The 72,089-nt window shown below is 27.8% G+C and overlaps 2 protein-coding genes across 2 annotated transcripts; one reads left to right on the top strand and one right to left on the bottom strand.

Annotated features, from left to right (window-relative positions):
* The first annotated feature begins 43,138 nt into the window (after positions 1 to 43,138).
* LOC122851853 (dual specificity protein kinase splB-like) lies at positions 43,139 to 47,141 on the top strand. The gene is made up of 3 exons (XM_044151334.1): positions 43,139 to 46,186; positions 46,266 to 46,330; positions 46,416 to 47,141. The coding sequence occupies exons 1-3, from the start codon at positions 43,624 to 43,626 to the stop codon at positions 46,581 to 46,583; spliced, it is 2,796 nt and encodes a 931-aa protein (XP_044007269.1). The 5' UTR covers positions 43,139 to 43,623; the 3' UTR covers positions 46,584 to 47,141.
* Positions 47,142 to 47,725: 584 nt separating this feature from the next.
* Positions 47,726 to 50,948, bottom strand: LOC122851878 (protein king tubby-like). Its single transcript, XM_044151374.1, has 6 exons — positions 50,464 to 50,948; positions 50,055 to 50,271; positions 49,796 to 49,971; positions 49,215 to 49,728; positions 48,970 to 49,122; positions 47,726 to 48,897 (listed from the first exon to the last, which is right to left on the bottom strand). The coding sequence occupies exons 1-6, from the start codon at positions 50,503 to 50,505 to the stop codon at positions 48,764 to 48,766; spliced, it is 1,236 nt and encodes a 411-aa protein (XP_044007309.1). The 5' UTR covers positions 50,506 to 50,948; the 3' UTR covers positions 47,726 to 48,763.
* Positions 50,949 to 72,089: the final 21,141 nt, after the last annotated feature.

The following is a 72,089-nucleotide window of genomic DNA, read 5'->3' as shown; positions in this document are numbered from 1 at the left end:
TTATCTTGATCAAGTCCTGATCCGGACTGATCGGCTATCAATAAGAAAAAGATGTAGGTGCCTGATCCAGGCTTGATCAGGATGTGATAGAGTTACTTGAATAGGGATAGCCTTACGATATCCTGATCAGGCCTGGATCAGTGTTCAGGCTATTCTGAAAAAGTTTCTACTCGGGTTGTTAACTTTTTATTTGATTCACAATTTCACGTAATTGTCAGTTTGTATTAAAATTTTCATATACAAATGACTGTTACGCATTGACCTTCAATTGGTTGAAAAATGAATGAATTAATAAATCAAATAAATATATATGACGAAAAAAATTTTGAAAAAAAAATGATCGGATAGACAAGAAGAGAATGGGAGAAGGAAATATCTACAATATATAGAATGACTCGATGTGACACTATCAGTATACGTTTATCAGTTGTGGCCCGACGCCCTCATACACTCCATTATATGCGAAATCGTATCAAACATTACCCACCCTCAAAATACCATCCTCGAACAGTTACAGAACCTATAGACACTCATGTCCTGCATATAATCTATGCTCGGCTGCTCGCCCCCGTTATCCTGATAACATTCACGCAGCGATTATAATTCTGTAATATTACTCAATGCATGTGCAGGACTCACGGATGGACGAATCTGTATATGTATATGTATAATGTATATATTTCATACATATACATATTTTTTTTACTTGCTTGGTCTGGTGACTATCCGATAAACTGAACTTCTATTATGTATATATAAAGAGTTCTTTAAAATGCTATATATTTGAAGGGTTGAACATGTTATTTTCCTTGCCACGCGTATTGTGTGATACTATCATTAAATGTGCTAAAGACCTCAACTGACACGTGTTTTCTTTTTTTTTGTTATTCCCAATATGATTAGTTTTTTTTCATGAATGCTTTAAATAAATTTCGAATGTTTGTCACATGATATATCTTAATAATATCGTCGCCATGGCATGCATACACTGAATATATACTGTTTAAAGTATTGGTAATTTTCCCCTAATTTTCTTATACTGAGTGATACCAAGTTGTTTTGAGGGTTACACGATTATTTTACAAGACAGAAAAATTACAAAAAACTATTTGTTAATAATACAGTTGTTTTACGTAAGCAAAGTCTATGTTATAGTAGTTATTATTAGTTTTTTATTCAAAAATATATTATGATGAGTTTGTTAAATTATTTAAGTATTTTAAACACATACATGGAAGGATAAGAAACAACGATATGGGTCTCGTCGTAACACACTTTTTAATCTGAAATTATGGGATTGTTTCTATATGCTGTAACTAATAAAAAAACGAACTGGACAACAAATTATTGAAAACAAAAGTCTATAGGGTATGTAATAACACTTATATCGTTGGGTCAACATATTATTTTACTATCAGTTAATATAATTAAACTTTGTAATTTCAGATAATTTTTATATACAATTGTTACAAAACTGGTACATACAGTTGAAAAAATGAGGAAGCTTTTAAAATCTTCCATAAGTTGTAATGATGATAAAAAAATAATCTCTATGACTGAGGAGAAGTTCAGTAAAAAATATCGTTTGCATTTTTCAATTAGTAATTTGGATGATTTCAAGAAAATGGATGATCTTATAATAGCAAATGATTCCTTCAAAACAGATATAGTAAGTTATACAAATGCATTTTTTATTTATAAACTATAATAATATTATTTTTTTAGTATCAAGTATTGCTGCAATACACTGAGAAAAAAAACTATTTAATTTTATTATTTCTGGTTACGATGCTCAAAGCATTTTTATCAGAAGAGTTGACAATAAAATATGTTGCAAAAAGACATTCAGATTGCAAATTTGCCATAAATAACACTGCATTTTATATTTATTTGAAAAGTAAGACTTGGTCATTCAATATACTAAAAATATAAATGCACACATATATATACATTGCCAATCTTCCGCATGATTTTAATTTATTAATTCATTACAAAAGTTATTATTAGTGAGCGTTCATCTGTTCAGAAGACAACTTCTGAAAATGAAATATTGTGTGCATTGGGATCTGTTCTTACTAACGCTAAAAATTGGCCTTCATCACTTAAAAAAAAAAATAGCAATGAAATAATTTATATTCTTTTGGCTTTTTTTGAAACTTTATGTAAGTATTTATTCATCAATTTATTTTATTATTTGCCGAATTCCTACACTGAGAGAAATATTAACTAAGAATTACAAACGTAAAAGAAAAAATTACAAAATAAATAGTAAAAACTGCGTTCCCCCGTCATTTATAAGAATTATTCGTATATTGATAGATAATTTTTACAATAAAATTATGTAAAAAATCTGGCCATTGACTATATACACTACTAAGCCATAAAATTTACACAATTTTATTGTAATTTCTGTTTAAAAAAATGACTAAATTCACGACACTCACAAGTAAATTCTAGCAGACTGAGAATTTACCCACTACCGGTTTTAGAATTTACTAAATTTTATTACAAATTTTATTTAAAAGTTGGACATTTTTTGTGTTAAGTTGGGCAGTTTGTGCTAGATTCACGGAGAATAGCAATCAATTCCCGGCAACATTTTTTCTTTTCTGTTTACACGCTCAAAACTCGAAAACTAATTGTTAAATAGAAAAAAGTTATTCTTGATAAATTGTTTAGAAATAAATAACCAACAATAAACCTCGCTTAACCCCATACCTAGCTTCAACAGATAAGGCTGTAGAAATGCTTGAAATTACATGACAGTTCAATCATTTGTTCAATCGGTCGGCCATCTTTGTGTTATTTCGTCCCACAAACAGAATTTTTACAAAGCTATATAGTAAAAAATATTTAAGTCTATGCTAACTTTTATATGTCTACATGATAATTTTTATTATATATATAAGAATATTTATTAAATTGTGCAGTATTTTTTATTCAACCATATAATAATTTTTATTGTTTTCACAAAACATGTATGTCTTTATTTTAATTAACTCATAACTCATTATCTAAGAGATTAATCAAAAAAAGTAATTCTTTATAAATTGTTTAGAATTGAGTTTTCAATAATAAACTTCACTCAACCCCATGTCCATCTGCAATAGATAACGATGTATAGAGGCTTGAAGTAACCCAACAATTTTTTGACATTTTACACATTTTACATAATTTTATTGTAGAATTCCGACTCTCGCGGCCAGTCCCAGAATTAAAACAAAAATTACAAAGTACTATAGTAATTTCTATTCAACCATGATTTTAATTTTTAGTTAAAATTTCTCTCAGTGTATATGTGTAAAAAATTACAAATATGAAAACCATGAGTATTTAGAACAGAAAAATTATTTCAAAGTCAGTTTTCATCCAGAAAATGAACTTATTCTGTGATTATATAATGAATTTATGATTCTATTCTCCTTGAGTGCTCAATTCTTTTGATTTTAAAACGCATATTTGATCTAAAGAACACATATAGTTATACATGGAAAAAGAAGATGGCAAAGTGAGTTTTACTACTTTTTATTATCTCAAGATTATAAAATTATGACTTTCATGAAAATTAAAAATATATTTATTACTTGCAAACCAACATTTCTGTACATCGTTGCTTGATAATATTTTTAGTCAGTTTTTATAAAGAGCTGGAAAGAAAACGATCAGCGTGTAAAATAAAACTTTAGTATAAAATATTGAATTTACAAAAAATAAAAAAACAATTTATCAATTTTATTTGTTGAAATAATATTATTCCAACAAATGAAATTGATAAATTATTCTTCATTTTTTTTAAATTCAATATTTTATATGCTGAAGTTTTATTTATCAATCAATTATTGTTAATATAAGTTGAGTGGCATATACCTTTTAAAGCATTGACGTATATACGTATATAAATATATATAAGCATTATAAAATGCTATCACAATCAGGATAATTAAGTTATGAGCGCTTTGGCCATCAGACAAATTGAATCCTGCAGGTTTACTATTAGAATATTTTACATTGTACGATGGTTAATTTTCTTATGAATTAAAATTTTAATATTCACATTTATTTTACTTTTAAAATTAACAAATAACAATCAAACAATATTCAAAACAATAATTAAATAAGATTAATACTCTGTCATTTTGTCATTTATCACCACGTTCCTCATTAATTCCCACATCATCATCATGGCCAATGTGGCGGTAATATTTGAATTTTTTATATTATATAATATTATTACGATCGTTACATATGTTAAAACTTCAAACAAAAATTTAAAATAATTCATGTTGGTAATTTAAAAACTGTAACGTATACACCCCTCAGAAATATGAGATAATTTGAAAGAGAGATAAATAAAATTTTGTCAAAAAAAGTAAATCAACTGAAATAATTTTGGAAAAAATTGAAAACAAAATAACATATATATGAATATAACAAAATAAATATTTTGATTCAACTGACATAGCATGACTTTGTGAAATAATTTAAATAAATTGAATTTGTGTCGAGTAAATCTCAGGAGATTGCTATTTCGCAATATACGGACAGGCAATATACTGGCATGTGGCCGTTACCCGTTAGTTGGATCGTCAAACAAGCGACACACTGACATCTCTATTATCACAAATAGCACCAAATTTTCTTTCTCTCTCTTTCTCTTTCTAACTATATATCTATATATGTATATACATTTATATAATATATACGAACAGGGTATAAATTCAAACAGTACATCGCAGTCCAAAATGAGAAAGAGATAGAAAATTCAACACATCAGTATACGTCATGTTGAAACGCGTGCCACCAAGATAACAGATCTTCGATAATAATCCTCCCCATCATCATCAACATCATCATCATCTTCTTAACCCCCTATAAGCAAACCTATGTCATATATTCTCAAGAGTATTGTACCATAATATTATTGTATTTATCTTTTTCAACAAATCGCAGTATTCAAAAAAAATAAATTACACAGCATTATTAAGTTATTATGTTGCACAATGTCCATCCAAATTTACTTCAAAAAATCTCAAGGACTTTTTGGCTGGAAAAATCCAAGTTGCACTTGTTAAAAGCCCATAAGAAAAAAAATAGAGAAAAAAATTTCAATAGACTTCCGGTCAACGCAATTTTACAGTACTTTCCATCATTCACTGAAAAAAAAATAAAAATTGGATTATTTTTATTCTACACAATTCTTTCTTTTCCTCGTCAATATACGAAGGCATTTATGTTCATTGTGAAAAATCGTTTATATTCCCACAGGCCCCCACCGACAATTGATGATTGAGAAAAAAAAATAAATAAAATAAAATAAAAATTATGATGAAATAAAAATAATAATAAAAATTTTGGAAGGGAGAGAAACGCGCACTTCGTTACATATATTTTTGAGGAGCAAAATTTTTTAAATAGTGTTTTTTGGGGGATGCTGATGATGAAGTGGAGAGAGACGAAGGTCAACGGGGTGCCTTAAGATGCTAAGATACGAAAACACCAGGGGTTTACTCTTAATTATAAAGCTTATGAATAATAATTGTCGTGTAGTTGGACCAACATTGTGACTGCATGTTTTCCCTCCACGCCCATGTCTATGTTGAACACCACAGGGTCCACCCTTTCTTACAACATTATACACAACCTCCGTGGGACCCGTATATACCTACCTCTTACTCTACATTATATTCAAAACTATTTTTATTTATATATTTAGTCTAGTTTTTTTTTTTCTCTTATTGCCATTGCGATTTGTTTAAGCGCTGTTTTTTTTATTCTTTTTTTATTTTATCGTCTTCTTTTTCTTCTTCGTTATTAACTACGATCGTCGGCAATATATATATATATATTTTTTTTTAAATATAACGATCATTGAATTTTCGCAACATGACTTCTTTTGTATAATATGGTAACTATGTTTCTTATTTTTTTTTCAAACATTGTGATGGTTATCGGAATTTTTTAATGAACATATTTATTTCAGGGTGCAGTCAGTTTTTTCGTGAGAAGAAGGGGTGAAATTATTTTATGCCCGTAAGGTATATATCGAAGCTGAAGAAATATAATAAAATAAAATAAATTAAATAAATGAAAGAACAAAAAATTAAATAGAAATGTAAAATTGAACGAAAAAAAATGTTAACTTGATGCACTGTCAGTATGATTTCTGATGAAGAAAAAATGATGAAAAAAATTTTAAAGAAAGAGAGAGGGGAAATGAAATGCTTTTGTCGTCCAGCGGGAGACTCTTGGTCCCCGGAAATTCAATATTTTGACTATCGAGTTACGATCAATTTTATTTTATTTTCTTTTTACCTTTCTTTTTGTGAATATACCAATTTCATCACATTTTTTATTTCTTTATTTTTACCCCAAGAATTTACGGGAAAGAATTGATTGACTCGGCGGGCGTGCTATTAACGCGATAAATTGATTCTCATATTTTTTTTTTTTTTTTTGACAATGGACATTCAAATTTTTATTTTATATAGATGAGTGACTTGAAAAATCAAAGATTGATTATTTTTTTTTTTTTAATGATTTTTAATTATAATATTTTTCAATTAAAAAATTATTTTTCCGAGTAAAAATTGTGTTTTCTTCGGTCATGTTTAATAATAATGAATAAATTATTTAATGTATATGTATAGGCCAAAGTTGTAGGGTAGAATCGACAATAACTTTTCGACTTGCTTGTCATTTGCAATTTAATTTTATGCAACGCTTGGCACGCCTCTTAGCGTCAAGATATCTTTATAACGTTTAACTCGATTATTATCATTGTTATTCTTCCTTTTTCTCATGTTCTATATAATTTCAAATCATACAAACTAATTTCAAAATTTAATTTGTTTATTTAAAAGAACTAAAAGTCTTAATTTTAAATTTTATTATTTTAATATATTTTTTTATTTTTAATCTTGAAAATATCTACTTTTTTTCTCATTTTTTCACTTTTATTTTCACGTATATATACAATTTAGCTGTAAACTCGAAAGACTACGTGTTCTGAAAAAACAATATATTTTCATTTGTTTTTTTTTGCACATATATAAGTACATAATATTTTTTTTTACCTCATACATTCTATACATTGTATAATACTATGGTACAAGACATAAGAAAAAAGAAACTATAAGCTGAATGTTTGTTTATCTTCTTCATCGTCATCCACACTAGAATACTAGCATGGTTCAGTGATCTGCACCAGTTCCCTTAACGGCATTGCATTTTCGACTCATCTTCACTCAAAATTCTGCTAAGAATATGAATTTTTTATGAAACCGTGCCTATGGATACATATATATATTTGAATTTTTATATTTTTTAGTTTTTTTAGTATTCAAAATTTTTTTTAATTATTATTTATTATTATGATTATCAAATTTTTTTAATAGCAACCTTATAGATATTCAAAATTTTTGCTTGCAGTGACATATATTTTTGCTATTATGAGGCTTATATACACTGAGAAAAAAAAACCACAAAAATTGTTGTGAGAGCACAACAAACTAGAGGCGAAATCCTATCCTGTCGCTTTTTGTTGTGCTGCAACAAAAATTGTTCTATCGTTAAACAAAATTTGTTGTGCTACAACAAATTTTATTGTATCGTTGAACAAATTTTATTTAGCTGCACAACAATTTTTACCATCCAATAATATTTGTTGTGTTGCTTAATAATATTTGTTCGGCTGCTCAATAAATATTGTCCAGTTTCAAGGCAAATATTACAGTGCTGCACAACAATTTGATTTTCGGGTGTTATCGGTAAGACTCGGTCTTGTTCGTGTGCCTCGGTATATCTACATGGCATTGTGTGGAATTTTCTAAGTCAGTCTAAGTTGAGATCAGCTTTGGTGTGACTGACGTTTTGAAAATAAATTAATTAATCCCAAGATGTCAAGTTTTAATAACATTTTAATCATTGATTTATAAACTAAAATATTTGTGAGCAACTAGATAAATAACCAAACTTGATATTTAACAAATCACATCAACAATAAAGTATGAAATTATATGAAAACTAGCTGATTAACCCGGCTTCGCTCGAGATTATTTTTACAATTTTAGAGATGTTATCATTTGTTCAAAAAAATTAAAGACTTGCTAGCTCCAAATAATATTTCTATTGCAAACTTGAGGTTGAAAGTTAAATAAATTTCCCGTTATTCAATTTTCGATTTTTTGGTAGCAAATAAAAGTCAGAATTTTTTTTAAATTTTCATGCTAGTTTTTTTTTTTAGATAATAGATGTCGAAGCTGACAACTTCAACACATAAGAATACACATTTATGCTTGTCGTTAAAAAAATTTTTACTACTACTATTTTTTAATTATCAGTCTGTTTTTCTTTACAATACGGATTACATACTATTGGGCCCAAACTTTGTTTGACGATGGGATTTACTTTTAACTTCAATTGTTTAAATGAAATTTTCTTTTTTAATTTTTTGAATGGATTGATAAGGTATGATGATGATTATTAAATAATTTCGTGCTGCCATTTTCATTATCATTAAAAACAGAATTAATAGAAAATCTAAACCAAGGTTATCCAACAAAAAAATTTTGAACGTAACATTTTCATTTTATTAAACATTTTCTATTGATAACACATTTCATTTAAACCGAATGTTTACCAAAATTTTTAAGCTTGTAACTATATTTTTACCTACACTTCTATTTATCTATTGGTCTGATGATTCCTAAGCTAGTTGATTCAAAAATATTATTGTTAATTTTTTTTCAATTTTTTGATTATGTTTAAATGCAAATAGATAAATCATTTGGGACTATGGCGCGTTCTCTCTCTTTGTCCAACTCTGTGATTGTATGAGTGTAAAGCAGCCACTACTGAAGCGCCGCCTGTTGACTCTGCCGCGTAGCAGGCTATTATTTATAATAATTAATAACTCGGTTGTTTATTAAGTTATGAAATCGAATAAACGCTAAGAACGATCTCCGTGATAAGCTCTTTAATTTAAAAAAAAAATCATAATGATCGGTTGGGTAGTTGCTGAGAACATTTGCCTCAAAGGTTTTCATTTTCACATATATATATATAGATGACAAACATAACCTGCATTTGTCATTTTAATGCAGAGATTTTTTATTTTAATCTTTAATAATTATGAATATGAAAAATAAATCAAAGCATTAATTTGAATTAATTTGTTCCTTAATTGTTTTCCTTCTTCTTTTTAATTATCATAATGAAAATTTATTTCGTAATTTTGAAAAATAAAAAATTTAATATGGTTTTAGAATTTTTGTTATGTGGAATAATAAAAATTATTAAACTAAATACAAAAATTGTTGTATGTTCAACAGTTTTTGTTTGGAGCATAACAAATTTCGTTGTATGTCTATTAATTTTTGTTTGGAGCATGACAAATTTTGTTAAACAGCACTGTAATTATTACTCTGCCAGATGAACAAAAACTGTACTACCGGCAGAACTAATATTATAGAGTTTCAACTTCGCCTCTACTTTGTTGTGCGGCACGACAATTTTTGTCCTGTTTTCTCAACAATAGGTGCGTTCTTTCACTTGCGGGAGCCTGCGGGTATCCCCACCTCTAACGATCCCTCTCTACTTTTTTTCCCTTTCTTCTTCTGATTTGCGTGGAATTGGAAGCGCAATAACGAAATTTCACGCCAGTCAGAAGAAGAAAGGGAAAAAAAGTAGAGAGGGATCGTTAGAGGTGGGGATACCCGCAGGCTCCCGCAAGTGAAAGAACGCACTCAATATTTGTCGTTTTTTTTTCTCCGTGATATGAACAGCTAATTTGTTATAGTGACATAAGCAATTTTTATATATGCTTATATACTTTCTTATTACCATCGATCTATTAAAACTACTCGAGATTATTAGATTTTTTTTTTTATAAATATGTTCGTCTTTTCGACGGATGGAGGGGAAAACTAGCACCGGTCGAGGTTTAACGTATCAAGTCTACTACGGGACCTCGAATATATACGAAACATGTGCCACACTGACACCACTCGTTAGTAGACTTAACCCTCCACAGTGCCTATGCAGTGACCCTTAGAATTATTAACAATTAACTCCTATTAATTATTAACAATTCAGTTGACAGCAAATAAATAATTAGAGCATACAAGCTTTTTCTATTAATTATTTATTTCGAGAACCAGCGAAATAATAAATTTCGTTATACAATATATATATTAGACCTGTCCAAAAAAAAAGAATTTTTTTTTTTTGTACCCTCCTGAGGTTTAAATTTGTTCTTTATGATGACACAAAAAAAAAAATAAAAAAATTTTTTTTTTAGGATTTTTTTTGAGCCTGCTCATCGGGTTTTTGTATTTCCCATTTGATTAACACGCGCGCGTATGGCTGTATATCTTTGACTTTGCATAACTCAGTCAGTTTTGATCCTAGAGAGTTGATATTAGTCTCATTTTTTAGCTCATGAAAATAACTTTTCGTTACACTATTAAGAAAAATACCCCCAATCTGCATCGTTTTCAGTTCATAAAGATGGCGGTTCTGGTATAGTAGGAATTAGTGTGTCGATCAAGAAGTACACACATTATTTGGGACTGAAACAATGTGTGAGTTTCCAAAATAATGTGTGAATTTCCAAAATAATGTGTGAAGCTCAAAATATCGATAATACAGGGCCCCAAAAGTAGCGACATCGGGCGGACAAAATTAATAATATTATGAATAGTATATGTGTTTGTAAGCTATTCACGTGTCTGTGTGTTTACAAGTTATTTTTTATTTTGTTTTGCTTTGTTGTGTTGCTAAATGTCTTATATATAAATTATTTAATACTTAATTAATAAAAATAAAAAAAGTGTTGATATTTATCGTGAATGGCCAATACCCAAAAATTATACTTGAATCCAGTGAATCAAAGAGTGAAAGTGATCAAGATGACAATCAAACATTCAATAAAAATGACATACCAGATGACATTTGTCAACAAGCTGATGCCCTTTTTTACCAGAGAAATCAAATGAATTATTGTATTTATTTTTAAAAAACCAGCATAAGGTTGAAATCAGTTAGCCGACAATTGACGGGCCGACATAAAACTAATGATTGTAATCGATTGTAATCGATTTGTACTTCAATGTAATGTATTTGTAATTATTTGTAACCCCCCTCATTAATTGTAATTAATTAATCAAAATTCGACGTTGCACTTAGCCGACAATTCATAAGGAACAACTGTAAAAATTAATTTATGATTGTATTTTATAGGAAATCATTTGTACATTCCAAATATATATTTGTAATGTTTGTCCGAGGTCAACTTTTTTTTTAATTAATTAAATAAACATTTAAAATTAATTATGAATGTTTTTAGGGAATTTTAATTTCCTAATGTTTTCGCTTTTCATCTGGCCCCCCCCCCCCCCCGAAAATTTTCTAAGCCCCTTAATCTAAATACGATAAATATGGGGAACATCATTAACTATGAAGGAAAATATAGAAAAATCACTGAATATAAAGAAAAAAAACGATAAATATAGGAAAATATCAGGGAAATATCAGTAAATATGAAGGAAAAATGACTGAATATGAAGAAAAATACGATACATATGGGAAAATATCAGTAAATGTAAAGAAAAATGTAGAAAAAAATAGAAAAATATCAAAGGAAAATCAGGGAGTAGAAAGACAAAACGTTGAATATGGGGAAATATCAGTAAATATAAAGGAAAAATTACTAAATATAAAGAAAAAATCGCTGAATATAAAGAAAAGTCCGATAATTATCAGAAAATATCAGGGAAATATCAGTAAATATCAAGGAAAACTCACTGAATATAAAGAAAAATACGATAAATATGGAAATTATTAGTAAATATGAAAGAAAAATCACTGAATATAACGAAAAATATGATAAATATGGAAAAATATGGAAGAAAAAAACCACTAAATATATATAAAAAAAATATGATTTCAATTATGTTACCCCCTCTTAATATGCGAATGGGAATCTAAGAGAAATTATCAAATAAATCACAAAAAAAAAAATAAAAATGAAATGACAAGTTTAAAAAAAAACAGAAGAAAATAATACAATATATGTGACCTAAAATATAATAATGTGGAGAATAATCAGAATCCATTCCAGTCAAATTAAAAACAACATATAATAACCAAAAATTAATGACATAAAAATAAAAACAAAATTAATGCAGCAACATCACATAATCAGTAGAATGTAGTAAAAAATCAGTAGTAAAAAAAAAAACATCTGTCATCTTTAACCAATTTGAGAACAGATACAACGAAATTTTTGAAATCATAAGCCAATAAAATCGAAATGGGTAAAAGAAAACAAGAAGGAAACAATCCAAAAATGAAGAAAAAAAATAAAACTGAGTGATAAAAACACAACAAAAAATACATTGATAAATAAGAAAATTAAAAAAATAACAGATTTAAAATTGAACACAATATGGTAAGTCAAAAATTAGAAATGAATATAATTTACGTAAAAAATTAAATTAAAAATTCAATACAGTGATACAATTCGAGCACGAATTATAAATAAAAGTGAAATAAAGGAATGGAAAAACGAACGAGGAACTGGTAAAAAATTTACGATGGATATATGTGATGAGAGTGACAAAAAAAGATGTATTTTTTTTTTTTTGCGGAGAAGCTGCAAATGAAGATCATAGATTGATTGAGGTACCGTTATCAATAAAATGTATAAAACGAAAAGGAAAATTATTAACATATGATAAATTATTAAATATTCAAGTTGAACAAAATATATATGATCACTGAAGGATTAGTGAGAAAAGTTAATAAACAAAAGATAATAAACAGAGGCTAATATAAAATTCGAAGACGATGAGAAAAATGAAAATATAATAAAGATTAATTTCGAATTGAAAAATTACAAGAAATCATCTACCAAATAATTCATGTGCAGGTAAAATTATTTTAGCAAAAAAAAAAAATTTCAATGCTGATAATGTCATTATATAGATATCACCGCAGTCATAATAGCAAAAATGAAGTAGAATTTATATATGCAATGACAGGACGGTTATTAAAAAAAAGAACAATAACATTAGCAGACGACAGTGATTATGAAGTAAAATAAAATTTGAATAAAAAAAATTTAATAAACCAAGTAAAGATACTAAATTTACTAAAGAAAATATGGAAGGAACAAACAAAATGATGGATAATTTTTAGTTGTAACAGTAATCATTGTAACAATAGAAAATAAAAAAAATTTGTAATCACGAATTTCAATAAAGAAATTAAAATTCCCCCCGCAGGGCAGGCACAGTTGCTTCAGCAACTGTTTCGTCATTTTTGAAAAATAATTGCTGGAATAAGACCAAAAAAATTTTGACTATGATATAATATACTAAATTGTATAATCAATATTATTTTTTTATTTACATTCAATATATATTTAGTTATAATAATTATTATTTAACAAATACAACAATCAGGAATATTTAAAAATTGTATTGTAAAAAAACACTCGAGATTGTTGTTTACTATATAATAATAAAAATTATATATTAAAAATTATATTATACATTGTATAATTATTAAAAAAATAGCCTTTTCTGAACGTATCCTGAATGAGGTTTCCTGAACAGATTCTGACCAGAATATTATCAGGAAAAATATTTATTATTATAATAAATATTTATTTATTATTATAATTTTAATTCTAAAACAAAATGACAAGGGACAATTTAACAAATTGTTATATTTTATTTTTACGTTAAATTAACGTCGCAAATTTATTTTTTTAGCTGATGTAATTTATGAAAGCAAAAAATCACATCAGATCATCGATAGACAGCAATAGTTGTAATCTGAAAGTTCCGAGTTCGCGTCCCGCTAGTGGTTAGGTAATTTAAGTTATGTTAGGTATATACAATCTTATCGTTCAATCTGTTTCATCGATAGCATTGCTATAGTAAATTAGTTACAAAACATCAATTAATAAAAAACAATTTTTTTTTAAAAATTACTTGATCCGTTTCAGATCAGGAATCCTGTTCCATTCCTGATCAGGTATTCTGGTCAGGTTTCCTGATCCGATTCTGATCAGAATCCTAAAAAAAAGCGTTACATTCTGATCCGTTCCTGAACCGGATTCCTGGTTATATTCTAGTCAGGAATCCTGATCCATTCCTGTTCAGGTATCCTGGCTCTAACCCTACAATCTGGCCAGGTTTCCTGATCCGGTTCTGATCAGAATCCTAAAAAAGAGCGTTACATTCTGATCCGTTCCTGAACAGAATTCCTGATCCGGTTCTGATCAGAACCTTAACTAAATTTCCACTCGGGATAGAATATAATTAACATATGTTAATTTTTTTTTCATTAAATAATAATTAAAAACACATAAATTAATTTTTTTTAAATAATTCATTTATGTCCCTGTTGTGGAACGCCAAATTTTAATTTGTCCCAGATGTTGACATCTCAAAGACCCATGTTATGGACAGGCAAAAGTAAAATAGTATTACACAGTAAAAAAAAGTTGGTAATTCGTTTGTAATTTGTAGACTTCAGTCGTTTGTCAAATTTTTGTTTGTTAATTTAACAAAAAAAAATTTGTAAAATCTTTTGACAAATTTTATTTGTTAATTTTACAAACAAAAAATTTGTAAATATTTTACAAACTCCGTTTGTTAATTTTACAAAACTGTTTGTTAATTTTACAAACAAAAAATTTGTAAATGTTTTACAAACTCCGTTTGTTAATTTTTATTTCAACAAAAATTTGTAAATGTTTTACAAACTCCGTTTGTTAATTTTTACAAATTTCGTTTGTTAATTTTACAAATTTTTTGTAAAATTAACTCGTAACATAAGCAAATGAAGATTTAATGTAAAAATAAGAAGAATATCTGAAAAAAATGTTGCATACGGTCGGATTGAGTCTACGATGTGTGTTTATATAAGCAGCTGATAATAGACAACACGTGAAGTATTTTTTCTTCAATAACAAATAAATAATTATTAAATTATAATTATAATAAATCAATAATTCGTGTTTTCAATGACTTTATCATAAGTTAATTTAAAGTGATTTATAACCTTTAAGATTATTTATAAATGTTGATTTATATTTTAATTAATTTTAATCAATAATATAATAACAATATGCTTGTTGACAATATTTTCGAAGCTACTTACTTGATAATTAATTAATTGTTAAATATCAGGTAATATTGTAAGAATATGAAATGGATTAGAAGAATTTCCACCTATGTCAATTCTCGAAATGAGCAAAATTGTTTTATATTGTTCAGTATAAAAATGAAAATGGGTACAGCTATCAGAGCATTTTACATATGCTGATATCATCCACAAAGGTTTATTACTTATTTATTTTGTTTAATTCACTAAGAATTTGTTTGATCCTATAAATACTTTTCAATTTCTAAAAGTATATAGAAATATTTACAATACCTGAGAAGCAAGATATTAAAAGAAATGACTATCTAAAATGATGTTTTAATTGATAAAGATATATCGTGTAATTTTATACGTTCAAGTGGTCTTATTGACATCTGAACTTAGACAGAAAATAGTCAATTTGTTAGATATATGTAAGATTTTTTTGCTTTTTTATTTTATTGAAATGATTAACTAAAAAATTTATTATTTGTTTACATTATCATATTATGTGATGTTTTTTCTGCTAAAAATATAATTGCTAATGTTACACAAACTTTCATAGATTAAAGCATGCTGATAGTAGTACAAGGCATGTTATGTTTTCAGTACCATCAGATAAACCAATTGATCTCAATGATGACAAAGAGCCTTTACCAAAAAAAACCAAAATTAAAAAAAAAAATAACTGGTGACGTGGTTTCAGCTGAAGTTAGTTTATAAGAAAGATTTTGAATTGTATTTTTTTTTCTTCACTTTACTGAATATTTAGATATTTTTTTATTTTATCAAGCAATTGAAAGAACTTCTTATAATCACACTAATATGGAGATGAAATATTTGAATCATACAATGATTTAGGATATTTAACTAAAAATGTAGAAAGTTATTGTCAATATTGTGGCAAGTGAACTTTAAAACATAAAAAATAACCCAGAGATGTGGTTTTATTTCAAGATAAATTTCATCAACAATGTTTGACTAAAAAATTTTCTGATAATAATTATTAAGTACAAAACGTATACAAAAGTTACAAAGATGGTAGTGTATTTAAAAATAATACATTTTTTCAAATAAATAAAATTTCAATTCATCTACAAATTTATTATGACGAGTTTGAGGTTTGCAACCCTTCGAGTCCGAAAGCAGGTATACACAAAATTGGTGCTTTTTATTTTTCCATTTTAAATTTACCTTAACATATGCTTTCAAAATTAGACAATATTCGTTTACTTGCCCTCGGTTATGATTTTGATATTTGAAGTTTTGGTATAAATCCAGTTTTAAAATAATAGTTAATGATTTAAAAATTTTCGAAACAGATGGTTGTCACCGAGATATAAAATATGTACTTAAATATTTGATCAAGATAGGTATTGTCGATCTGTCTAATTTAAATAATAAAATATCAACTTTTGATTATGGCTTACATAAAAGATCTAACCATCCATGTCCAATAGATTTAAATAAAAACGCAAATTTAGTAGGTCAGCGTGGTGCTCAAATGTTTTATTTGATAACTTAGTTACCACTTCTTTTAACTAATGAAATAATGAAATTGAATCATGAGGGTACAAAAAAATGGAGAGTTATTTTATTGTTAATAGAAATTATGAAAATTGTATTTGCTTCAACAATAAGCTATGATATGTTAGATAGACTAACAGTTTTAATTAAAGACCATCATGTCTGTATTATTAATGAATTTAATTCATCATTGATAATGAAAGATCATTTGATAAACACATCTTCCTAAATGATTACAAATAAAATCTATTGACCATGTCGGATTCCTAAAAAATTTAAAGACATAGCACATACACTGGCTAATCGTCATCAAAAATGTATGCTACAATCATGGAATAATAGAAAACTATATTCTGAAGACGAACCACAAATTAACAAATCTGTGGAATAAGTTTAAAGTCAAGGAATTTTTGTGATATTATTAACAAAACGTTAAATATAAATTCAAATAATTATATTTCTATAGGTATATAATAGTGTTGATATTCGAGGTGAACATTTGATAATACAAAAATTTATTTTGTACATCAAATATTATAATAGTTTTCCAACTTTCGGAAAAAATCCTTATGATTTTTCACATAATTTTTAAAGTTTTATATCATTTGTCAAAGTTGGAAGACAGAAGGTATTTCACCATCAGGCTTAGGATATATTGTAGAAAAATACTTTTGAATTATGTATACATGAAGTTATCAATCTATACCTCATACAAAAGTTAGAATATGAACGAGTCTACAGATAAAAAAGATTAGTTATTGTAACAGATTTATTTTGTAAATTTTGTAATTGATAAAATAATATTGTATAAATATCATATGTACAGAGTGAATCATTTCATTGTTTAGTTATATGAAAAATAATAAAATTTACGTATCAAAAAATATTATATAAATGAATATACATTTTTTGCTTAAATAAAAAAAAATTTAATAAAGTATTTGTTAAATTAATGAACAGCTGTTTGTAAATTTCATTTTACAACAAAATAATTTATATTAACAAACGGCTGTTTGTAAATTTCATTTTACAAACAAAAAATTTGTAAATTAACAAACAGCTGTTTGTAAATTTTATTTTACAAACAAATATTTGTAAAATTAACAAACAATTATTTGTAGACCTAATTTAACAAATAAAATGTTTGTTAAATTAACAAACGTTTTGTTGGTGGACCTAAATTAACAAACTGAATTTGTTAATTTTACCAACTATTTTTTACTGTGTAGTATCAAATATTTTTTATGCATACTAATACATACAAAGAAAATTGAAAACAACTAAATATTTTAGGTTAAACACATAATTATTGACACCTGGACAAGGCTGAATTTGTGTCCCAGTTATTGGACTATACATTAATAAATATTAATATATATTTTAAAAAAAAAATAATTATTTAAATGAATAAAGCATACTTTTATTTATAATATGAAACTAATTAAATAATTTTTTTCCACTTGCATATTGAAACATTCAACTCAATAACGTTGGACTCACTCTACCTATGACACTAAGAATTGCCACAAAATTCCACAAAATTATGCTTGGAAGCGAGCACCAATTTTTATCAAAATAATTAAAATATTTATAATAATAAAATGTTACTGATTTCGACTCTGAGTGTTGAAGAATTAATTAAATTATCGATAATGAGTATTGCAAAAACGATTTGTTGAGTAGAGAATAAGTTATTAATTTTTTTACATGGAAAAAAAGAGAAATGACGAACAATAGGTACAGTGTCCGCAACAGGGACATTCACCTTATATAACTATAGTTTATGAAAATTATATTTATTAGACAAAATATGCTGACGGCTGATATTGCTGAGATGCACTGAGAAAATTTTCAGATAATTCTTCACTTCTGAAGAACAGAAGAAAGTCAAACTACCTAAAAAATCTGAACTCAATCTGAAATAAGTGAATATTTTTTTTTTAATTTAATTTAAATTTTTTTTAAACCTTTAATTATTTGAATCATACAAAATTAGATTGTTTCAAACAATAACTTGATCCCTAAAAAACTTTTATTTTTTGTAAGAAGAATCAATTTTTTTTATTTAATGTTAATAAGTATTATTTATATATGTATAGTACTATTTATCATTATCATCATTTGAAGTAAATAATATATCAATGGAAACAAATGACAATTCACTCGTTAAGAAATTTTTTTTTAAGCCGCAAGGTTTTTTTTATTCGACCTGAGTGAAAATCACGGGCATGAAAATATTGTCTTCATAATTCAAGTGGTGATATTTTCGGTCAAGTGAATTAGTCCTGAATCCGAACAATTTTTGTAAAATGTTATTATGTAATTCAAGAAAAAAAAATTTCAGTCATAGTCCATAGACCAAATTTTTATCAGTGGGTCCTAAACAATTCTTGATAGAACTATGACAATAACGTCTTGAGCCAAGACACATTTGATCATAATCCAAGAAAAAAACTTCTAAAATCTCATGATTCCAGACTTTTTTCTTGCAAGAACAAAATATCTATTCTACAGAAGTCATTGTCTTGAATATAGAAACAAAAATGTTAATTTTTTTTTTTTTTTTTCGACGCTAATTTTTATGTTATACTTGTGAATTCTAATGGTTAAATAAAATTACAGTAATAATAATCGGTTATAATTCAAATTGTTGTGCAAGTTAAATTTAAAAATGATTTAAGTTTCATATCATTACCTTGTGATATAATTAGTTTTAAAAAAGAAACAGAAAATATTAAATTAACTCTCTTATATACATGTGAAACCACGTTACTGTGATATTTCAAATGCAGATGAGTACAAAGTTTTGAATATGCATATATATATTATAAAGAAAGTGTAAGTATATATGTATAAGCGCGTGTAAGATATATTTGTGAAATATATATATCTATCTATATATATATATATACAGGCAAACCTCGAGCAAGATTGTGTATATAGGCAAGTTAAGTTTATACTTGCACGTACAAGATGATTTTCTGTCTTTGTCAATATTAAGTTTGGTAGCTTATATGCCTCTTTCTTGTTCTACAGAAACCCCTCGGAACATTCAAGTTTAACTCAAGGGAAACGGCACTTAAATAACACGACTTTGAATTTATAGTTATACTTTTATGAAATAATGTTAGTATGCGGATATTAAAGTGACACACTTGATAAGATTTAAAACAAAAGTCAGCAAAATAAAAAAAAAAAAGTAGCATCTTTGGCTGTACGCCATCCGGTAAATTCACTATTCCTATATATACTTTTTTTTTATCATAATTCATATACTTAACATTCAAAACCTCTTGAATGTTTGAAAAACATTTCCTTGTTTTTTTATATCAAATATTTTACCTATGAAATTGAATTATTTTTATATGTAAAAATTTCAAAAATTATATATTTGTGAATTTTATTCATTTTTTTTTATTCAAAATCAATAAGTAATAATGTTTTTCTAAATTTGCGAAAATTATTTTTATAATCTTTTGTAATTACTGACATTTTAAGATTGGTCAATAGCTGATTGATAAAAATTGACTCAAAGGAAAACAAAGAAATTAAATTAATATATGCGGTGTTCCCAGGTAGGGTTCTGGCCTTGAAACAAACTGTGCCAGCTGAAGTGAGGGTCGTATCAAGCCTTGGGAGCACAGGCACACACAAGCTTGTGCCCATTTTTTCCTGGCCTACACACGAGCCTTGTTAACACAGGCTTGACACAAGACTGACCCTGTTGTTTTCAACCGGACACAGGCCTCATTAATCAAAGCTGTGCAAGTACCTGTGTTTTTGTTTCCTCGGCCTCACACGAGCCGTGTGTCAAGCCTGTTTTACCAAGCCTCACACGGGACTGACTTGTGCATATATTCACTAAAAAAAAAAATTAATTAATTAGACTATAAATTGTAAATAGACATTTTTAAAGGTACATAGGGTTTTAACTACTGTACCAGGCTTTTACAAGGACTGTGTATTGACTCTCAATAAATTCATTCATATAAAAATTTTGACTGACTCTTTCCATGAATCCCCGTGGTCGACTTGATAGAGCATTGGAGTTCCATTTGAGAGACCTAGGATCGATCCCCGTTACGCCGTTTATTTCGTTCATATAATCAATAATATCGTTAATTCAAATTGTATCGCGTAAGAAATAATAATGTCAAATTAATAAATTAATTAAAAATGTTTATTTAGTATTTTTATATTTTTTAGAGGCCGGTGTCAAGTTTCCTGGGAACACAAGACTTGTCGAGCCTGGAACACAATTCCTAAGCCAATTATACACTTTAGTCCGACACCAGCAAATACATCGTGAACATTCCAGACTTGATACAGGCTGTCTCAGGCCCGACACAGGCCTAGAGCTTTACAGGCTTTGTTCCAGGCTTGTGCCCGTCGTCACTTCCTACCCAATATTACAGTGTTTGAGAAAAAGCATGCATTACTTGCTAATTTCACCGTCATGACTAATTTAATGAAACGGAAATTCAGATTTACCTGTGATGATCAAGCACACATCCCATTTATTGTTGTACTTTTGAAAAATTAAAACTATTTTAGTTTCTTTATAAAATGTTAATAAATTTATCCCAATGTAATATTAGTTTTGTTAAAAGTTTTAAGTTTAGAATTTGAATTTTTCGTTATTATTATTTTTTTTGAGATTCGGGTGATGAATCTCATGGATCACTTGAACAAACTTTCAGTGGATCTACATTTCAGTTGATGGATTAAAAAAAAATTATGTTTTATCTCTCATGAACGAATGTGAAGTATGAAAATAAAATGTAATGCAAACTTGATTTCACAATCTTGTGTGACCTGCATATGAACCGAAGTTTGTAAGAAGCGGTGATATATAATATTTTTGTTTTAAAAATAGCCTGAGATATCTATGTTATATAACATATTTAAAAGTCAATTTACTAATTATGATTGTAAATTTAAAATGATGAATATGGCTTGCAGTAATGACATCAATATATATAAAAAGTCGGTTATAACGCACGGTCGTTAAAAACCGTAGACTGTATATATATAATTTGTAGGGGTTAAATTATAAGGCCGGTGCCAGTAGTCTTCGAAAAAAAATAATACATGTAAAAATGATAGCTCCATGTTTTCTTGAATATTCATTGTTAACATTTAATAAATGTTTCATAATTAAATTAATCTTTGATGAAATCAATTATACAATTATACAGTATATAAAACAAATGTTAAATATTATAAAAATGTTTATCGGGTATTTACAGAAAAAATGGTCCAACAAAAAGTACAACCAGGGATGTGAAAAATTTTAATGTCACATGATCGTTTAGGACATCAAGACCATCTTGATTATTAAAAATGTACCATTTTATGACAATTTTGTGACCAAATTTATACACTTTATCGGCTACCGTCAGTTTAAATCTAGTATGCCATCTATTGAATTTTTCGTATTTTTTATCTAAAGATCTACGCTCACATGTGCACAGACAGAGTTGAAAATCTTATAAATTATTGATAAACAGTTATCTGTAATTGATAATTATCAATAAAAATTTATAAATATTTAATATTATTAACTAAATATCTAATTATTTATCACACACAGCAGTCTAACCAATAATCACCATATTGGTAACAAATATTTATTGTTCAATTGAATAAATTTATATTTGATATAAAAAAAAAAAAAAAACAATAATAAATGCTAGACATTTAACATAAAATATTAAATTTAACCATTTAATAATTGAATAGCATTCAACAATTAAATATCAATTTAATAAATTTGCAATTAATATAGAAAAATAAAAACAATATTAAATTTTGGACATTTAACGAAAAATATGCATTTATTTTAGGAATTTTTTTATCTAGCTTTTTTAAATAATAAATTTTGTGACGAAAAAATGACGAAATATTTTGTGACGGTCTTTTTTACATAACTATTTTGAAGATTTAAAAAAAAAAAACCAATTGTGACAGATAAAATGTGACGAATTATTTTGTGACGGTCTTTTTTACAACTATTTCGAAGATTTAAAAAAAATACCAATTGTGACGGAGAAAATGTGACGAAAAAAATGACGAAAAAAAAATGACGGTCACAGACGGTCACAAACGGTATTTTTTTTTGTGACGTGACAAAAAAAAAAAAATGACCGTCATTTTCATCACTAAGTACAACCAACGTCGTTTAGTTTTCCAGTTTTGTAAAGAGTTGCGCAATTTTGAACACCACCTCCATCTCCGTTGTTTGGTTGGTTATCAGCCCATTCACTGTAACCAGCTTTGTAAATTGAATCACCAAAAATTGTAACCCAGTCATCGCTTGAATAAAAATTGTGTATTCCAACATATGCTTGGTCTTGATTGGTTTTTGTTCTAGCATAAATACCCAGTAATACCTTGAAGGTCAAACATTATAAATTAATCAATATTTATGCATTCATTACACTTTTACATTCATTTATATATACTAAACATTAGGTTTTAACTTGATGGCATTAATTACATGACAGATAATAATCAAAATAATCATCAACATTTTTTTGGACAATAAAATACAAAAAAAAAATACGTAGGTGACGACGACGTCATCTTCGACTCCGAGCCATTACGACTCGAGCCATTTCAGCCCCGCTGACCATCTGTTCAGCAATTCAAAAATCGTCATTTTCGACTCCGAAAATTTTCAAAATATTATCATTGTTATTAAAATACTATCAAGTCTGCAAATGTTATGACTTCGAAAGTCCCACGAAATATATATCACAATGTTCTCAACGTCGTAAAAGTCTCCAAAGTTTTCGAGACATTTATTCTACCTGTCATTTATAAAAGTCACGTCAATTATATACATGAGTAAAACCATCATCAGGTAAACAAGCACCCTTATAGAATAAAAAAGTCATTCTCGGGTAGCTAAGGAAAAGATGTTGATGTCCACGTCACTATTTGTTTTTTGAATTTAGTATTATTAATTTAATGCTTTTGATATCAGGAGAAATAATTATTTATGCGGACTCATCAATATCTCATTCACATTTTTTTGAAATTTAGAATCTTAAAAATTTTTGAATATCTCTATAAATCAGTTACATTTTTTTTTCCGTCAGAATATAAACAATGATATTTCAACTCAATGATAATGAAAACAAAAAATAGTGTGTATGTTAACAATTACTTACTCGTTCCTCAGCAAATTAGTTGATAATAGCAAGATGACCACCTTCTTCAATGCATATTTTTCTTGCATCATTGAATCTGGCGTTCTTCAAATGTAATTTGTGGTATTCGATACCTGGTGTATAACTGTAATCGTCTCTTTTTGATAAATATTTATTGGAACATTTTCCTGTACGAGTCATATTTTGAGGATCAAATTCTTTTGTTGATATACAAACTGTTGTACTTTCTCCATTGGTATTCTCAATTAGAATTGCAGTAACCACCATCAGCAGGGATAAAAAAAATTTAAAAAAACATTATGTGGCTCCGTGAAGTTGGCGCGCAACTTCATCGTAGAAACTTCATATAGGGCTCAAAAGAAAGGTCTGGATTTGTAGTATTTTGTAGTAATAAAATTAGAATTTGTAGTTCAAAAATAAAGGGTTGAAAAAAGGGTTAGAAACAATTTTCTTCAAAAAATCGACTGAGGACGTTGTATATAGGTCGAAAATCTTTGTCAGAATTTGTAGTAATTTGTAGTGAAAAAATTAGAATTTGTAGTTCAATAGTTTTCCCGGAAAAATAATTTATTTATTAGGGTATTTATAAAACGAGTTTATTAATAGAAAATTAGCGTGAAAATTATCAAACTACAAATTATAATTTTTTCACTACAAATTGCAGTAAGTCTTTCTGCATTAAAAAAATATTACAATTTTCATTTTGGACAATAAACAAAAAAGTTATGCATTTGTTTATTAATATATCAAATTTTAAATGTTAATTAACTTTTTTATTTATTAATCATAATCAAAATAAAAATGTCTATTTAATGCAAGGAGACCTGCTGCAATTTGTAGTGAAAAAATTAAAATTTGTAGTCTCATAGTTTTCAAGAAAAATAAACTTGTTTATAAATACCTTAATAAACAAATTAATTTTCCGGGAAAACTATTAAACTACAAATTATAATTTTTTCACTATAATTTTCTAGAAGCCTTCCTGCACCTAACTGACATTATAGAATAATATTATATTGATAATAAAAATAGTTATATTTATTTAAACATTTTGGAGTAAAAAAAAAATAAAATAAAAAACCTATCTTCCGGGAAAAATTTTTTCCGAAAGATAGGTTCAACTACAAATTATAATTTTCTCACTACAAATTGCAGCAGGTCTTTTTGCATTGAATAGACATTTTTATTTTGATTTTGAACAATAATTAAAAAAGTTAATCAACATTTAAAATTTAATATAATAATAAAAAATTGCATAACTTTTTTGTTTTTTGTCCAAAATAAAAATTGTAATATTTTTTTAATGCAGAAAGACTTACTGCAATTTGTAGTAAAAAAATTAGAATTTGTAGTTTGATACTTTTTACGAAAAAAAAAACTTGTTTATAAATACCTTAATAAACAAATTAATTTTCCGGGAAAGCTATTAAACTACAAATTATAATTTTTTCACTACAATTTTTTAGAAGCCTTCCTGCACCTAACTGACATTATAGAATAATATTATGTTAATAATAAAAGAAGTTATATTTATTTAAACATTTTGGAGTAAAAAAAAAATAAAAAAAAAAAACTATCTTCCGGGGAAAATTTTTTTCCGAAAGATAGATTCAACTACAAATTTTAATTTTTTCACTACAAATTGCAGTAAGTCTTTCTGCATTAAAAAAATATTACAATTTTTATTTTGGACAAAAAACAAAAAAGTTATGCAATTTTTTATTATTATATCAAATTTTAAATGTTAATTAACTTTTTTAATTATTGTTCAAAATCAAAATAAAAATGTCTATTCAATGCAAAAAGACCTGCTGTAATTTGTAGTGAAAAAATTGAAATTTGTAGTTGAATCTATCGTTCGGAAAAAAATTTTCCCCGGAAGATAGGTTTTTTATTTTATTTTTTTTTTACTCCAAAATGTTTTAATAAATATAACTTTTTTTATTATCAATATAATATTATTCTATAATGTCAGTTAGGTGCAGGAAGGCTTCTAGAAAATTGTAGTCAATAAATTGGAATTTGTAGTTCAATAGTTTTCCCGGAAAATTAATTTGTTTATTAAGGTATTTATAAACAAGTTTATTTTTCTTGAAAACTATGAGACTACAAATTTTAATTTTTTTACTACAAATTGCAGCAGGTTTCCTTGCATTGAATAGACATTTTTTTTTTTATTTTAAATAATAAATAAAAAGGTTAATTAATAATTATTATCTGATATATTAATAAACAAATGCATAACTTCTTTGTTTATTGTCCAAAATAAAAATTGTAATATTATTTTAATGCAGAAATACTTACTGCAATTTGTAGTGAAAAAATTATAATTTGTAGTTTGATAATTTTCACGAAAAATAAACTTGTTTTATAAATACCTTAATAAATAAATTATTTTTCCGGGAAAACTATTGAACTACAAATTCTAATTTTTTCACTACAAATTACTACAAATTCTGACAAAGATTTTTGACCTATATACAACGTCCTTAGTCGATTTTTTGAAGGAAATTGGTTTTAACCCTTTTCTTAACCCTTTATTTTTGAACTACAAATTCTAATTTTATTACTACAAAATACTACAAATTAAGAGCTTTCTTTTAAGCCCTATATGAAGTTTCTACGTTGAAGTTGTGTGCCAACTTCACGGAGCCACATTATGTGTATATTTTGTTAAAATTTTTAGTGTGAACAGTTTCAAAGCTCAATATCAAATGTGGGGTACCAAAAGAAATATTCAATACAAAAATCTAGAGGGGAGATGAATATTAATCACAAATATTCCACAATCATAAATCAAGGAAAGATGTATTTGTGTTATACTTCTAAACCAACGTCCGAAAATCTTTGAATGTTGTAATCATCACATGAACCCATAGTTCATACAAAGAGTGATATAATTTTTTTGTGGGTAATTCAAGATAAGGCTAATCGTTAACGAAATTTATCATTCATAATAAATTATCATGATAAAATTTTCAGAAATACAAAGTGTTATTGAATTAATATTTTAGCCCTGACTTTTTTTTTTTTGACAAATGTTAAATATCAAACTGAAATTGAAATAAATGACATAAATGAAAAGTGTTTTGATATATATATATACACTGAGAGAAATTTTGACTAAAAATTAAAATCATGGTTGAATAGAAATTACTATAGTACTTTGTAATTTTTGTTTTAATTCTGGGACTGGCCGCGAGAGTCGGAATTCTACAATAAAATTATGTAAAATGTGTAAAATGTCAAAAAATTGTTGGGTTACTTCAAGCCTCTATACATCGTTATCTATTGCAGATGGACATGGGGTTGAGTGAAGTTTATTATTGAAAATTCAATTCTAAACAATTTATAAAGAATTACTTTTTTTGATTAATCTCTTAGATAATGAGTTATGAGTTAATTAAAATAAAGACATACATGTTTTGTGAAAACAATAAAAATTATTATATGGTTGAATAAAAAATACTGCACAATTTAATAAATATTCTTATATATATAATAAAAATTATCATGTAGACATATAAAAGTTAGCATAGACTTAAATATTTTTTACTATATAGCTTCGTAAAAATTCTGTTTGTGGGACGAAATAACACAAAGATGACCGACCGATTGAACAAATGATTGAACTGTCATGTAATTTCAAGCATTTCTACAGCCTTATCTGTTGAAGCTAGGTATGGGGTTAAGCGAGGTTTATTGTTGGTTATTTATTTCTAAACAATTTATCAAGAATAACTTTTTTCTATTTAACAATTAGTTTTCGAGTTTTGAGCGTGTAAACAGAAAAGAAAAAATGTTGCCGGCCCCCTAGCGGAACACTCAACAACAGTTTGATAGCGACTTGTTAATGACATGGGCGCTTATTCAATAGCAAATTAATAGCAAGTCAATAGCAAAAAGAATTATGGATTACAAAGGCTCTACATTACACTAAACATATTAAATTAATCTACATAAATTAAGGAAAAAATTAACAATGTTCCTATCACATTATTATAGCGTGATTCGATGTCATTTCTCAATAATGATAGCGAAGAATGATGTTAAATTTTTTTAGGTTATGTCCGAGCTGTCATTCGTTGTTGTCTGAGTTTTGGTAATTTATGGAAACTTACCGCGAGAATGGAATGACATGAAACATCCACTCAATAGCTAGTCAATAGCTAGTTAATAGCAAAAAAAAAAAAGTACAAAATACGATATTTATCATTGCTATTGTTTAATTGTTTATTATATTGTTTTTTTAAAAGTTTTTAACAACAATACATAAAATTAAAAAAAAAAAAAATTTTTTTTTTCGTTTAAATTCGTCCAACATCTAGTCAATAGCAAGTCAACAGCAGATCAATAGCAAATTCGTAGCAACTCAATAGCTAGTCAATAGCTAGTTAATAGCAAAAAAAAAAAAGTACAAAATATTATAAATAAATAAATAAAAAAGTCATTTTTTTAAACAGAAATTACAATAAAATTGTGTAAATTTTATGGCTTAGTAGTGTATATAGTCAATGGCCAGATTTTTTACATAATTTTATTGTAAAAATTATCTATCAATATACGAATAATTCTTATAAATGACGGGGGAACGCAGTTTTTACTATTTATTTTGTAATTTTTTCTCTTACGTTTGTAATTCTTAGTTAATATTTCTCTCAGTGTATATATATCACAAAACAACTATTTTGGAGTGCTTAAAGGATTCACCTCGAGTTTTCACTATAAATATGAAAAACTCGATTTTTAGTATGTGAGTTTTTCTTAAGACATTTTCAATATTTTTTCCATTCGAAGGTTGATGATGACAATATTCAATAAATCGCTAAGTATTTATACTTTTTATAAATGTTATCTTTTTAAAAAAAAGGAAAAAAGTAGCCATATTTACTTTATTTATTATTTCAATTTAATTATTTCTTTTACATCTTCGCTGTTTGAATCATGCATACTATAATATGTACTAAAAAAAGAGAGATAGTCATACAAGTATTGTAAGTTAGAAAAAAATAAATGTTTAATATTATACATTTTACTCGTTTATACATAGCTAGATTTTTGTTTTACTCAAGTAATTAATTTCGATATAGATGTTATTATATATATTTATTAATAAAATGTAATAATTATTTGTATACTTTTTAATTACAGATGTTGTGCACTTTGAAATCAATTCATTGAATCCAGATGTTAAATAAAAACGTTCACTTGAAGATAGCCAAGGTGAGTTTATGCTCATTATGACCCTGGTAGAAATAATCTCTCTGGATTTTCTCCGGATGATCCCCCGATTTTCTCTGGATTTATACGCCATTGAGACTTCCGGAGATATTTTTCGGGTTTTCTCCGGATGTTTTTAGAAAAAAATTCCTCTTTTATTTTTATGTAAACTCTTATTTTTGGTTTTTTTATTGATTATCCCATTTTTTTTGTTGGTTTTTTTAGTGAGATTTCGGAAATAACCCGGAGATATTATGAAAATAGTCTGGAGATTACTTCGTAAATAACTGTGGAAGTCTCAATCGCGTAGAAATCCGGAGAGATTCTTTCCACTAGGGGATTCATAAGCTTCATTAATTAAATATTATTATTTACAACATATTTACAACCACAATTAAGATATGGTGATTCAAGTGGACAACGAGAAATGAGCCAGGCTTCTTCACCAATCACCATCACCACAAGTCTGTGATGACAATAAAGATGTCGAGGAATCTCATAAAACAATTGAACAATTGAAGAGAAATTTATTAATTAATTATAAATGGATTAATAATCCAATGGAACAAATATACACTTTTTTTTTTTTCTCGTGTTGTTTCAATTTATTTAACAAATGATTAATATTTATTATCAATATTATTACAGGTAATGAAAGAGATGGTGAACAACCAACAAGTCAAGATGAAACAAACAAAACATCAGAAAGTAATAATATACAATTATATATTAATGAAAAGTAAACCAATCATCAAATAATTCATCAAAAACTAATTTATTATTTTTTTTTTCAGCAGCTAATAAAAAATCCTTTTTTAAAAAACTTGAAAAATAAACAAAAACAACAATACCAGAAAATAATAAACAAATACTGGCCGAGTATAATTTTGATTGTGATTGTACTTTTCGTACGTTAAACGATAAAATTTTGAAGGAAATAGAAGAGAACAAATGTAAAGCCCCACGAAAAAATAAATATCCTGGATATACGCCAATCGGATATATCCTAGAATTCCTTAAGAACAACACCAGTAGCGCACTCTCGGATATATCCAGGATATATATTTTTTCGTGCGGGAAGAACAACAAAAAAAATTTAAGTTTAATATAGGCGATAAAACACGATGTTGAAAAAACTTGTTATACTTGTATAATGTAATTGAGTTTCAATGAATTATCGATATGTTTAATATTTATTTTTTTTCGATTACGTAAAATTTTTTATAATATTGAAATGTAAGAATTTCCAGTTGCTACTTCTTTTTCGTTATAGAGTATGTAGGAATTTCTATAGAATAATCGAAATTATAAGTTCCTGAATTTAAATTATCGTATAAATTTTACAGCATTTTTATTCTAGCACGGAGAATTTTATTCGTCTAAACTATTATATCACACAAAGGCAGTAGCGATTAGTCGTGATACGTGCCACGCTTATACACAATTCATTTCTTATTTGTCAAAATCCCGAATTGAACTATCAAAACAAATACAAATCAGATTGACAGAAATTAAAAAAATAACTGATTGCAAATCATAGTTATTTTATCGATAATTCCATAAATTGAAATGTACCAAGGAGCCGATACATTTGCATCGAACGCTTCTTCACACAAGAAAGGTAAATCCTGTTTCAAAAAAAAAAAAAAATTGTCAATATTTACAATCGTTGAATTATTCTGTAATAATGATTCTTAATTATTCAATATACACAAAAAGATAACTTTTTATGGAGAATTAAAGTTTCATCTAATATTTTGTAAGTTTAGTCAAAATCAGTGCCTTCTTCTCTGAAGTAGGGGGAGTTTTTTTACCAAAAATATGAATTTCGTAATATTATTTTCTTGCTTCTGAGTAAAAAAAAGGTTGACGCGGATACTCAATTTACTAGGCAAAATACATGAAATTTTTTTTCACAGCGCACTTTGGATACGGTGAATAAGAATGTCAGTTGATAATAGAAACAACAAGGTTTATTTACATTTTACGACTATCCATCAAAGAAGGGAAAATTTAAATAAAAAAAATTTTAATAATTATTTTTATAAATATTTTATTATTTTTATTATTTTATTTATTGTATATTAATAAAATTTCTGCTTTCACACATTCTCGCATTTAGCGAAATACACTACCACGAGTCAAAGTGCATTATACCGATTCTCGGCTATAACAGCCAGTGAGCCAGTGTGAGTGAATTATATATTTATTGATATTCTTACATTTTTTCAAAGCAGATTTTAAGCATATGCAATCATTTTAAGCTTACGAAAATTGTGAGTACATATTTCCATCTAGCGATCGAATCTTGAACAATAAACTTTAAAGAAACGCTACACTTCTTGTCTAAAGAAGGGAACGTTCTCATTAAAGAGTGGTTTTACTGAATTGAAAAAAAATTCTGTTCATTCTGATAAGTTTTTTTTTGGATGTAATCATGGATTGTTATAAAATTTGAAATAAACCTACGAGAATAAGAAGTCACAAACTCCACCTAGCGAATTTATCTCGAATTATAAATCTTCAAGAAGACAGATCGGCGACTGACGTAAAAACATTCAACATTGTTATCCAGACGGTCACTTCTTCTCTGAAGAAGTGCTTGATTTATTTGATTGTTAGCGCAACTTGATTTTAGAAAATACCGTTTGTTCTTCTATACGTGTGCATCCAATCATATTTTTAATTGTCAATAGAATTCAGAGATTACCCTACGTCAGCTGCCATCTTCAATACAAAAAATCAAGTTAAATCCAATTCAGAAATCGGTGACTGAAGTAAAAACATTCAAAATTGTCATCCAGACGGTGTTTGATTTATTTGATTGTCAGCGCAACTTAATTTTAGAAAAAACCGTTTGTTCTTTTACACTGAGAGAAATATTAACTAAGAATTACAAACGTAAAAGAAAAAAATACAAAATAAATAGTAAAAACTGCGTTCCCCCGTCATTTATAAGAATTATTCGTATATTGATACATAATTTTTACAATAAAATTATGTAAAAAATCTGGCCATTGACTATATACACTACTAAGCCATAAAATTTACACAATTTTATTGTAATTTCTGTTTAAAAAAATGACTAAATTCACGACACTCACAAGTAAAATCTAGCAGACTGAGAATTTACCCACTACCGGTTTTAGAATTTACTAAATTTTATTACAAATTTTATTTAAAAGTTGGACATTTTTTGTGTTAAGTTGGGCAGTTTGTGCTAGATTCACGGAGAATAGCAATCAATTCCCGGCAACATTTTTTCTTTTCTGTTTACACGCTCAAAACTCGAAAACTAATTGTTAAATAGAAAAAAGTTATTCTTGATAAATTGTTTAGAAATAAATAACCAACAATAAACCTCGCTTAACCCCATACCTAGCTTCAACAGATAAGGCTGTAGAAATGCTTGAAATTACATGACAGTTCAATCATTTGTTCAATCGGTCGGCCATCTTTGTGTTATTTCGTCCCACAAACAGAATTTTTACAAAGCTATATAGTAAAAAATATTTAAGTCTATGCTAACTTCTATATGTCTACATGATAATTTTTATTATATATATAAGAATATTTATTAAATTGTGCAGTATTTTTTATTCAATCATATAATAATTTTTATTCTGTTCACAAAACATGTATGTCTTTATTTTAATTAACTCATAACTCATTATCTAAGACATTAATCAAAAAAAGTAATTCTTTATAAATTGTTTAGAATTGAATTCTCAATAATTAACTCCACTCAACCCCATGTCTATCTGCAATAGATAACGATGTATAGAGGCTTGAAGTAACCCAACAATTTTTTGACATTTTACACATTTTACATAATTTTATTGTAGAATTCCGACTCTCGCGGCCAGTCCCAGAATTAAAACAAAAATTACAAAGTACTATAGTAATTTCTATCCAACCATGATTTTAATTTTTAGTTAAAATTTCTCTCAGTGTACGTGTGCATCCAATCATAATTTTATTTGTCAATAAAATTCAGAGAATGCCCTACGTCGGCAGCCATCTTGAATACAAAAGATCATGTCAGATTCAATTCAGGAATCGGCGACTGACGTAAAAACATTCAATATTTTTATGCAGACGGTCACTTCTTCTCTGAAGGGGAGCGTTCGATAGCTGGCCGAGGGCCTCGGCCTGGGCCAACGGAAAGACAACTTGATAAATCAAAAACTCACTATGAGAAAATCCCATGTAAATATTTGAAATTATAATGTAGCAGTGATGGCACTACGAACATATAAAATAAACCATAATAAAAAATTGGCCGGATTTTTGGCCTCGGCCAGCTATCGAACGCTGCCCAGAAGTGCTTGATTTATTTGATTGTTAGCGCAACTTTATTTTAGAAAATACCGTTTGTTCTTCTACGTGTGCATCCAATCATATTTTTAATTGTCAATAGAATTCAGAGATTACCCTACGTTAGCTGCCATCTTTAATACAAAAAATCAAGTTAAATCCAATTCAGAAATCAGTGACTGATGTAAAAACATTCAACGTTTTAAACCATACGGTCACTTCTTCTATAAAGAAGTGCTTGATTCATAAGATTTTGTTTTAAACTAGATTTCAAGATATACCGTTTTTCAGTGTACGTTTGCATCCAAATATATTTTGAATTCTCGATAAATTTTAAAGAATAAACTTTGTCAGCAGCTATCTCGAATACAAAAAATCAAGTTAAATTCAATTCAGAAATCGGCGATTGACATGAAACCATTCAATTTTTTTAACCAGACAGTCACTTCTTTTTCAAAGAAGTGCTTGATTCATAGGATACAGTTTCAAACTACATTTCAAGATTTACTATTTTTTAGTGTACGTTTGCATTCAAATATATTTTATTTATAGCCTACGTGATAATATCTTTGGTTAAATTAATCCGCCATGAAGTAACGTGTGGCCACTGGCCACATCATTTCATAGACATTTCTCCTATAACTTTTTATTTACTTATATATAAATGAAATTTGAATGAATAAAAAGCTATGACAAAAATGTCTATGAAAAGTATGTTACCACATTTATATATGTCAATTGACAGAGAATTAATTTAGCCAAAGAAAATCACGTAAGCTATAATTAAAATATATTTAAATGCAAGCGTACACTGAAAAACAGTCCATCTTGAAATGTAGTTTGAAACTAAATCATATGAATCAAGCACTTCTTCAGAAAAGAAGTGACCGTCTGGTTGAAAACGTCAAATGTTTTTGGGGTCAGTTGCCGATTTCTGAACTAAATTTGATTTGATTCTTTTTATTTGAGATGGCTGCTGACGTAGGGTAATCTTCAAAATTTATTATGAATTTGAAAACTATTTGGATGGAAACGTACACTGAAAAACAGTATATCTTAAAATCTAGTTCAAAACTAAATATTATGAATCAAGCACTTCTTCAGAGTAGAAGTGACCGTCTGTTTGAAAAAATTGAATGTTTTTACGTCAGTCACCGATTTTTGAATTGGATTTATCTTGATATTTTGTATTCAAGATGGCTGCTGACGTAAGGTATTCTCTGGATTCTATTGAGAATGAGAAATATGATTGGATGCACACGTAGAAAAACAAACGGTGTTTCTTGAAATCAAGTTGCACTAACACTTAAAATAATCAAGCACTTCTTCAGGGAAGAAGTCACTGTCTTGTAAAAATCTTTTAATAATTCTAGGACAGTAATCAAGTTTTAAACTGAATCTGACTTGATTTTTTGTATTCAAGATGGCAGCCGACGTAGGGTAGTGTCTAGATTCTAGTGACAATCTAAAATATGATAGGATGCACACGTAGATCAACAAATAAATATTTTTTAAATCAATTGGCACTAACAGTCAAATAGATCAAGCACTTCTTTAGAGAAGAAGTGACCTTCTAGTATAAAACATCCCATATTTCTCGGACAGAAATCGAGGCTTAAACTGAATCACACTCGACTTTCTGTATCCGAAATGGCTGCCGACGTAGGTTATTTTTCGGAATTGAATGACAATTGAGGAATGAATTTGGATTGAAACGTAGACGAAAAAATAGTATATTTTGAAATCTAGTCAAGACCTGAATCTTATAAATTAAGGACTTCTTCAGAGAAGAAGTGACTGTTTGGCTGAAAAACGTTGAATGTTGTAACGTTTCTCATGAACTCCCGTTTTCGATAAAGAAGTGCGCGTTTTTTTTTTAATTGTTCGCACGTTATTCAGAGTATCATAAGCTTTTTTTACAGTCTTTGCTTCTTCTGTGTAACTTTGGTCATTTTTTTTATTTAAATCTTATCAGTAGTCGATCGAGAAAAATACAGAACTACTTTTAATGACACTGCAGTATTGCCTAGTTGGCCACCGTTACTGCATTATCCTACTTGATTGAAGTTGCTCAAGTTTCAATCATACATTATTGAATATTTAATAAAGTAGTTCTATTTTAAAGATGCACACTTTTTTCAACTAAATGCCGAATTTCTTCCGCCTTAATAGCACTTTCTTCATGGAAGAAGGCCATCTTCGATTAAGTAGGCTACTTGGATGAAGAAGGCACGCGCTTGTCAAAATCCGAGATTTCTCTCAGTATATTTTCAATTAAAAACAAATGATGTTTTCAAATCAAGACGAATTTTTTGTTAATTGATAATTTTTTAGTGTTCCGTAGGATAGTTATTTTTTCGTTTTTCATGAGACTTTTTGTTATTTTGCGATAAAAATAAAAGTTCTGGATCGAATGGGCTTTTGATATGCTCATTTTGTTCCGTTTTTTTTCCCAAAAGCAATCATTATATTTTCTTTGATTTGTGGGCTTTATTAGATTCAATATCCCCGTTTTCTCACATAGCCCAATCGTAAATATTGACCGATCAATTCCGGCAATGTTTCAATCGATGACGCTTCATTAGCAGACTTCAAGATATTTTTTTCAAATTTTTAGGTCTCTCATTTTTTTTTTATTTAACAATACGTAGTGTCATGTTTTGTTATTTTGAGATATTTTTTGAACTGACGAATCGAATTAGTCGATATCAAATCAAATTTATGTTTTTTTTTTCCCACGATCGATCATTATAAATATTGTTCATTTGTGGGCCTTATTAAACTGAATATTCCTCTTTTCTCACAGAGCCCACCCTGGTGGAAATATTTCTACGACTTTTTCACGAATTTTTGACAAATTTCTACAAAATTGACCCATGTGGAGAAAAAGTTCTAAAATATCTTCGAGAGAATTCTCCGTACTCTTAACCATTTTTCTAAACTTCAAGAGACATATTTAGGATTCTTGTCAAATTATGCCATCCAATGAAGAATATTTGTTGCGTCGAGTGATTCAGAGAAATCTCTTCTTTTTTACGAATTCTTTCAAAATCCACACTTGCGAAGAAAAATTCCAAAATATTTTTCTGAGGTTTCGATGTACTTATTACCAATTTTCCTTACTTCAAGAGACATTTTGAGGATTTTTGCCAAATTATCGATGGTGGAAATATTTCTACTTGGGTATTTCAGATGGGACGGTATGTGTCGCCGAATCATGAGGGCGCTAGTGAGACTGCCGACTTTTCAACTTGCATGTGTGTGTGAAAATGTGTGTTCAAATGATGATAAATGGAAGAATAATCTTTTTTTTTTTTAAAAAATAATAACTATTGCAAATGTAGCTAAGGGAAGAATAAAACCGAATAAATTAATTAGGAATCTAAAATGATTCCTCAGCTATATTTGCCAAAATAAATTGAAGAGCTATTGGCAATGGCTCAAGAAAGGACGTAACCAAATTAAATAATTCTTACTCTTGATTGATTTCTCAGCCATTTGGCACAATAATTTTAATTTAATATAGAAAGAAAAGCTGAGAAATTAATTTAGACTAAGAATTAGTCCCTCAGAAATATTTTCTATATTAAATTAAAATTATTGTGTCAAATAGCTGTGGAATTACCCAAAGAAAAATCGGCAGATCAAATCAGATCTAATTTGATCTAGCTCAGATAAGATTTGATCGACTACGCCAGATAAAATTTGATCTGATTTGATCTGTTGATTTTTACCTAGGTAATCTAGATTGTAAATTTATTTATTCGTGGTTACATCCTTTCCTTAGCATCATTTGCCATAATTAATTAATTAAAAATGTATTGGCAAATTTTGTCAAAGAAATAATGTTGCCAAATAAATTTATTCATAGCCTAGATTAATTTTACAGCCATTTGACAATAATTTTTTTTAATAAAGAAAATATGAGCTGCGTGAACATGGCCCGCATAAGTCTTAGAAAATTATCTAGGATACTCATTAGAATTTGTACTTCAAAATTAAAGGGTTGAGAAAGGGTAAAAAACCGACTTTTTCTCTAGATGACTTAAAAAATTCATTTCATCAGGGTCTTTGGTCGATTTTTGAGTTTAATACATTACATGTAAATTACTGTAATTTATGTAATCTTCGTAATTTACATATGAAGCCATTTTGAAAGCCTTTTTTTTCAATCACGTAGCAAAAAGTTTTATAAACATTTCTATAAAACGTTTTTATAAAAATTTTTATACAAATTTTTATACAAATTCTTATATAGATTTGGCGCTTTTTTTTATAGAATAAATTCTATAAAATTTGTGGTTGATTTTTATAGAATGAATTTATCAATTTTTTATAGGATTTGGTTTATAGGATTATTTTTATAAAAAAAATGATTTGTATATATCATAATCATAATAATACGCTGTTCTATAAAAATATTCTTCTATAGAATTTTGAATGATTTTTATAAAATATCCGAAACGGAATGTTTTATAAAATTTTTCCTATAGAATAGTTTTTATAGAAATATTATAAAAACTCTATAGAATAGTCCTGTATAGATTTTATTATATATGTATAACATTGTATATAATTGATTTATTTCATTTATTTATTGCTGTAACGAGTCTTTTCATTTATTGTACAATAATATTCATTTTTTAAACAAAGATATAAACCAAGCCAATTAAACATGATGCAACTTAATCCATTGACAAACAGTTACAGTCACTTCTGAATCATCAGGGTCTATCTCATTATTAAACTTGACTAGAACACTTTTTTTTTTTTAATTATATATTATCTATTTCAATAAATATTTTCAATCATACGCAATAACAATAAAGCAAACTATCTTCATAATATGTAAAACTTTGAATAATCAAGCATCAACGACCACGCCATTTATGAACGACTATGCGCTTTGCTTTCTGGCAGTCGACTGAGTTTCCGTTAGACCATATAGTCCCGTGAATACGGGTGTGGCAAGCCAACGGAAACTCAGTCGGCTCAGTCAACTGCCAGAAAGCAAAGCGCATAGTCGTTCATAAATGGCGTGGTCGTTGATGCTTGATTATACATATAAAATTTGACATATTATGAAGATAGTTTGATTTATTGTTATTATTATATTTTTATTGTTAATTAAAAAAAAAAAGAAAGTGTTCTAGTCGAGTTTAATAATGAGATAGTCTCTGATGATTCAGAAGTGACTGTAACTGTTTGTCAATGGATTAAGTTGCATCATGTTTAATTGGCTTGGTTTATATCTTTGTTTAAAACATGAATATTATTGTACAATAAATAAAAAGACTCGTTACAGCAATAAATAAATGAAATAAATCAATTATATACAATATTATACATATATAATAAAATCTATACAGGACTATTCTATAGAGTTTTTATAATATTTCTATAAAAACTATTCTATAGGAAAAATTTTATAAAACATTCCGTTTCGGATATTTTATAAAAATCATTCAAAATTCTATAGAAGAATATTTTTATAGAACAGCGTATTATTATGATTATGATATATACAAATCATTTTTTTTATAAAAATAATCCTATAAACCAAATCCTATAAAAAATTGATAAATTCATTCTATAAAAATCAACCACAAATTTTATAGAATTTATTCTATAAAAAAAAGCGCCAAATCTATATAAGAATTTGTATAAAAATTTGTATAAAAATTTTCATAAAAACGTTTTATAGAAATGTTTATAAAACTTTTTGCTACGTGATGAAAAGCAAGCTGTCCCTTGGTGTTGACATAGTATTTAAATTTAATTAAATTTATTGAATTAAATTAATTTAATTTATATAAAACTAAATGAATTGTGTAGTAATCTTCATTAACCCCTTAGACATTTGCTAGAATAAATCGAAATATTATTGGCAAAAGTTGCTGAGGAAAGGATGTAACCAAATAAATTAGGTCATAGTTTAGATTAATTGCTTAGCAATATTTTCTATAATGAATTAAAATTATTGAGTCATATCGCTGAGGAATTAATTTAGACTACGAATTAAATCATTTGGTTACATCCTTTCCTTAGAAACACTTGCCATAATTAATTTATTAAAACGCTATTAGTAAATATTGCTAAGGAAAGCATGGAACCAAATAAATTAATTCTTAGTCTAGATTAGTTTCTCAGCCATTCAGCACAGTAATTTTAATTGAATATAATAAATATTGCTAAGCAATTATTCTAGACTACGAATTAATTGATTTGGTTACATCCTTTCCTTAGATACATTCGCAAATAGCTTTTTTATTGATTAATTCAATAATTAAGTAATTATGGCAAATGTTGCTAAGGAAAGGATGTAACCAAATAAATTAATTGTTAATCTTTATCAATTTCTTAGCTATATTTGCCACAATAAATGAAAATTATTGTGTCAAATGGCTGAGGCTAGAAATTAATAGAGGTGGGCGAATATTCGAAATTTCGAATAATTCGTATCGAATCGAATCGAATATATTTGATTCGAATTCGAATCGAATTATTCGATTTTCGAATAGTCGAATAGTTTCGAATTATTCGAACTATTCGAGCTATTCGATAATTCGAATAGCTTGAATAATTTAATTTTTCTTACACAGTAATTTTGGTTTTTATTTTTTATAGATTTGTATTTTTTATATATAAAATATTTACATATTCTCGAGAATATATAAAAATATTTAAAAAATCACAAAATAATAAAAAATTAAATATTAGCAGTATTAATTATAGATTAAACAAAGGTATTGAAATATAGATATTTAATGGGAAAATAATGTAATGTAAATATGCTTATATATGAGTTAATTTTTTTTCTTTCAACATTATATATTTTTTTATTTTAAAATTATTTATTGAATTATTGTTATTTATTTGAAAAATATAATAATAATGAATATAACTTAAATATATATCTCAACTGGATATTTTAATGAAGATAAATTATTCACAAATGAAAAATATATATATTATTAATAATAATAATAAAAACAAATAATAATTTATTATTAACTAATGAATAATCAAAAATAATAATATTAGATAATTTAATTTTCCAAATTTATCTATCTATTCTTTGAAATAAAAACAAGCTGCTCAACAATGTTGAGCAACCAATAATATTATTTAAATAAATTAACCAATTAAAGCTTTCGATAGAGCCATAATTTTTTAGTCAAGGGAAACCACCAATAGAATGCTCTTTATATCGTCGCATTAAAGGATAAAGGGCGTAAGTGCCAAAAACGTCAATTTTAAAAGAAGAAGGGCGTAGAAGGGCGTATTTCCAATTTTATTTTCAATTGATTCAAAGGTAGTGTTTTTAAATTATTGATTATTTATTCATAATTATCAATAAATAAATGATCAGTCTATGTACACTGCCTTTGAATAAATTGAAAATAAAATTGGAAATACACTTTATCAAAAATTATTTTGATAACGGAAAAAGGCGTAAGTCCCTGGACATACGCCCTTTATCCTTTATCAAATTTTTAAGCCTTAAAATTAGATGAAAACCCCAAAAATTAATAAATTTGCACTTACGCCTTTTTTCCGTTATTAAAAAAAAAATTCCCAAAAATGGCACTTACGCCCTTCATCCTTTAATGCGACGATATAAGAAAAACTTATAAGAATTTTTTGTATTTGATATAATTTTTTATATATTGCTTAAACTTAAATATAAATTGAAAAAAAATTTAATTTGTTAATATAATTAATAATTTAATATTATTGAATTACTATTAATTTGATATTATTATTATTATTATTATTATTATTAATTCAATATTATTAAATGACTATTAATTGAATATTTTTGAATTACTATTTAACTATTCGAACTATTCGAATAGTTCGAATAGTTCAAATTATTCGTTGCTATTCGACTATTCGAACATCGAATAATTCGATTCGGTTTTGAATCGAATATTATTATTCGATTCGATTCGATTCGACTGCTATTCGCCCACCTCTAGAAATTAATTCATTTAGCTACATCCTTTTCTCATATACATTTGCCATAATTAATAAATTGAATAACTATTAGCAAATGTATGTAAGGATAAGATGTGCCCAAATAAATTAACTCGTAGTCTCAATAAATTTCTCAGCTATTTGCCACAATTATTTAAATTTTTCATAGCAAATATAGCTAAGGAATTGATGAATGTTACTTATTAATTTATTTAGTTACATCCTTTCCTTAGCTATTTTCGCCACAATAAATCAAAAAGATATCGGCAAGTGCCAAAAAGATGTAGCCAAATGAATTATTTATTAATCTTTATTAATTCCTCAGCTATTTTTGCCATAAAAAATTCAAATAACTGTGGCAAATGGCTGAGGAACTAATTTAAATTACGAAATAATTTATTTGGCTACATCCTTTCCTCAGCAACATTTGCTAATAGCTTTTTAATAAATTAATTATGGCAAATGTTCCTAAGATTAATTTCTCAGCCATTCGCCAAAATAAATTAAAAAATGTCGAATTTGTCGAGTTTCTGACGTGGAGTCAAGGTTTCGTGGTTGCTGTAAGATGGCGCAGTGAACTTTGTGTAAGATACTTTATGTAAGGAACCATGCCGTGTAAATTACTGTAATTTACATGGTATATTACAGATGTAATTTACACTGTAAATTAAAAACCCATCACTGTCGCCGATATATTATTATCGGTCTTTTTTCAACTATCGCACATCCTTAGGCCCCCTGCTGGCAACAAACAAAAACATCAAAACATCAAACATAATAATAGCTCAAATAGCTATTTCCACCGATTTTATTTAACGATTTCACGATCGCTCGCGGGTATTTTTTTTAGGAATTGTTTCAGTGGAAAAATACCTCACAATTGTGAACCCGAAGCGGCCAATTATAATAATTCTAGGGTCCGTTCGAAAACTCACTCGGCAGCTCGGCAGTTCAAGATTGCGATCATAGAAAATTTCTGCTATTTTGTTTTGGTAGACATGATTTGTTTGTTTTAAATTTTTATAGGCAGAAATCAATAAAATATTATTGTTTAATTATTAATAATAATTATCAAAATTCTTTTCTCAACTGTAATAAGTAACAAAAGCAAGTGGCATAGTGGCATATGCAATATGGCTAATTTTGTTGTGTACAATATCTACCATATCGACTGTAACCTCTAGTAACTTTAAAGTTTATTTTATTCCTATATTTTTTCGTCTTCTGCGCTGCTTCCGGCATCCGTATTCAGAGGATGTTCTCATTAGGGCTTTTTTTTCCGATGGCGGCGCTTGTGAACTTTTTATATAGATTTTACATAGAAAAGCTTCACAAGCGCTGTGAGTGGTGAAAAAAAGCTCTAAATTATAATGCCCTGTGAATTGGACTGCAGGTTTATCTATTCTCGACATAATTATCCCCTCAGCACCCGTATTCACAGGGCAAATTTTATACAATTTAGAGCTTTTTTTTGCCACTGATGGCGCTTATAAATTTTTTTTTATATAGATTTTACATATAAAAGCTCCACGAGCGTCACCGGTGGATGAAAAAAGCCCTAAATTGTAATGCCCTGTGAATACGGGTGCAGTTATCCCCGGCGACAGGGATAACTATTTTGTGGAAATTCACCTTAATTTATGGCTTTATTTGTATCTTTTCAATGGTTTCCATCAAACGACTATATCGCTTTCGAGCGTTTTCATGTTATCCCCGGTACAGGGGATAATTATGTCGAGAATAGCTATCCTGGTCTCTAGTCTTCTTGGAACGACCGAATAAAAGTGCATTGGAATTTGGAATGCATTGGCATTGGAATGTATATACACAACACACACTAATGCAAAAACTTCATATGATCTAAACTAGTATTTGCATAAGTGTGTATTTTTATAAGTTATTCTTTTCTATTTTATTATTTTTTTTATTTTTACAACGTACAAAAGTTTATTCCCATGTTAACAAAAGTATTTTAAAAAATATCTCATGAAATTATAAATAATTATAAGCAGTTATTTTTAACCTAATAAAATTGTGGTCTACAAGTGAACAAATAATTTCTGTATTTATATGTGAAAATCTAGAGAGAAAGGATTTATTTTTGAATACCTAAATCAGCTGCCAGAAGCATCTGTCTAGAGCATAAAAGCTAACATATTTTTAAAGACTATTTTTGACTTGTTTATTTTTTTGTGATGGTTGTTGCACAACTATTTTGTAAGTTTGAGTAATAAATATTAATAATTATAAAATGTCAGATAAAGTGAATAATATTGAAAACAATGATGCCCAAGGCATCATTATCAACGAATTTCTTGATGATATAATTGATCTTTCGCATGTTAATTTTGATGACAATGAAAGATGGTTGCTGTCAGTGAGTGACAGAACATCATCATCAAGTGTCGAAGATCTTCAAGCTTGGTTAAAAAAAGATTTATCAATAAGTTCACTTGATAATTTGTCAAATGATACAACTAAAACAATTGACACAAGAACTTTTACGAGACCAAAAAAAAATGGAAGAATGAGTTTGGAATCAATAATAGAAATAACATCACCAACAAGTAATAATGTTTGGAAATTGAATTATCAACAAGAATCATCGATAAAAATAAATAATGAAAATGATGATAAAAATCTAAAAGACAAAGAATATATACCAGCAATGTTGAGACCATCAGTGTCAGGCACGTTATTAACATCATTGTCATCATCAAATGGTCAAGAAAGTCTTGATGCATTTTTAAATATGTCACAATCAAATGGTATTGATTCTTTCATTAATTTAACACCTGATTTTAACGATGCAACAATTATGAACACATCAAGACCATTTTTTTTAGATACGTCAACAACAGATATTGATAAGATTGATGAAAATGAAATTAACAATAATAAACTCATTAACAATGGATTGAAATATTCACAATGTAACGATGACATTGGTGATTGTTCAGCAATGGCTGATTCACAAATTTTGACTGAATCAATGATGCAAACAAGTATGTTTAGTGATGTTTCTGATGTTTATGGAAGTAACCCATTTTCAAAAGATTGTTTGGATAATTCAAATGGTGAAATTGACAATAGTTTTCACAGTAAAACTCTTACTAATACAAATAGTACTTTCACGTCTGAATCGTTAAATGTATTGTGTAAAAAAAATAATGATACTTTCACTGAATCATTGAATGTTTTTAATGGTAAAAATTTTGAGACCTTGAATTCATTTTCAAAAAAAAATAATGCTACATTTACTGAATCGGTTGATGTTTTATCAACAAAATATAACAAAACTGGTGATACATTTTTATCAAATAATATGTCAATAGAAAATGATGAAACATTTATTGAATCACATGATACTTTTACAACAAAACAAAATGATACAGTTAATTTATTAACGTCCAAAAATAATGAGACATTTACTGAATCAATAAAAAGTTTGTCAAAAAAAAATAATGAAACATTTACGTCAAGTGAATTAAAAAGTGCATTATCAACACCATCTGTTAATAATAGAAAATCATTAAATGCTAATACTACATATGATGCTGATTTGCCCAATCATTTGAGCTACATTGTAACAACAGATTCAGACTCATATTATTTAGAAGAAAATCAAGACATAACTGACAGTATTCATTTAAAATTATCTCCAAACTCAACTTTCGACTGTCCTAAAAATCAAGATGATGATGGTGATGAAAATGATGACGATGGTGATGATAAAAATACGACATTTAGATTAACACATGATATTAAAATACCATTTTCAAATCTAAAAAACGAAACAAATGAAAATAATCATCACTCATCAAATGAAAATATTAAAACAAACACTCAAACTGAAAATAATTCATCAAAAAATAAAATGTTAAATACGACATTTGAAAGTCCATTAGCACAACGTAATCATGAACCAAAATCATTAAATACAACATTTGCTACATCAGCACCAAATGATTGTGATGTATCAAATAAAAAAAATCTAGATGAAACATATGACAAGAATTTTAAAGAACCAATATCACTGCCTGCAAATCGTTATCAAACATATCGAAAAAATCCACTTGGTAAAATACAATCAACTGGCACAATTTTAAAAAAACCACAATTATCATATTACAAAGATAATCAAGGACGTTCACTTGACAATATAACTGCAGAAATAAAAAAAACAACCTCAACAACTACTCAATTATCAAAATTAAATGGACCAAAAACATTAACAAAATTACCACAAACATTACAAAAATCAAATCCAAATTTATTGTCAAATCAACGTATCTCAGAATTACCAAAAATATCAAATTTTGGATTTAATCATGGTAAAAAATTAAATGATAAAAAATCATCATTATTTACAAGTAAATTACGACCAATGATGAAAATAAAATGTGGATCTGATGCAAGATTAGAAAAAACTGGTACATTAGCATGTGGTTCAACTGAAAGTATTGCTAGTACACACAGTGCTCCTGATCTTGATGATAGACTTAGTGAATGTTCAGATAGTAGTCATACATCTGGTGACTATTGTCAACCAAGAACAATGACAATAAATAATATTAAATGTGGTAACGCTCAAAGAAATATTGTACAAATTGTTTCAACACCAAAACCAGATAAAAATATCATGGAAAATAATTGGATGGTATCACATAATGATCTTCCTTCACCAATATTAAAAAATGATGAAGGTCTTGGTAGTCGTGGAAGTTCACCAGCAAGTGGTGAATCTACTGTCAAAACAAGCTCACCATTATTAAGTCCAGCTGAATCGTTACAGTCATTTCCTATTAATTCAGGTTTGTTAATTTTGATGTAATCTTTTTCAAATATATTATGCATCATTTTAACATTATCATAATCATTTGTATTTTATAGGAAATCCTGTAAGTGATGATAAAAACATTCATCGACCACCCAAAAGTTCAGAAAAAAAATCAGTGGTAATATAAAAATTTAATCAAATTTATGTAAAATAAAATTCTATACTAACAAGAAAAAAAAAAAATTAATAATTTATGATTTTAGATATTAGCAAAACCAGTCAAAAAATTTGATACTCAAAGTGGTATACGTCCACCATCCGGTATTCGACCACCTAGTGTGTCAAGTGGAATACCTCGACCAGCATCACGAATACCAGCTCCAAGGTTTTCACGTCCAATTACAAGTACTCTTAAAAAATCAAATTTTTGATAGATTTCAAATATATATTATTACAATCAAGACTATTTTTATTAAAAAGGCCAAAATTATATACCAGACTGCTGTGAGTCATTTTTTAAGAAAAAAATCGAGTCATTTTGTTATCTCAAAAAAAAAAAAAAAAAAAAATACAAGGAACTTGAAAAGTTAATAATAAACTATATTATTTTTATCAAATATTAATAAACGAGCTTCCGTAAAATTGTTAAATATTAAACATCAGGAATTGACAAAGTTTTTTTAAACGTGACCTTCGAGATTAAGATTTTGCTTATCATCCGTCCTAGTTTTCACAAACATATCAATAAAAATAAATAATAATAATAATATTAGTGAGCAACGTATTTACTGTTGCGTGGGTGTAACATACCAAATTAAGTAATATCAATCTGGTCGCTTGTGTTTATATCAAGTTTCGATACCGTGATGTGAAAAATAAAAAAATGAATAACATAAAATAGTGGGTGTCACGAGGTCATATTAAAAATAACTTAGGAATTAAATAAACTGTAAACTCCAAAAAAAGAACAATAATATAAACGAAAAACGAACAAAAAAAATTGATTAGTTGTAAATAATATTTTTTAATACTAATAACTAGTAAAAATTATTGTAATTAAAAAAAAAAAAAAAATGAAATATTGATATTGAAAAGAAAATATATATTCTGAAGTGCCTTATGGAGGTTTTTTTTTTTTTTTTTCTGATATTAGTTATAGTTTGTTATAGTTAACTTTTGTTTTAAACTTAAGAATTTTTTTTTTTTTTTAATAAAAATATACTTTTCACCTGAATATTGTTGTAATAATTTTTATTACTCCTTGGATAAATTAACAATTCTTACAGAATCACACACTTAGTATTTAGTATTTAATCATTTTCACAGTCTAATTTTTATTAATGGTAGACTAGACACACTCTAAATATTTTTATTAAAAAAATTATTATTCAATTACGAAAAATAAAAAATTAAAAAAAAAATTTATTTGAGTGATGTGATTGGTGATAATAATAATAATTAAATATTATTTAATAATATATAAATAATAATAAAAAAGGTTGAATTTTATTCAACATATTTTCATTCAATTATAAATTAATTAAAATTACTAATTTTAGTTATTAAGTACGTACAAAGGGCACCATTGACAACAATAGTAAAAAGTACAAATCCTGTTAGTATTTTTTTTTTATCCAAAGAAACTCTCGTCTATTTTGTTAGCAAGAAAATAAAAAAAAAATACAGTCATCGAAAAACAAATGCAATTTTACTATTTAATTGATATTAATTCAAGTTTGAATTAAAAAAATTTTTTTTTTTTAAAAAAAAGGTGGCACTGAATCAGTCATTTTTCAATTGAAAAAAAAAAAAATTTATAATATAAATTACTTGACAGAGAGTTCCTTAAATAATACCTACTCAAATATAAATTTACAATCGAAAAATTAATTTTTTTTTTTTTTTTTCCACACAGGAATAATACTGCATATATACTAAACTTTTTTTTTTTTTTTTTGCCTCTATTTTGAACACATATTCATCAGCATTAAAAATTTGTTAATTAAAATGCTGACAAAGAGACTAACTTTTAAAATATGAATATTATTTCGCTTCTTTTTTTAAACTATTGATTAAATTTGTTTTTTTTTCGACAACAATTTATTATGTTTCTTTTTTAACGTGACATATATTTATCTCGTGCCCTTCAACTCTTAACTACTCTAAACATATTGCTTTTTTTTTATATATATATTTCACATGGTTTTAATATTATTATTTGTATTTTTATATATTTTGTGAACAAAAGTGGGGTCAAAGATCAATACGAAAGGCACACTTTGAGATCAACATTAAACAGCATTGTAATTTCTATTCGAGCTCAAAATAAAATACGTATCGAAAAGTACAAATATTTTTTTTTCGTTACATAGAAAAAATAAAACAAATTCGACTGAGCTTGTGATTGACAAAAAAATAAAAAAAGAAATTCAACTATACTACCTAGTAAATATTAATTTTGTCGAAGATTTGAATACACATATTTTGTATTTTCATCTATCTAAATAATTTTTTTGATTGTCCCAACAATTAAAACAATGAGAAAAGAAAAAAAAAAAAAACCTCACCATTGTTTTTTATTTTTTTGTATACTCAATATAAAATAAATATATTATTCGCAGGCTAATTTACCATCAAAACTACTCAAAGCAATTGCAAATGCCTGAAGAGCACATAATGGAAATCGATAATCCATGGTAAATACATCTTCAGCAACCCGGCCAAATTGCATCACAACATAATCAGCTGAAATAAAAAATAAATATCTCATAAAATATGTTGAAAATATATTTAACAAAATTTGAATATATAACTCACTGTCACTGTCATGAACAACTTGAAAATTTTTAACAGACGCTTGAGTAACACGTCCATGAAAATTGAGTACATAAGATTGTGATTCATCATTCCATACTGGAGTTTTATTATGAAGTTCAATTAGATTATCCATATTTTTAGTTTTCCAGCATTCTTAAATTAAAATAACAATAAAATATATTAATATTACTGTATAGAATATTACTAAAATGAAAAATAGTAATAAAATTAATATAAATAGTTACCTAAAAGTGTTTCAGATTCATCAGCTGGACAAACTGAAATTCTTTTTTGATCAGCAGTCATACCAGGTATAATAACAGTCATTTTACGTGGTCCTTTAAAACCAAGTACATTTGTATCATAAACAACAGCTGCTAATTCTTGTCTTGGATTTGGTCTTTCATCTCTTTTATCATCTTTCATAAGTGAATGACCATTATCATAAACAGTAAATTGTGTACCAAGTAAATTTGAACGTAGTTTACCAACATATGATTCAGCACCACGTGATAAATCAGTTGGATCAGTTGATATTAAATAATTACTTGTTGTACTTTTTTTACGTTTTCTACCAGCAAGTAAAAAAATTTTTTTACCATAATCACGTTCAAGATGTAAAAAATATGTTGGATATAAACCACGATCCATACCTTTTCTATCACGTGTTATTCTACATTTGTAATGCATTTTTTTGTTTGCTGGTTGTACGACAAATTGATCAATATTTCCTTCAACATTTCCTTCAAGTTCGGGACTCTAAAAAAATTAAGATATTTTCAAATAATAAAAATATTAGCTTTTTATATTAATTTAATTGTCTTACATTTGAATGATTTTCTCTGGTGATTATAACTGTTTCTGGACCATCTGATGGTGCAACACGAAGTGGTGATCTACATTGTGAATCCCCTGGTAATCTATTATCAAGTGGTGATGATTCTTCATCAGCACAATCAACAGTTTCTAATCCTTCACGAAAAATACCATCTGCACTTATTTCTATTTGACAAATAGAATATTATTATAGACAAAAACGCCATGATTATTTCATCAAAAATGGTAAAATTAATTTTTAAAAATACCTGTTATTTCAGTATCAATACTTTTCATATCATTGGGTAAATTTAAACCAGAATTATTTGGTGATAAACTGTACTGCATAGGTCCATCATATCCATGAAGTTCTCTTGTTGATGTGACCCATTTAGCTGAATGACTTTTAAATTGTCCACTTGCCTGGACCATTCCACCGGCTCCAGTTTGACGTTTTTGTTTCATTTTTTGAGCCAACAATTGACGCTAAAAATAATATTATACTTATATATATTAGATAGCTATATTGTAAGAACACTTAAATATTGATGCTAACAGTCTGAGTAATTTTCTCAAACTAATTTTATTATCATGAAAAACATATTAATAATCAACAGAGTGTACCAATTATTCTACTTTCAATGCACTAAAAACTTCGATAAAATTAATTTAACTCACTTGTTGCTCCAATTTTTGCTGTCTTAAGTCCAACGACGTCATTTTAACAATTTTTTATTATTACCTATATTTTATAATTAATAATATAATTTATTTAATATAAATATTTTATACAGGCTAAATTTATTTTTTTTTCTTTCTTTGTTAACACAACTTTGTTTACGTTAAATGCATATTCACCGTTGCCCAGGGTACCAAGGCAACTTACCAACGCGACCCGATTGTTGTTTGATCATTTACCCTTGTCATATTGAAAAAAAATTATTATTAAAACCGTTTTATACACTAATGTTTAGAAGCTTTTGACATTTTTACACTTGATTTAAGAAAAAATATAAACTACAATTCAATTGTTCTGTATCAAATAATTATTTATGACATAGGTATATTTTACAGATCAATCGGCATGCTTTTAATTATTCATTTTGTGTATATATATTATATACTTATATATTATTTATATAAACATTTTTTATGATACTCGCTCTTTTTTTGTGTCATGCATATTGCGCATAGGGTATGATTTTGTGCGGATACATTACGGTGCAGACAATCTCTCTGTCGCAGTCATACGCCTCGACAAAAATTTTTTGCGCATGTCCGAATAATCCGTTCGGTTCACACGTATACACAATGAATTTGTGTGCGTTGCCGAATGTTTCCGAGCTCCTACTCGAATAATAATTCGGACATGCGCAAAAGATTTTTGTCGAGCAGTATGTCTGCGACAGAGAAATTGTCTGCACCCGTATTCAGAGGATGTTCTCATTAGGGCGTTTTTTTTCCGATGGTGGCGCTTGTGAAGCTTTTCTATGTAAAATCTATATAAAAAGTTCACAAGCGCCGCCATCGGAAAAAAAAAGCCCTAATGAGAACATCCTCTGAATACGGGTGCTGCACCGTAATGAATCCGCACAGCCCACTTATGGGAAAGCATAGGCGATGCGCAATATAGTAGTAGGTGCTTTCTTTTGTGTATTTATTTTTTTTCCTGTTTATTTTCACGCATGCGCAATTGATTGCGCAGTCAGAAAAAAGTCAGTTTGCAACAGCGTAGGACATGAAGGGCTGGATCAGCCATGTTTTAATTTTTATTTTTTAAGAATTATTTGTTCGACGTCACTGTTCTCTCATCAAGTTTGCATAATCATGCGCATGAAAGTGAAAAAAAATAAATACACAAAAGAAAGCACCTAGTATTAAATATATGGTCCACTGAAATATAATAAAACTGCAAGCCGAACTTAGCGTCGCCGAGAGAGAGATTCAATGGATGGGCTTTTGTCCTTGTCGGTACAGTCACGTCAACTAAAGTTGGTTGAGACTGTACTGAAATATAATGTAACTTTTATATCGTGTAGTACTAGTTTGTTTTGACGTTGACTGTACAAGATTTAATGTGCGCATGCGTGAGTGAGAGGGAAAGCCATCCAATATATTGCTATCTCTAGCGACACTCCGTGCATTGGCTAGGCATAGGAGTTCACCTTCCAGTTTTATTATATTTCAATGATATGGTCATGCAATGTTGTTATTATTATACAGTGAATATGTGCGCAATGTGCATAAGGATAAGTGTGTATTGCACGAAAACTAAAGGGACAGCCGACAGGAGATCTACTTTCTGAGGCCGAATCATGAGGGCACAAGTGAACGACCTGGGAGGCTATTCTCGAATTCATATGTATGAATTCAAGAATAGCCTCCCTGAACTAGAGTGGGTATGAGATATCGATGTCGATATTGACACGTTATACGGGTGACCCGCACTCGTACTCACAATTAGGGCTTTTTTCATCCACCGGTAGCGCTTCTGGAGCTTTTATGTGTAAAATCTATATAAAAAAAATTTTATAAGCGCCATCAGTAGCAAAAAAAAGCTCTAAATTGTATAAAATTTGCCCTGTGAATTCGGGTGCAGTATAATTAACGTGAATATACGGGCGTAAGTAACTGAGAGATAAAAAATACGGGGTAATTTACCAAGTTACTATTTTGTACGGTTTTACCACTGCACCCGTATTCACAAGGCATTACAATTTAGGGCTCTTTTCATCCACCAGTGGCGCTTATAGAGCTTTTATATGTAAAATCTATATAAAAAAAATTTTAAAAGCGCCATCAGTGGCAAAAAAAAGCCCTAAATTGTATAAAATGTGTCCTGTGAATACGGGTACTGAAATGTAATAAAACTGGAAGGTGAACTCCTATGCTTAGCCAATGTACGGAGTGTCACTAGATGTCGCGACACTCCGTACATTGGCTTGCTATACATGGCAATACATTGGTTGGCATTCCCTCTCACCTACGCATGTGCACATTAAATCTTGTACAGTCAACGTCAGTCAACGTCAAAACAAACTAGTAGGCGCTTTCTTTTGGGTGTTTATTTTTTTTCCTGTTTATTTTTACGCATGCGCAGTTGAATGCGCAGTCAGCAAAAAGTCAGTTTGCAACAGCGTAGGGCATGAAAGGCTGGATCAGCCATGTTTCAATTTTTATTTTTTAAGAATTATTTGTTCGACGCCACTGTTTTCTTCTCATGTTTGTATAATATGCGCATGTGCATGATCATGCGCATTGAAGTGAAAAAATATAAATACACAAAAGAAAGCACCTACTTGGGTACGTTCCAAAAATCACTCGGAAGCCCGGAAACGGCGCAATAGACAGAAAAATTTAGGAATAAAATGAACTTAAAAGTTACTGGAGGTTACTGTTGATTGCAAACAACAAAATTAGCCATATTCCATACATGCCACTTGCTTTTGTTATTTATTACAGTTGTGAAAAGTATTTTTATAATTATTAATAATAATTAAACAATAATATTTTTCTGAATTGCACCTATTAAAATTCATGGAAAAAAAATCATGTCTACCATAACAAAATATCAAAAATTTTCTATGATCACAATCTTGGACTTCTTTAAAAAATTGACTCATGAGTTCACCTGGAATATATTCAAGTATGCTAATATGATGAAATAGGTCTCCCAGATTAATATAATACGTTTCTCATGAAGAACGACAGGGAAAATATATTTGTGATATTGAGTGATTATTGAGTTGAATTATCTGTGTGATTATAATCTCATAATTACTGTATTTATTATTTTTTTTTTGCAAGCTAATGAAACTATCTTTTTTCTTGGCATTTCATGATGTTCCTTAGAACTTGTCAAAACCCTCCTTGTCCACATATCATGTCTATTATCTCATTTTTTTATTGTAATTTTTGAGATTATTCAAGTAAAATACACACAATCATTTTTCGTTAGTTGATTTATTAATGAATATTAATAAATTCTTGAGATTACATATTATGTTGGATGTTGACATATTGTTTTTGGGCGCCAAATATGTGTATAATGGCGGATAGGCAAAATGGCGTCAATAAAATAGTTTAAAAAGTAAAATGTAGAGGCGCTTTTAATGTATGATACATGGCGTATGATAATGGAGATGTATCATACTGTATGATACAGTGTATGATACTGCTGTATGATACACCGGTATCATACCTACCCAACACTGATGACACGTCATCATGTGGTGTTATTAACAAAAAAAAAACAATGAAATTTTTAATTGGAGAAAAAATTAATTTATAAATAATATTTGACGATGCCTAATAGAATGCTTGAGCCCAGTCCGCGGATACGAAATCCATTAAGAGCCTTATTTGATTTGTACTAATTTTTAATAATGTCAACAATTATTTTATTTACACGTTATTGAAAGGTGGAGGACAGGTTAATTTTTTTTTCAAATTGACTCGGAATCATAAAAAAGTTGCAAAATGATCAGAATTATTTTGTATTAATTTGTGCTATGAACATCGGAATTATTCATCTGAAGGATAACGACAAAAAAAAAAAAAGTTACTCCAAAAAATGTTTACGCAATATACAGAGGCATGGTGCTTTAAATGATGAATCCTTTTTTTATTTATTTCCTATCTATTTCAAAGAAAAGAGCAATTCTGGTGGAAATATTTCTCCGGCATTAGTCCGTTTTTTCTCCATTTTTTGAGAAATTACTCTGGCATGAGATCAATGCTGGATTTTTATCTCCTTCATTGATCTCATGCTGAAATAATTTTGCCGGTACTAATTTCATGCCGAAGAAATTACTCCGGCTTCAATCTCATGTCGGTGTAATGCAGGAGTAATATTTCCACCAGGGAAAAGCTACAACTTGTATCAATAAAATACAAAGTTACACCACAATAACAATAACATAGATTGTAAATTAAAATTTTTAAGCTCACGTCTTTCTCATCAAAAATAATAAAAAATTATTTAAAATTTAAAAAAAATTTTTTATTGACGGCACTATGCAACTGTTAATAAATAATTGTCGTTCAACAATTTTTTTTTCATCTATCGTCGAGTAAACTATTTTTTTTTTAATATTATTAAAGTACGAATCCTGCTTTCATTGATTCAAATAAGCTCAAGACTTTTTTTTCGAGAATAAAGAAAAAAATTATCTATCATCATTGATTATCCGAGGTGCCATGCAATTGTTAGAATAATCAATTTTCGTCATTTTTTTCCTATTCTTTTACATTGAAGAACAAATTCTGTTATTATTAATACAAATTAACCCATGACTTTTCCTTTAAGCGTAAAACAAATCATTTAATAACATTTATTTTTTGAGGCACCATAGAATTATTAATAAAAAATTACATGACACTCAAAATAATAGAATAATCCTTTTAAATAATTCCTTTTTTATCTTTGGAGAAAAAAACGTTGACTGATAATAGCAGAAATCGTACTTCAGTGGAAAATGAAATGAAAAATTGTTAATTAACGATTGCATGTCACCTCGAACAATATTGTTAACATTTATTTACAAATATTGTTGAATAATTTTTTTTTTTCTTCTTGAAGAGAATATCGTGAGTTTATTTAAACAATGAATGCAGGTTTCGTACTTCAATAATGATTGAATAAAAAAATCTGATTACTCCAAAATTTTAATTAACAATACCTATTTATATAAAATAAGAATAATCTTGATTTCATTCTTACAGGTTCGCGTGCCTTATTTAAAAATGAATCTATCTTTTTTTTTTTTGTGTTTGAATGTAGTTTTTTTTTTCAATTTTTCGTTATTTTTTTATTTATACCACATTAACTATTCTTTTATTTATAACAACTAGTCAACCTTGACGCGCCTACGGCGCGTCTCTCAGCCTTTTCGACTTTAAAAAAAAGATAAAAAACAGGGGTGCGTGAACCTAGCCTGCATCAGTCCTAGAAAAATTTTCTAGGATACTTATTAGAAGCGTCTTAATTTGTACCGTAATTGTTTTAATTTTTATCTTAAAGATAAAGGGTGGAGAAGGGGTTAAAAATCTACTTTTTTGAGATGACTTAGGAGAGGGGGGGGAATTATTACAAACGCAGAATAATTTGTACTAATTTTTACTACCAAGCCCGAAATTTGTACCTGAAAAATAACAACAAAAAAAAAATTATTTACTCCGAAATGTTAATTAACAATTGCATATCTGCTTTAATAATCAACATGTTTCCAGCACCAATCTCGAAATTTGTACCTTAAAAAAAAAAACAACGAAGAAAAAATATTTACTCCAAATTATTTCTATACTGCTTCCAAAAATGAATATTTTTAAATAACTTTTTTTTTATTTTAAATTTAATGGTACAAATTAAAGCACAACTTACTCTTTATTTTGGAAAAAAAAACATCGAAATATGTTGATTATTGAAGCAGATATGCAATTGTTAATTAAAATTTTGGATTAAGTAATTTTTTTTTTGTTGTTATATTTTTCAGGTACGAATTTCGGGCTTGGTGGTATAAATTAGTACAAATTATTCCGCGTTTGTTCTGTTTTTTTCTCCCTAAGTCATCTAAAAAAAAAGTAGATTTTTAACCCTTTCTCCACCCTTTAATTTTGAGATAAAAATTAAAACACTTACGGTACAAAATATTACAAATTAAGACGCTTCTAATAAGTATCCTAGAAAATTTTTCTAGAACTTATGCATGATTGGTTCACGCACCTAAAAAATAGATGAAGAAACAGAATAATAAGTGTATTTTATTTAGTTTATTTAAAAAAAAGAGATATCGAATGTTTGACCTCACAGCAACCGTTGCCAACTACAATATTCATAAAGTTAACAAAAAAAAAAATTGAAAAAAGACAGACTAAGAAACAAAATAATAAATTTATTTTATTAATTAAAATAATGAGCGAGAGAGAAAGAATATTAAGCTAGGGACCCGAGAGACAACCAATCACAGAACGAAGAACCGGCATTACAGTTCTTCTTTTTATAATAGGATTCAATTAAATTATGGTAAATTGTTTGAAGGTTATGGGCATTAATATTTTTTGACAGATATAAAATGTTGTTATAATCACATATGTCAACATTGTCAACACACACATACATATGTATATGCAATTAGCGCCACCTATATCAATTTATACGACATGCACGTGACCTTCTAATCAGATTCCAGTAAATTTAAAAATGAGGCGCTAAGTTTAAAAAGTGAAGCGCCAAGTTTAAATTTGGATGCGCACGCAGAATGCGACGCCATGACATGACTGCTTTTTTTTCTTAAGGGATTACCTTGGCCAAATTTTGGGGTATAGGAGAGGGGATAAAGCCTATGGGTGCATTCCTTTAATAAAAAATTTTTTTTCGTTTTGCAATTTCGCCCTGTAATACCGGCCAAAATTTTATAGGAAAAAGCTGTTTCTTGTAGTGGCAGTACTGGCACATGACATTATTTTTTTTGGCTTCCAATTATTAGATGGATAACTGTTCAATGTTTATATCAAACTGAAATAGATAGAAAATTGACTTGTTGTGATTGTTTGTTATTGTCACATAGGTCGTACCACACATTATCGTAAACTGTAAAGCCTGGAATATTGCATAGAGAATTTTATCACTTTTGTCGTTGTTTCTGTTTCTAGTTTTTAGTCGGTATTACAGAAAAAAATTGCAAAACGAAAAAAAATTTTTTATTAAAGGAATGCACCCTTTGTTTAATACATTGGTCCGAGAGCCATTGCCAACCTCAAAAAGATGAATTTTTTATTTTTTTTTTTTCGATAAAACAATAGTTTTTTGAAATAATTATTGTATAATAATCTAATATTATTAATCCCTGAAATATAATTGATCAACTTTTTATTCTTTTAAACATTTATTCAATAGTTAAAAAAAATGTGTAAATCGTGAAACACCGCAAAAAAAAAAAAAACAGTTGGTTGTACTGAGAGTGCGGTTGCGTTAGTGTATGATATAGCTGCTGTGGCAGTATGTGTGTATCAATGTGGGATTTATTACTGGCGTTTTTAAACCTACGCGCCACAACATGGCGGATCACTATTCGGTGTTGCCAAGCGTACATTAGAATATAGTAGACGTCATATATACTGCTCGATTAGATGAATTTTTTCATACTTTAATTATTAATTATAAAAAAACTAAGCTCCAAACCTCGTCAATTTTTTTTCCATTCGTTTTGTTTTGTCTCACTTTATAACCCAATAGTTTTTTTTTCACGATGTCATTATTTCGATTAAAGATTTCGATATTTTAATGGACTTTTTTTTGACAAAAATCGTATTCTCCATAAGAGCCCATGTTAAAAGTTGTCAACCCAGCAGTCCAATTCACAGGGCATTACAATTTAGGGCTTTTTTTCACCACTCACGGCGCTTGTGAAGCTTTTATATGTAAAATATATATAAAAAAAATCTTTACAAGTGCCATTAGCGGCAAAAAAAAGCCCTAAATTGTAAAAAATTTGCCCTGTGAATTGGACTCACTATAAGCAGAGTGAAGCCACCGAGGTCCCATTAGACCGACATTTTGTGCTCGCCGTATGGAGTGGGTATAAGGGGGTTCCGTCACTTCCGAGGTAAAAAACATCTATGGCTCCACTCTGCTTATACTCACTCTATGGTAAATTACACTTGCGCGCCTCGCCGTGGAGAGTCTGGAACTATGTATTTCGTAGCCATTTTGCAAACATATGTTTTATGTTTTTATTACTCTCGATATTTATTGTTATTTGTTGTTATTCTTATTATTATTATATTCTCTAATTAGCATAAATTTGTTCTTTGGTTATTTTAAAAAAAATTGTAAACAATTTTAATATAAAAATTATTAATTTTATTCGATCTTATTATTATTTTATTTAATTCAATGTTACATGTGACTTTTAAAAATCGAAAGACTGTACTTGAGATGTATTTTATAGTATTTTAAATGAAAATAATACTAAATGTCGTTAAATACAAATATATAAATATTTTAAATAGCTGAATAAAAATTTGGTTTAAATATAAAACCCCAAAAAAAACTCTGTGCTTAACAGATAATTAATATTTCGATAATTTACTAAAGATAATATGAAGATATTATAAATTTTTCTACAGAACACCAAATAAATATATAATATGTAATTAATTAATATCTGATACAAAAAAATTATTATTTTTTTCTTGTGTAATACTAATATAAAATTCTTGGTTAATGCAAAGTCGTATAAAATTTTTTAATTATGAGACTAGCCGAAAATGTCTTATAAGTCATTTTTAAGTTAATTAAAAAAACGATAAATTTATTCACATTTAGTTAAATAATCGTAATTATTAAATAAATTAATATCCCTGGTGAAAATAATGTTGACAAAATTTGCCAAAATCAGTCAAAATTTGCCAAAATTAGTTGAAGTTTGCCAAAATCTTAAATTTTTGGCAAACATTTGCAAATTTTGTCAAATTTTTTTTGTCAATATTTGTCGAATTTTGTCAATTTTAATAAATTTTTTCTTTTGATAAATTTTTTTTGTCAAATTTTGTCAATATTTGACAAATTTAGTAAATTATAATATTTTTTTTTTTTTGATAAATATTGCCAAAATTTGTCAAATTTTGTCAGTTATAATTTATTTTTTTTTGAAAAATTTTGAATACATTTGACAAAATTTGTCAAAATTAGACAAATTTTCTCAAACATTGCCAAATTTTTTTTAAACCGTTAATTTAGAAAAAACTATATGAATTTGATAATTTTTCAAAATTTATCTATAAACCGGAAGATATCGTCGAATCGTTACCTTCTTTGCTACTGATGATATTAAGGCCAGGCCTTTAACATCTAGTGACAAAATTGAGATGTACACTCATCTTAGTAATGGCCGACAAACTAGTCTGTCAAAAAAACAATAATTAAAATTATTTAGACTTGTTACATCACTTGGAGACATAATTTCCGACACGTGTGCCATTTTTTTGAACATTTTGATATATTTTTTTTAGTCATTCAATTAAAAATAAAATTGTTATCGTGGGACAAAAATTCGAGGTGCAAACCCATATAATAATAATTATAGATAATATGAACAATCTGAACACACACTGACACACACACACACTTGGTACATCGGCCATCGTTTACGAGTGTGTGTTCAGATTGTTCATATTATCTATAATTATTCTATGATTATTGTGTTTTATTTACAATAAATTTCTTCTCAAGACCTAATTTCCGACACGTAAAAAATTATTAGCAATTTTTCGAGTCTAATTAGAAAACAATCGGTTTATTTTTGTGGATGTTATCGTGGGACAAAATTTATCATCTTTCTTATCTTCACTTGTATCTAAGGTCACTAGAAGTTAAAGGCCTGCCCTTAAGGGATTACCTCGGCCAGTCACTAATAATGAGAATGCTTTGAAATTTTTACAGTAGATTCTTGAAATACTGATACATTTTATGTAATTTTTTGGTAATTGTTTGGAAGCTCGTTATTTTTTTATTAGTTTTCAAAGTTGACAACTTTTAACATGGGCTCTTATGGAGAATACGATTTTTGTCAAAAAAAAAGTCCATTAAAATACCGATATCTTTAATCGAAATAATGACATCGTGAAAAAAAAACTATTGGGTTATAAAGTGAGACAAAATAAAACGTATGGAAAAAAAATTAAAGAGGTTTGGAGCTTAGTTTTTTTATAATTAATAATTAAAGTATGAAAAAATTCATCTAATCGAGCAGTATATATGACGTCTACTATATATTCTAATGTACGCTTGGCAACACCGAATAGTGATCTGCCATGTTGTGGCGCGTAGGTTTAGAAACACCAGTAATAAATCCCACATTGATACACACATACTGCCACAGCAGCAATATCATACACTAACACAACCGCACTCTCAGTACAACCAACTGTTTTTTTTTTTTTGCGGTGTTTCACGATTTACACATTTTTTTTAACTATTGAATAAATGTTTAAAAAAATAAAAAGTTGACCAATTATATTTCAGGGATTAATAATATTAGGTTATTATACGATAATTATTTCAAAAAATTATTGTTTTATCAAAAAAAAAAAATAAAAAATTTAGCTTTCTGAGGTTGGCATTGGCTCTTGGACCAATGTATTAAACATAGGTTTTATCCCCTCTCCTATACCCCAAAATTTGAACGAGGTAATCCCTTAAGTAATTAGAACAAAATAGAAAATAAAATATTGATGAATGTCCCTAGCGAAAATGCCGATAGTCGGATTGTGCACTGATCTCATACAAAAACGACACAAAACCGACACACGACTATAAGAATTTCTAAGTCACAAAAAAAAATAGTAAAAAGCATTTAAAAAATAAAATATTATGTCTAAAAATTTCTAAATAATATTCTTATAATTTAAGACACATTAGAATTTTTTTAAAATAATTTTTTTATTGAAAAAACTTAATTCTGTTTATGTATTATAAGCGAGGTTAGCTGTCAGAATCATCTGTACACTCAGAGAAGGATAAGTTAACAGTTAACATACCAATATGTTTACATTAAACATACAAAAGTTTAATGTTAAGATATATATATTAACAATAAACATAGATATCTTAACTGTTAACATACGCATGTTTATAGTTAACATACGTATCTTTACGCGGCCAAATATTTTGATGCGCCAGTCTACTTCTTGTCATCTTTTTTTTTTGACATTATATTGTGATACTATTCTAATTGTAATATAATATAATATGTACTCGTGTTGTCATAAATTTATTTAAATTTAGTTTTTTTGTAAATTCATTCTTAATTTTACATTCAATTTTCATATTTACATACGTAAATGTCTTCAACTATCAGCCTAACCTTCAAACTGTGTCAATTACAGACAATTACAGATATCTTAATAGTTAACATACGCATATTAACTATTAAGATACGTATGTTTAATGTTAATATATATATCTTTGATGTAAACTTATCAGCCACCACCCATTTTAACATGGCATATGTTAACATTAAACAGGATATGTTAACTGTTAACATATCCTTCTCTGTGTGTACACGACTGTGAGATTTTACAATTCTCACACAATTCCGACACAAATCCGACAGACATACGACAGTATATTTTTATTTTGTATTTAATATAAAAAAAGAGCATTTTATTAATAAAAATTTTTGTTCAATATTAAAGTTATAATATTTTAATAATTTTAGGCATATTAGTTTTTTTTTTTTTTTTTTGAATAAATTTTGACAAAAAAAATAATTGGAAACATATGGGAAACCAAATACATGGTTTCATTACAAATTACATTCGAGTTACAAAAATACCAAATACGTGGGAAACTGATTAAATGTATTAGTTTTGAAAAAAAAAACAAAAAATAATTTAAAAAAAATCTAATATGCCTATAATTATTGAAAGATTATAATTTTATTATTAAACAAAAATTTTTGCAAATCGCAAATTCTCACAGACGATTGCAATTATTTCTTTTAAAATATTTTTTTTTTAAGAATTATTTCCTTGAAACATAATTCTTTGGCAACCTCAATTCCTAAGCTACATCTTTTCCTTAGCTACTGCTTTTCCTTGGACATTCTTCATTTATTTTATAAATAAAATACATGTAAATTTATTTTTTAAAAATACAAATGTCCAAGAAAAAGCAGTAGCTAAGGAAAAGAAAGTAATGTTGTTAAAAATCCAATTCTTTGGCAACCTCGATTCTTAGCTACATTTTTTCCTTAGCTCCTGCTTTTCGTTGGACATTTGTATTATTATAATAAATAAATTTACATGTATTTTATTTTTAAGAAAATATAAAAAGGTCCAAGGAAAAAATGTAGCTAAGGAATTGATGTGACTAAGGAATTATTTCCTTGAAACATAATTCTTTGGCAACCTCAATTCCTAAGCTACATCTTTTCCTTAGCTACTGCTTTTCCTTGGACATTCTTCATTTATTTTATAAATAAAATACATGTAAATTTATTTTTTAAAAATACAAATGTCCAAGACAAAGCAGTAGCTAAGGAAAAGATGTAGCTAAGAAATTGAGGTTGCCAAAGAATTATGTTTCAAGGAAATAATTCCTTAGTCAAATTAATTCCTTAGCTAGATTTTTTCCTTAGCTACTGCTTTTCCTTGGACATTTTTATTTTTGTTAAATAAATTTACATGTACTTTATTTATTAAATGAATAAAAATGTTCAAGGAAAAGCAGTATGGTTAGCTACCTTATTTCCTACATGATAATGATAATAATCATAATAGTAATATACCTGAGTCAACAATACAATATACAGATGTTAAAACAATCGGTAATTATATTCTAATACAATATTCAAGACGATTTTTTTATTTATTAAACTTGTTGTTTTTAATCCAAACCGATCCAAACATGAACATGATTGTTAAAGTTGCATATTTAAAATTACTCGTCGCTAGCCTGCCGGTAAAACAGCAGGCTTAGTATTTTCGATAGATCAGTAACAGAATTATGTATTTTAAGCGACGATTTAAAGATCAAAATAAAAGGAAACTTTTAATTAGTCGGTGCAAATCGATCACGCTTGCAGGTAAAAAGTTATTTAATATTCTAAAAAAAAAAGAAAAAAAGGTTTTTAAAATTTTTGGCTCTGGCAACTTCAATAATTATTTGAGAAAAAATCGAAAATAAACAAATTAAAGAGATTGAAAATACGCTTCTTTTGGTTCTAGTACGAAGTGTCTCTGACAATTACTTAAGAAATGAGAGCGTTTTTTAATTTTCGGTAGACAAATCCAATACGTAGGTGACGCGAAGCGTCCCACCTACGTAATACGGGTGCTAAATGTACGGGTTTTAAAAAATGGGCGTTAAGGTTGTTTTCAAATGAAATTCCCGTAATTTAATTTTCGATTTTTTTTTTTTAATGTTTAAATAAAATAATTATCTATTTGGTGGAATTTTTCCGTAATTTTCCTCTGCGTCAAAATCCAGATAATTAGTGTCAAAGTTGACAACTTTAACACGCAAGCATAGGGAGTATAGGTACGTTTGCGCTTGTACTTTTAAAACTCTTAATTTAAATTTTGATTTTTTTCTTCAGATTTGTACACTTTACAAATACGAAATCAATGAAAAAAAATTATCCATTTCCTCAGTGCCGTTTAAAAGATATTGGCTAATTACTTTTTAAATTTACGGGTTTCAGCCGGCTGAATTACATTGAAAATTTGGGGTACGTTCCAATACTGCCGTTCGGTTTTATTCTTCTAGCTCTATCCTTCTCTCTATCTCTTCTGGCTCAATCTTCCATCTCTTCATCTATCCTTTTCTTACAAGAAATGAACGGTTTTGGAACTTCCCCCTGAATGTTTATTGCTAGAGTAGTTTAGTGTCTGTAAATATAAGCCGGCAACACTCACACTACTTCTGACGCATCAGTAAAGTGAAAAGATTTTAGGCATGAGGGGGCGCTATAATTTTTTTATTTAACATACGTTTGTAAGTACCCCTGTGAACCCAAAACGTCGCCCGGTCATGCGATTTAAAAACAACCTTAAACGTACCGTGGGTTTAAAGAACGGGTAATGTATTTAAGAGAATCCGTATTTTATTATTTAATATGAAATTTCCTCTTATTGTTCTCCTTATTCAAAAAGAAAATCGTCAAGCTGAAATTGGTTCTACAGTTGTTGCAAATTATAAAACTACACCAGTACACGGAGAGAAATCCGCAGCAAATAATGCTGTAGAGTATCAAACAAATTTTACTGTAGTCTACTGGAAATTGAGAAGTTGCGTGGGGAGGCCACCAGGATGGACTAGAATTTCCTACTACACTACAGTAATTTTAATCAAAACAAAACAAAAAAACAACACAAAAAATTAAATAAAACCTTATTGTTTATAAACATCAAAATAAAAATGTAACGTGTTTATTAATTTTTAAAAAATAAACCATTTTATAATTTTCATGTGTTTCACAGCATTTTTATTGAGATTCATGAATAAAATAAAAACAATAAACTTTTTTAGAAGAGGTTAGGAACACACTTGATTTCTAATAAATATTCGTGTCATCTGGCGGGAAAACCTGCTGTACACTACAGTAATTTCTGGCATAAACTATACCATTAACTCAAGACTTCCAAAAATTCCGGTAGACTACAGTAAAAAATTTAGATGAAATATAATAATAATCATTATAATAAGTGGGAATTAGTCGCTTTAATGACGTCAGCTACGATTTTTACGATACCGCACTACAGTAATATTTGCTGCGGATTTCTCTCCATGTATAATTCTCCACTAGGGTAGCCCGTACATTTAAAGAAATTAATTAAAGTTGTAAAGGGATGAAATGCATAATGATTGATAAAAATTTGACTAAATTGGGTGCATTCAAGGCTGAATTTCTGAATATTTTAATGTCAAAAAAAATTCTTCTTGATTTTTCATTATAGCTTGGAGGCAAAAAAAGTTAGCTTTTATTAAAACTGCTAATATTAGGCATATGCCAAGGTAAATTATTCAACAAATGAAAATCTACCCGACAATAATAAGATCTATTTAAATAGTTTCCAAAAACTTTTCTCAATTACAGATGGTGGTTTTATATTTAAATAAGGTACATATGTAAATCAAATTAAAGTATTATTATGCTAACTCGTCTTAAAGTAAAAGGCTGATCATCAGGTATTACAAGAAATACTAGTGGGTTTGCTTGTCGAAAAAATGTATCAATTTGTTTTTTAAAGCTAGAAGATAAAAAAAAATTATTTTATTATTATATTATTTTAGAAGGGTTACTTGTAGTCCAAAAATTACAATAAAATTGATAAATCACCTGAGAATATTTTTTGAAGATGCAATGCTTTTTTTATAGTAGAAAAAGTTATGGAAGAAAAAAAATCAATGAACAGTGATTTTGTAAGATTTGTAAATCTGTTCAAAAAGAGAGATATTTCCAGTGTGAAGCTTGCTTATTAATATATCATTTTAAATAGGTACAATCAAAAAAAAAATTCAAAAAAAATGGTTATGCCCATACTGTAACGAGGCACAGTGGTATCATAAAATATATATGTACTACTCTATTTAAGTATTATAATTTCGTTTAATATATTCATATATATGTATATTAATTATACACTAATTGGATGTATAGTATTATTTAATACTAAAGAAAAAATAATTTATATTTTTACAATAACTTGTAAATAAGTAAATTAATAAATGAATTTTCTTAAAAACGTAAATATTATTTTATAAATTTTTAATTAAATTATGTAAAACGTAATATTGTGATGTTAGAATTAAAATTTGAAAATCCGTATTTTAATTTTGCAAGTAATACGGTGTAAGGAAACATTTAATATAGGGAAATTAAAAAAACTACGGGTAAAACCGTACAAAATAGTAACTTGGTAAATTACCGCCGTAATTTTTATCTCTTGGTAACTTACGCCTGTATATTTACGTTAAGGAGGTTATACACAAATTCATTGCGGGTGTTGCGGGGCGCTTCTGACGTCACAGTTTCAAGTGAAACTTGGCTACACTGTAAAATAATAAAGTATAAAGCGCCTGCGCCCCATATACAATATATGGGATTGCAGGTATGTGTGTGTGTTTGAACATGCCATACGTTGCCACATCTAATTTTTGTCAAGTTTATAATTAATTTCTCATTAATTGACCGATCAACGTATGAAAATTTTTCGCGCAATTAATAAAACTCGGTTTCTAGTATATGTGTGATTTTTTTCAAGACTTTTTCATCATTTTTTCTATCCGAAAAAAATGGTTGAAATCTCCATAAGAGCCAATGTTAAATATTATTTTCAATAATTAATTACAAAAAATTTAACCGATCAACATAAGAAAATAATTATACCGTTGTATTCAGAATGAAAAGATCTACTTGTATACAAAATTTCAGAACATTCTCATTATATTTTTTAAAAAAAGAGTAATTTGTGTATAACCTCCTTAATTATACGGGTCACCACTCACCCGTATAAAGGCTCAAACTCACGACAAGCAACTTTTCGCTTGTAAAACGCATTGAGCATGCGCAACAAGTTGGGTTGTAGGTGCTTTCTTTTGAGTGTTTATTTTTTTTCCTATTTATTTTTTTAAATGTCAAATTTTTAACATTTTTTTGGATGTCAAAATCGGTCTACACTTTTTTAAATGTTAATTTTTTAACATTTTCTAAGTGTTAAAATTTAACACTTAAAAAAATATTGAATTTAACATTTAAAAAAGTGTAGACCGATTTTGACGTCCAAAAAATGTTAAATTTTACATTTTTTTTTTATTGTGTAATTATAATATTTTCTCCGGCATCAATCTCATGCCGAAGTAATTTCTCCACTATCAATTTAATGCTGGAGTCTTTTCTTTGCCATCAACTTCATGCTGGAGTAATTTCTCCGCCACCAATCTCATGCCGAAGTAATTTCTCCGGAAATGGGCCAAAAACAACGTAATGCGGAGAAAGCGGGAGTTATGACAGATAAATATTTCTACCAGGGTATTCATATACCAGTGTTTTTAGAGTGTTTTGTGATACATAATCTGACAATATTTTATGGTGGGATGTCGGCAGGATAAATAACCCGCCAAAATTTTGTGGCAGGATTCATAACCCGCCGATATGTTGTTCCGGGATATTGGCAGGATATTTTTTCCACCAGGGTCAGGAATTAATGTTGCTTAAAACATAATTTTTCTAGCTACATCTGTTCCTCAATTACTGCATGTCCTTGGGTTTTTATTTATTTAATAGATAAATTACATGTCATTTTACGGAGGCTAGGAGCCGAAAGGCTCAGCCGCAGTATTGGATTTATCCCCCCAAAAAAAAAAACGTTCATAACTTCTGTACTAATTGTCGTAAAGACTTCGGATTTGGCTCAAAAGACGCGGATTTGGAAATTCTATCGCCCCTAATAAAAAAAACATTATCTATTCGGCCATTTTTTTTTTTTTCTCCAAAAAACGAAAAAAAAGAAAATTGTGTTTTTTTTTTTTTTTGCACGAAAAATACTATTCGTACGATAAAAATTCATTCAAAAGAGTTATAGAATTTTGAAAAGTGATTATTTTAAGCCTAATATGAAACCTCTGCGACTACTCCATTTTGAGTTATAGCTTGTGCCGTTTTCATTTTTTAGGCAAACCATAACTCGTGATGAAATGGTGTTAGAGACTTCATAGTAGGCTTAAAACATGCGTATTCGAAAAATCTATCGCCTCTTCGAGAAAATTTTGATCTATGAATTATATTTTTCATAAAAATTAAAAAAAAACCGTTTTTTTTTTTTTTTTAAATTAAGTTTTTAGAAAAAAAAAAAAAAGTGACTGAACAGATAATGCTCTTTCTCATGAAGGGCGATGGAGTTTCAGAAGACGCGTTGTTTGAGCCTAATACGAAGTTTCTACTACAATTTTATCAAAAGTTATTGCTTTTCTAGTTTTCGAGTAATTTCTGAAAAACGCTCTAACTTTCGACAAAATCGTCCTAGATACTTTGTATAAGACTTAAAAAGCATGTGTGGTAAAATTCTACAACTTTTACTCAAAACTTTTTTCAAAAAAAATTTTAGTTTTTATAAAATCGTAAAAAGTAGAGTTTTTGAAATATTTTCGTAATTTTTTTTTCAAAAAGAGAAAAAAATTGGATATTGGAATCAAGATAAACTTCTTGAGGAGCGATAGAGTTTTAAAAACCACGTTTTGTGAGCCTAATTTGAAGTTATTCCGTTGATCCTAACAAAAGTTATAGCTTGCCTTAACTCTACGTAATTTGAGCAAAAAAAAAAAAAAAAAATTGATTTTCAGAAAATTAAAAAAAAATGTACTATTATTGTATTGTTACTTTCAAAAATCATTTAACAGATAAAATTTAACACGGCCCTAGCCGGAGTATTGAAAATTTTGAATTTTCAACGGTAACGCGGGCCACACGCCCCAACAAACGTTACCAGATCTTTTTAATTTTTATTTTTTGAATTATTTTTTCAATTGATTCCTTAGCTCCATCTTTTTCTCAGCTATTGCTTGTCTTTGGGATTTTCATTTATTTAATAAATAAAAAACATGATATTTAATTTAAAAAAACAACTATTATATTTATTATATAATTATAGCAAACAAAAAATGGAGCTAAGAAATTAATGTAGCTTAAACCATAATTGTCAAGGTATTTCTAACTACCAGAATAGTCTTCCAGTAATTTTCAAGTATCTTAGTAGTAATCACTATCAGAAAATTTTTCCAGTAATTTTTCAGTAAATTTCTAAAAGAATTATTATGCAGATTTCCATTAATCGTTCCAGTAATTTTCCGGAAATTTTCTAGTAAGCATCTTCTGGAAATGATATCCAGTATTTTTCAGTAAATTTCTAAAAGAATTACTATGCAGATTTCCATTAATCGTTCCAGTAATTTTTCGGAAATTTACTAGTAAGCAATTCTGGAAACGATTTTCAGTAATTTTCCAGTAAATTTCTGGTAGGATTACTATGCAGATTTCCATTGACTGTTCCAGTAATTTTCCGGAAATTTTTTAGAATTTGGTTATCTGATCAGTTTGGACTTCCGGAGATCGATAATAACCCCCACGGAAATATTTTATAAAATTTTTATAAAATTTGGGCAAACTTGTTAAGAAATTATATAAAAATTTGCACTATATAACCCCCCCCCCCCCCGTGAGTCGATTTTTTTTTAAAATTAATTCAAATTTTATTGAAATAAAAAAACAAAAAATAAATCTTTCGTCGGGTTTGAACACGGGTCTTTCTGGGTGTAAAGCTAGTACTTTACCTCGAAGCTTTACCTAGATATCTATTAAAATATACATAAGAATATGACTATTCTAAATTCTTTTACTTTGCTGTTTTATACCCGATTTTATCTTTCTTTCTCATACAAATATGAACAAAGAGTTGATAAAACTAAAATTTTTTATATTTGAGTGAGAGTCAATAATAGAATTCTGATTAAACAGCAAATTAAAAGAATATATAATAAGAATCATACTGCTTGACAAAAATCTTTTGCGCATGTCCGAATTATTATTCGAGTAGGAGCTCGGAAACATTCGGCAACGCACACAAATTCATTGTGTATACGTGTGAACCGAACGGATTATTCGGACATGCGCAAAAAAATTTTTGTCGATGCGTATGACTGCGACAGAGAGATTGTCTGCACCGTAATGAATGCGCACAAAATCATACCCTATGCGCAATATAGTAGTATTAAATATATACTATATCATACACTAACACAACCGCACTCTCAGTACAACCAACTGTTTTTTTTTTTTTTGCGGTGTTTCACGATTTACACAATTTTTTAAACTATTAAATTAATGTTTAAAAAAATAAAAAATTGATAAAATATATTTTAGAGATTAATAATATTAGATTATTATACCATAATTATTTCAAAAAACTATTGTTTTATCAAAAAAAAAAAAATGAAAACTTCATCTTTTTGAGGTTAGCAATCGTTCTCGGACCAATGTATTAAACATAGGCTTTATCCCCTCTTCTATACACCAAAATTTGGCCGAGGTAATCCCTTAACATAAAAAACTTTCCATAGTCATATTATTATTTATTTTTCTTCCATTTTTAATGAACTATTTATTCAAGTCGATATAATGATTTAAAAACAGGGCAAAGTTAAAGTACACATTGAATAGACCTCGCCAGTCGAATGTTACATTTTAATATGCATATATTCAAGATTATCATTATATACAAAAACAAGATAAAAAAATAAATTGTTGCATGTTCATGTCATTTCACACGCATACCCTCAGAACGTGATAACATGTTGCTTGTTGATGCCAAATTTGCCCTTTTTTTAATATATTTACGATTTTTTTGTTTTTTTTTCTTGATAAAATGTTTAATGAGAATAAAATAAGTGCATTAAAATGAGTAATGATTCACTCTGCATTAATGTAATAAAAATGAGGCATATTTATAAGCGCAAGTGAATCATTACACAATAATTTACAATTTTGGTTTTGACGAAAAAAATTGAAAACTTTTAAAATACATTTTTTTTTAAAATAGGAGTTTCCTTTTTGCAAATAATTTTCTTGAATCATGAACAAAATGTTCTTGATTTGGGAAGGACACTTCTCCTTTGAAAAAAAAAATTTTTTCTTGAATCAAGACGTCTATGTCGTTATCCATGACATGTACGTGAGTACGTCTTGTTTAGAGATGCCGCGATAATCGATAATATCGCGACAAGACGATACGATAATGACGACAACGATACGATAATTCCATTTTTTATCGTATCGTCGTCACGACACGATACGATATTTGACTGACGATAACCGATAAAATTATCGCGTTATCGCGATAATATCGGAAAAAATACATTTAAATTCAAGCTAAATTGTCTTAATTATAATAAGGAAAGAAAAATAAACACTTGAGTCCATAGACTTTAATTTCATATTAAACTCCACACCATATCATAATTTAAAAAAAAAATAGATTATTGCAACATAAAAAAAAAAAAAAAAATGATATTTTCGGTTTTTTCAGTGCCGAACCACCAACTCCGCTGACCATCTATTCAGTAATTTAAAAATCGATATTTTCGCTGTTGCATAATTAAAATTTGTAGTACTTTAATATTATTAGATATTAATATAATTAATATTATAAGTAATACAAATTTTAATCATAAAATAAGTAATAATATAGTTTTATATATAAAGAATATAAAACTTTGTTGCACCGAGTATATTTTTTTTAAAATTTGTTTTAAGAAAATTTGTCAAATTCATAAAAGCCGCGAACTTCTCATATTGACTATTTTTTATTTAATAAATTTTTTATGTAAAAATCATGATATATTATTTGGTATATGTCATAATTAAAAAAAGAAAATTATCCTCGATAATGTCGATAATACACGATACGATACGACAACGCCTATGACGATACGGTAATAAGACGACACGATAATTTGATTTTTTGTCGATTTTCTAGACGACACGATACGATAACGACAATCAACTTCTACGACACGATACGATAATCAGCTAATTATCGTATCGTATCGTATCGCGGCATCTCTAGTCTTGTTCTATGAAACATTTGTCTAAATTTTAGAAGTATTCTTCTTGGATTATGACAAAAAGTTTTTTGCTTCAAAACATAGTATGAAATAATAATATTCCGTAGTAAATAAAACGACATAGCCTATTTAAGCAATATGACTCCTATTTCAAAAAAAAAAAAAATAAACTAATTATTAA

This window comes from Aphidius gifuensis, linkage group LG3 (assembly GCF_014905175.1).
Source record: "Aphidius gifuensis isolate YNYX2018 linkage group LG3, ASM1490517v1, whole genome shotgun sequence".
NCBI classification, from domain to species: domain Eukaryota; kingdom Metazoa; phylum Arthropoda; class Insecta; order Hymenoptera; family Braconidae; genus Aphidius; species Aphidius gifuensis.
Note: the sequence above shows the minus strand (reverse complement) of the source record. Positions and strands in the feature narration are given on the sequence as shown.

Excerpts from the sequence above, each read along its gene's own strand:
- LOC122851878 (XM_044151374.1), bottom strand. The coding sequence starts at position 50,505 with ATGACGTCGTTGGACTTAAGACAGCAAAAATTGGAGCAACAA. Across the intron at positions 49,972-50,054 it reads TATTGATACTGAAATAACAG|AAATAAGTGCAGATGGTATT; the intron begins GTATTTTTAAAA and ends TTTGTCAAATAG. Across the intron at positions 49,729-49,795 it reads CCAGAGAAAATCATTCAAAT|AGTCCCGAACTTGAAGGAAA; the intron begins GTAAGACAATTA and ends TAATTTTTTTAG.
- LOC122851853 (XM_044151334.1), top strand. The coding sequence starts at position 43,624 with ATGTCAGATAAAGTGAATAATATTGAAAACAATGATGCCCAAGGCATC. Across the intron at positions 46,187-46,265 it reads GTCATTTCCTATTAATTCAG|GAAATCCTGTAAGTGATGAT; the intron begins GTTTGTTAATTT and ends TGTATTTTATAG. Across the intron at positions 46,331-46,415 it reads GTTCAGAAAAAAAATCAGTG|ATATTAGCAAAACCAGTCAA; the intron begins GTAATATAAAAA and ends TTATGATTTTAG.